This window comes from Copadichromis virginalis, linkage group LG7 (assembly GCF_057382275.1).
Source record: "Copadichromis virginalis isolate Kocher_CV1m ecotype Utaka linkage group LG7, C_Virginalis_male_GT1.1, whole genome shotgun sequence".
Lineage (NCBI taxonomy): Eukaryota > Metazoa > Chordata > Actinopteri > Cichliformes > Cichlidae > Copadichromis > Copadichromis virginalis.
In genome coordinates this window covers 56,172,041-56,244,129 of record NC_140624.1, presented here as the reverse complement: position 1 = coordinate 56,244,129, position 72,089 = coordinate 56,172,041, and the positions used below count along the sequence as shown (strand labels likewise).

General features: G+C 39.2%; 3 protein-coding genes across 7 annotated transcripts; 1 reads left to right on the top strand and 2 right to left on the bottom strand.

Moving 5' to 3' along the window:
- Positions 1-23,654: 23,654 nt before the first annotated feature.
- LOC146706234 (beta-1,3-galactosyl-O-glycosyl-glycoprotein beta-1,6-N-acetylglucosaminyltransferase 4-like) lies at positions 23,655-28,713 on the bottom strand. 3 transcript variants are annotated; one of them, XM_085464323.1, is made up of 3 exons: positions 28,211-28,712; positions 28,016-28,097; positions 23,655-26,288 (listed from the first exon to the last, which is right to left on the bottom strand). In XM_085464323.1, exon 3 carries the CDS (start codon positions 26,285-26,287, stop codon positions 24,995-24,997), a length of 1,293 nt encoding a protein of 430 aa, XP_085320449.1. In that variant the 5' UTR covers position 26,288; positions 28,016-28,097; positions 28,211-28,712; the 3' UTR covers positions 23,655-24,994. The 3 variants fall into 3 exon arrangements, with proteins under 3 accessions (XP_085320449.1, XP_085320448.1, XP_085320447.1); XM_085464322.1 differs by having other exon boundaries at positions 28,041-28,097; XM_085464321.1 differs by lacking the exon at positions 28,016-28,097 and having other exon boundaries at positions 28,211-28,713.
- A 5,043-nt stretch (positions 28,714-33,756) lies between these two features.
- LOC146706233 (3-hydroxy-3-methylglutaryl-coenzyme A reductase-like) lies at positions 33,757-42,840 on the top strand. Its single transcript, XM_085464317.1, has 20 exons — positions 33,757-33,853; positions 34,242-34,448; positions 34,855-34,966; positions 35,306-35,393; positions 36,127-36,211; positions 36,327-36,432; positions 36,559-36,665; positions 36,792-36,911; positions 37,025-37,158; positions 37,234-37,523; positions 37,624-37,757; positions 37,866-38,060; positions 38,252-38,410; positions 39,481-39,638; positions 39,715-39,820; positions 39,901-40,071; positions 40,180-40,320; positions 40,471-40,629; positions 40,721-40,869; positions 41,862-42,840. Exons 2-20 carry the CDS (start codon positions 34,284-34,286, stop codon positions 41,896-41,898), a joined length of 2,616 nt encoding a protein of 871 aa, XP_085320443.1. The 5' UTR covers positions 33,757-33,853; positions 34,242-34,283; the 3' UTR covers positions 41,899-42,840.
- Positions 42,841-43,340: 500 nt separating this feature from the next.
- Positions 43,341-63,624, bottom strand: LOC146706232 (ceramide transfer protein-like). 3 transcript variants are annotated; one of them, XM_085464318.1, is made up of 18 exons: positions 62,929-63,624; positions 61,259-61,393; positions 54,755-54,871; positions 54,545-54,610; positions 51,709-51,816; positions 51,386-51,524; positions 50,553-50,636; positions 49,903-50,060; positions 49,723-49,815; positions 49,551-49,637; positions 49,347-49,439; positions 48,205-48,300; positions 47,888-48,020; positions 47,277-47,347; positions 47,010-47,138; positions 46,772-46,901; positions 45,525-45,661; positions 43,341-45,412 (listed from the first exon to the last, which is right to left on the bottom strand). In XM_085464318.1, exons 1-17 carry the CDS (start codon positions 63,037-63,039, stop codon positions 45,534-45,536), a joined length of 1,878 nt encoding a protein of 625 aa, XP_085320444.1. In that variant the 5' UTR covers positions 63,040-63,624; the 3' UTR covers positions 43,341-45,412; positions 45,525-45,533. The 3 variants fall into 3 exon arrangements, with proteins under 3 accessions (XP_085320444.1, XP_085320445.1, XP_085320446.1); XM_085464319.1 differs by having other exon boundaries at positions 51,386-51,521; XM_085464320.1 differs by lacking the exons at positions 54,545-54,610; positions 54,755-54,871.
- Positions 63,625-72,089: the final 8,465 nt, after the last annotated feature.

Genomic DNA, 72,089 nt, shown 5'->3' with positions numbered 1-72,089 from the left:
CATCTTTTCTTTAATTTGCTGTAAAGCAAAGTAGTACTAGCATGATTTCAAAGCAGCCATAATTTGCTTTAGCTACTCATTAAGTTTGAGAGAACAATATCGCACTCTTAACTCAGCTACACCTGTTTAGCATTTACTGTGCTGATAATGATTACAATAAGAAAAATGATTAGCTTATTAAAATTATGCATTACAGTAAAACTAACAGCCCAATAAAATACAAAGCAGTTCATATTAGCTTGATCCCAATCAGCTATAACACATATATCTTTGTTAGGACATTTTATAAAAAATTAATCAGTTGTAACACTTTTGATGTTACTGATACTGCTGAAGACACTTATGGATAAATTCAATTTTAGGGTGGTTGCCAGCCTCAACACATGCAAGAATTCACTGCAATGCAGTGGCGAGCACTTTGACTACTTGTTTTACCAATTGTGTTTATCGTGTGTGGATTAAATGCACATTTATTTACTTTTTCAACTATGAGGTTAGAAACACAACATTAGCATTTGATTAGCTTACAAAAATTGCCGTGATGAATATCTTACCCATATGGAAACGATATATATAAATCTTATAAAGTTTGTATCTGTCTTGTGTGAAACTTGTATGAAAAGCATACAAGAGTGAAAATAGATATAAGATCCCTTGAAAAGTTATATAAATGAAACTTGTATGTTTTGGATACTTACTAAAACAATATATGAAAGTAATGAGAAAGTGGCCACTTTCATGAGTAAATGAAGTAGGCCACATCTTATGCAAGTCTTTTGTAAGTTTTTACTATTTCTTTTCCATACTGGTAGCTACCAGCGGCAGAGGCAAAGTGACATTATCCTTAATCTGGGGTCATGTTTAATGGTTAATTTTGATTAAGCTGAATATTGTCTGTCCTTCAATACTATTTTTGCTCTTCGCCTCCACTCATGGGTGGAATGTCTGGCTCTCTGTTTGCTAAATGCTCAATAACCAGCTAGTTCGTAACTTGACTCTCTCTGATATCTGCTGTTCCAGTGGGTTTGTGAGGGGTTGTTCACTGCTAGCTAGGGGTGCTACGATACTCGTATCGATATTGAACTGTTCGATACAGTGTTTTCGGTTCGGTATGCATATGCATCGAACAATACAAAATTTTAATTTATTTTATCAACTTTTCTTCTGACGATGCTGTCCGTGTTGAGAGCTCAGTGGATCTGCATTCGACTACTCCGCCTAGGCTGCACTGTCGAGCACAGATCCACTAAGGGCAGCGCAAGCTAGCAAGACAGAAGCTAAGCACGTTGCAACATGGCAAATTGAACCTCCCCCACCCTCATTCAGATCTGGCCTTTGGAACTATTTTGGTCTTCATGTGAAGTATGACCCTGAAGGTAAGCACGTCATGGACTAAAGTAAAACAGTATGTTGGATGTGCCACGCAATGCTCAATTACATGGGTGGAAACTACTGCGTTAGCGTAGTTAGCTCGTTAACGTGTTGACGCCGTCCAGCCCCTCGCACGGGGCGATCCGCGGTAGCTCGTTAACGGAGATTTGCCGTGTTGTGGCGTTAATGTCATTTCAGATTAACGCTGACAGCACTAGTGGGAACACAACGAATATGACTGCACATTTACGCCGACATCATCCTAGTGCAAAGACAAGTGGACGCAGACAAAAACAACAAGCACGCATGCTACAAACTTTACCCGAGTCATTTAGACCGTTAGCACATGATTCTCCTTATGGGGACCTGATATGTTTAATATGCTTGTGTCGCATTGGACAGTTACACCTCCACTGTCTTGGACTACATCTGTTTCTGTGTGGACAATGTAACAACTTGGAAACGATTCCGTGTGTTCCCTAATAATCCACCCTGGATGACACACGGAGTTCAACAACTTATTCGAACAAGGAACAACGCTTTCAAATCCGAGGACCAGGAGGCATACAGTGCTGCCAGGGCCAACCTGAGAAGAGGCATCAAGACTGCCAAGCAGCAGCACAGGAGGCGTATCGAGGCCAGGTTTGAGAACAACACAAACCCAAGGTAGGTCTGGGAGGGCATCAGGGCTATCACGGACTACAAAAGAAGAACACCATCACCCTCAGCCGACAGTTCTACTCTGGCTAAGGATCTAAATCTCTTTTATGCCCGTTTTGATAGGGAGAACACCGACCCTGTCCTGTCCCCTCTCCCCTCAACCGACCCTGCTCCGGTCCTGAGCACTCATGAGCTGAGGCGTGTGTTCCGGAGCATTAACACCAGGAAGGCGGCCGGGCCGGATGGAGTGCTGGGCCGGGTGCTAAAAGACTGTGCTGCGGACCTGGCGGACGTCTTCACCTCTATATATAACACCTCGTTGTCCTGTTCACTGGTACCATCCTGTTTCAAAGCAGCAACCATCGTTCCCATCCCAAAACAGTCAAATGTCACATGTCTGAACGATTTCAGACCTGTGGCACTCACCCCCATTCCCGCCAAATGCCTGGAGAGACTGGTCATTAAACACATCAGAGCTGCTTTTCCACCATCCCTGGACTCGCACCAGTTTGCATACAGGGAGAACCGGTCAACCGAGGATGCGATCGCCACAGTGCTGCACACATTACTGAAGCACTTGGAACACAGGAACACCTATGCACGGCTCCTCTTTGTAGACTACAGCTCGGCTTTTAATACCATCCGGCCATACAAACTCCGTCCCAAACTCCACCAACTGGGACTTAACTCCTCTCTGTGCAACTGGATTGTGGACTTCCTCACTAACCGTAGACAGAGTGTCAGAGTGGGTAAGAACACCTCTTCCACCCTTGTGGTCAACACCGGTGCCCCTCAGGGGTGTGTTCTGAGCCCTCTGCTATACACTCTCTTCACCCATGACTGTATTTCCTCCTGCGCGTCCAATCTCATTGTTAAGTTTGCAGATGACACTACAGTGCTCGGACTTATATCCAACAATGATGAGACAAACTATAGGACAGAGGTGCAACAACTAGAGTCATGGTGCCACGACAATAACTTGGTCTTAAACACCAAAAAGACCAAGGAGATCATTGTAGATTTCCGGAAGAGGGGTCATAACAACCATCTGCCTCTCTTCATTGGCAGTGAGGCGGTGGAGAGGGTGAGCAGTTTTAAATTCTTGGGGGTAACTGTGACCGAGGACCTGTCCTGGGGCAACCATATCACCTCAGTTGTACGGAAGGCCCAACAGCGCCTCTACTACCTGAGGAGATTGCGGAGCGCACACATTCCCAGATCTCTGATGTTGAACTTCTACAACTGTGCCATCAGCAGCGTTCTGACGTATGGATTTCTAGTGTGGTTCCCCAGCTGCACCAAGGCCGATCAGCAAGCACTCCAGCGGGTGGTGAAAGAAGCTGGCAGAATTATTGGAACAAGTCTGCCAGAGATCAGTAATATCTTCCCCACTCGCTGTCTGAGGAGGGGTGCACAGTATCCTGCGGGACCAACATCACCCTGCGCGCCACCTTTTCCATCTGCTGCCCTCAGGGAGAAGGTACAGGTCTATACAGGCCAGAACATCCAGACTGGCCAACAGCCTGTATCCACAGGCTGTGAGGCTCCTGAACTCTCTGCCCCCCTCTCACGGACAATAACCATATCCAACTTCTTAATAGCAATGAACTGGTCTGCATTGGTGCATCATATCTTTATTCTCTTCCCCCTCCTGCCCCCCCCCCCCCCTCTTTCTTAAATAGATAACTATCATATCTGATATCATATCTCACAGTACAATAATATTGAATGGGTTGCATTGTTGTATTTTGTCATGTTTCTCAGGTCTTTGTCTGAATTTCTACGAACATTATTGCTAAGGATTGTCTTATTGCATTGGAGTCACACTGGGTTAAATATGTACACTTGGGTTTTAAAGGGTATTTATTATTTTCTTCTTTTTTTTGGGTTGTATGGAAGCCCCAAACGCAATTTCATTGTTCTTGACAATGACAATAAATAAATAAATACTAAATACTAAAATGCTGCTGAGAATATAGCCCAGAAGAAGCGTATAGTATAGCTTTTATTTTGGAAAGAGCCATTTCTCTGTAATAAACTCTTTTTTCCAAAGATGAGTGATTTCTCGATCAGATAGATTAATTTTTTTATTACTTTGTTGTTTCAGCAACATTAAATTTAAAAACTGTACTTTTGCGTTAAAATATATATTTATAATTTTAATAAATGGCAAATTAAAAAAGCATGAACATTTTTTGTATCGAAAAAATATCGAACCGTGACACCAAAGTATTGAACCGAACCGAACCGTGAATTTTGTGTATCGTTGCACCCCTACTGCTAGCAGCAGGGACTAAACCACATAACGACTTGTAGTATTGAAAAATAGTCAACATGTAAGTGCTAAAATGTATTACTCCTAATGTTTTTTTTTTTGTTTGTTTTTTTTGTTTTTTTTGCCTGTCCCGTTTGGCTCTTTTGCCATCAGAATTGTTGTCTAAAGGCAAAGAAAGATGCCCAATGGATTTACTTTACCAAATTGACCATCCCAGCCTTGCCGTAATGGTCCATTTGATTCACCTTTTATTGTTTATTTTATTTTCACTTACTGAATACGGGACAGACTTGACTGGGGGAAAGAAGGGGAGAAAGAAAGAGGAAAAGAGAAACAGCTGAGAAGAGGGACGGGGGAGAAGGGCAAAAGACAAAAACCAACAGAATGAGCAGTAAAAAAAAAAAATCCCCTCCAGGGCATGAAGCAGGTATGGAGGAGATCAAAACTCCAGACATCCAGAGGCGCCCAGAACACAAGAGACCAAGGAAGACCAACAGAGGGGCAGCCGCGCCACTGTCCCAGAAAGAGCTGAGGAGAGTCTCAGATGAGGGCTCACTCAGCAGCCGCGGAGCAGAAGCCAGGGGGGGTTGCAGTGACACGCCCGTGAGCTCCGCCGGCAGCCAGCCGTGCCTGAGTGACCGAGCCCCAGGCCGAGAGGCCAGGGGCACCCCACCTCCGAAGTGGCCCGAGCGAGCCCCAGGCTCCAGGCCCCGATAAGCGGCCGCCAAGGAGTGAGCCGGTGTGTACCTGGACGCCCATCCCCGGACACAAAGAACCACCAACGCACCGATGTCTGAGGGAGTCCGCCACTGGCAGGGGAAGTGCTAATGATGACTTGCACCCTTACTCCAGCAGTGGAGTAAGGGTGCAAGTACCGATGAGGTCCTGCATTAAAATGATCAGCCTCTCCTTCTCTCTCTTTCGCTATGGTCGGCAGCAGATCACATGACATGGACTAGCAGCCAGTACATGACATGGACTAGCAACCAGCATTGATGGGGGGCAGTCGGCTCGAGTCACTTTGCTGTGCAGAAGTGGATCAGTGAACTCACCACACACTAGGACAGTTTACTGTGTGCGCAACACATTTTTTGTTGCAATTTTCAAGTAGGGTCATGCTTTCAAACTAGCTCCAAGCTAGCAAATGACCTTTTTTTAGTTTCAAAGAGACGTGAGGGTACCTCCCAAAGTTTGACCTGCACAGGCCCATCCACTCACTGTCCTCTTCAGGTCATGCTGTTACCACCTTTGCTGCAGAAGCACTAAAATGTATAATCCAGGAAGGGATGGGTGCTGTTCATTGTTTTTAAATTCCTTAACAAATGATGTGGCTTGTTGTGTGAATAACTGCACTAACAGTTTGTGCTGTGACAGTAACATTTTATTTTATTTTACAGTGGTCCCTCACTATAATGCGGTTCACCTTTCGCGGCCTTGCTGATTCCCAGATATTTTTTTTTGTGCAATTTTACAGGCTTTTTTTTTCTTTTTTTTTTCTTACAGCATTTTGTGTTCTGCGTCCTGATCGGCTGTAGACCATTGTCAATCAATCTCCTCCGTGCCGTGTCTCCTGTACAGTACAGAATGCATTCAGCTTGTCAAATTTACATAAATCTTCGATCGCTAGCAGCGCAACTCTGAAGTGCTGGACCGTATGGTTGTAGGTTTTCTCCCCAACAAACACAACAATGTTGACGAAATGTTTTGCACCGTCAAAGCCGCCTGCGATAGCACCCAAAAGGCGGAGGAAGATGCTAACCATCGCACAAAAAGTTGGACTTCTGGACATGCTAAAGGAAGGTAGAAGTTACCATATTTTTCGGATAATAAGGCTAATTAAGCAAAACAAAACAGTCAGATAAGTCAAACTTTACTCAACTCATTCTTCTTGCTTCCTCTACTTCCATACTATTAATTCATTAATGTTGAATTCTTTCGCAACTTTTCTATTCCCGTGTTTTGGACCTGTAAACAGGGTTTGATCTTGAACTTTGAGAGTGTTTAAACAAGAGAGAAAAATGTGAAAATGTTCATGCCTGTCTGAGAAAAGTGTATAAAGTGTGTAGTGAGGGGCTTTACAGTCTTAAAACATCAATAATAATTGTAAAAAATGAAGTTGGCTACTTCGCAGATTTCACCTATTGCAGGTTATTTTTAGAACGTAACTCCCACGATAAATGAGGGACCGCTGTATAATGTTTGTGTGTTGATGCATCTTGCTAATCAATCTATTGGTCTCATCTAAATATGAACTCTTTTGGCAATAATAAACAAATAAATAAATAAATAACTACACAATGAAAGAAAGGGATGCTGGTAGCTGAAATCTTGAACTTGAGGATCCAAATTAGTAGTCCACAAACCAATGAATGACATCGCGTGTGTCATGTCCATCTTTTATATACAGTCTATAAACTGGAAAAACAAAGCAGTTAAAGACTACGGTGACTGTGGTGACAATACTCTGTGGATTTGCTATTGAGACCCTGCACATTGCAAATAGTGATTTGAGTTCCTGCTATTATAAAACAAATATTGGTTACTGTAGTGCAGTCATTTAACTTGCAATAACACACTTGAGTTAAATTGACTGACAAAAAACTAAAATGCACCATGAACAGCAAGATGAAGAAAGCATAAATCAAATTCTTTTCTCCATCCCCTTAAAACTGGCTCTGGAGTCAAGATTTGTCTAAAGCCCTCAGGCACAAACCCAACACCAGAAATCCCCTTCTTGTATGAAACTGACTTCAGACCAGTGCCCCTTGGCAGCCTTGTCCCTCTCCAGGTCCCTTGAACCCCCCCCCCCCCTCCCCCCACCCCCCAACCTCCTCATCCCCTTATCCCCCTCTTTATCCTCTCCTCTCTCTCTGTGGGGCCAGGTGGACAGACGGTGGCCAGGTCTGCAGTAATTTTCCCCCTGACTGGTTTTAATGTAAAGGGTAATGTGAGAGGAGACAGGCAGACACTGTGTGTGTGTGTGTGTGTGTGTGTGTGTGTGTGTGTGTGTGTGTGTGTGTGATTCTTATATATGTTAACACACTTTCTCACACACTTGCGCACACACAGAGGTGGATGTGGTCCTCAGCATCTACCAGTCCATTACCAAAAAGCTCTACATCCTCTTTATTTATTTCTTCCTTGCCCCCTTTGTTTACTCTCTGGAGTATTTTCCTCAATTCAGGTTTTTATCACTCCAACTTCTCCAGCAGAGCAAGATACACACTCTCTTTTAGACCCTCACACACACACATAGGAGAGAGAGAAAAATTCTGGCAATGTATTGGTAGTTGCCCAAAACAAGTCAGGTCTCTGTGTATATGCATACACCTGCAAACATGTATATGCACAAATAGAATAGCACAAATGGCACACATATGCACAGAAACTTGTACCAAGGCCTAAACACCTCTGGTAACCTTCACCTTCCTTTCACCCAGTAGCATCTGGTTATCATTCTCTCTCTCTCTCTCTCTCTCTCTCTCTCTCTCTCGCTCTCTCTCTCTCTCTCTCTCTCTCTCTCACACACACACACACACACACACACACACACACACACACACACACACACACACACACACTCTCTTTAAGGTGCACATTCACAATTGTGCAGCCTCTGGATCATGCACACACATATATGAGAATGCATACACACACACACACACACACACACACACACACACACACACACACACACACACACACACACACACACACACGCAACAATCCCATTAACATCAGTACGTTTGTAATGGATGTGTTTGCAGTGCTGCTGTGGGAGAGAGGAGAGACCTGAAGTAGCTGTTATAAATCACTCGCTTGTTCCCCCCTCCCCCTATCACACACACACACACACACACACACACACACACACACACACACACACACACACACACAGAGAAGAGTCCTCTATGGCATCACTACATGGGGCTCCCATTCACTAACTCTGCAGCAAACACACTCTCACATACATATGTGCATAGCCGTTCCCCCCTTCTCCTTTCTATCCTTACCGCCCGGGGTGGGGAAATCCTATTACCCTATGAAGAGGAGGAACACATCATTAATTACATTCACATGCTTTTTTACACACACAAACATGTATGTATGCCAGATTTCCTTGCAGCACAGGCTTCGTCACTTAGATCACAGCTACTCGCGCTGCCACCAAACTCAAAAAATAAGCTGTATCATGCAGCTATATTTTGTAAATTTATCTGCCAACTGCTCTTGACAAGTGACATTAAAGCTGAGCCACTTTATCTGATGGTGTGTACGCACGCACGCACGCACACACACACACACACACACACATTCAAACATAGGGCCCCTGCCTTCACAAGAGGAATATGTCATGACGTGGAAAACCAAAGTTACGATAGCTGAGAGAGATTTCAGGGAACATGGACAGGCAGATCAGGGACTGTCAGAGTGTCTTCCCCAGATTTATTCAGAGCCTCAGCAGCCTTTTCAAGGTTTGCAGGATAGATGGGTGCCATAAAGTGATACATGCTCACTATAACATGAGTAGAAGAGGAGGAAGCCATGCACAGCTAGGGTGTCAGGGCTGTACAAGCCAAACTAGAACTAGAACTTGACTTTAATCGGGTTTATCTTGAACAATAACTATTAATATTTGAGTTTTGGTCTCTGCCATAAACCATAGCTACATTTAAAGAACAAATTAGAGCAAAGGATGGAGTCCTGAAAAGAATTTTTAAAAACATAATTACTTAAATTTGGCACAGAAGTTCACAAACACAATTTCACAGCATATATGTCATATGTGAAGATGATAGATGGATAGAGTCACTCACTTCCTGATACATAACGAAATAATACCATGGGATACTTATAACTGAGAAAAATCTCTTTAAAAATATAATACGAATATAAAGGTCTGGCCACCCTGTTAAAAAGGAAGTTAGGAATATGTGTTTGAAACATACTACATTCATAGGTGTAGTAAGATAACTCTATAAGATAAGATAAAATAACTCTTTATTGTCATTGCACAGTCATACATATACAGTACAGTACAATAGTTCAATGAAATTGGAAAACTGTCCCACGTCAGCACTACGTACAACACAACACGACACGGCACATCACAACACAACAAATAAAATTAAGAATAAGTGTATGTGTATTGCACATTGTTATTATTGCACCTTGTTATAAATATAAATATTATTATTGTTATGGTTGTCCCCCCCCATCACCAAAAAAAAAGTCCAGGAGGTAGCCAATCAGGTCAGTCTTTTACTCTTCAGCAATAACATGTCGGTTTTCACTTCTCATCATTGTTATCATTTTGTTCACATTTAACGTTTTGAGATTTTAAACTTGGAAACGGGCCCGTTTTTGTCTGAAATAAGAAAAAACGGAGAGCAAGGCCTACAGTATGTGCAGAGCCTCTTCCTCTATCACACAACCACAGCACCACCAAGTGGATCCAGACTGCCACTGCAAAGACGCAGATCACGGCTGACCTCATAGTTTTTGTGTTAGAGCAGGATAACTGAAGAAGATGCAGATTTGAATAGAAAAACACAGAGAAGCACAGGCACTGCCTGTATAATGACTTTGCAAGTCAAATATAACGGAAGCACTTCTTGTATCCAGCAGAGCCAAATAAAGTGGTAAGAATGCACGTATTTTGTCATCAAGGTCAGGAAATTTTTAGAAAAGAAAAAAAGAGATTAAAAAAAAAGAAGAAGCTTTTTAAAAAAAACAAAACAAACAAACTCTGTGATGAGCAGAGACCTTGGTGTTCTTTCTTTGTAGTTAAATTTTTGTACAAGCAGAACATTGCCTCATTTTTCTTTTCAGTCTTTTCTGCTCTTTGTGCATATCATAAACAGCTAAATTCAGCAGATCTTCTAAATTTAATTTAAAAGATAATTTATTTAGCCTCCAGCTCTATGTCACAAACTCTGCCATATTTTCACATAAATTTAGGCAAGGAGTAAAATACTCAATCAGTTGTAATAATTTCACAAAGAAAATTATTAAGTGACACATTACCATCACTGAATATAAGAGTTCAACATTCAGGGAAAGATACATATTTGCTTCGTAGCAGAACACAGACCCAAATCTCAGGTAAATTTGCAGCTTAGGCCAATAGATGTGAGATCCAACACAATGTGCACTTCATGGGATGTAAGATCTCCAAGCTCTCTAGTCAAAAATAGCACTAACAAACAACTCTGTTTTTTAGTGATAAATGTTATATGTCATGTTACATGTTACATGTTAGTGCTATACAATATTATTTACTATATACCATGATTTATTCTAGGTTTACTGAAAGGAGGTTTCATTGCACAGCCTAATGAAATCACTGCATATACACACTGACTGCCACCACACTGTTACTCTCTGTAAATTTTTCAATTTCTCAAAAGATACAAATCTTTTTTTTTTTTTATAAATGCAATGTTTTAAAAAAGTTGATTATACTTTCTAAACTTTACATTTTTCCAAAATACAGTCAGTTCAGTTTAGTTTTTCATATCTCACCTTAGAGACGGAAAGCAAAGAGAAAACTCTTACATAGGCAAATACACTCACTGGCCACTTCATTAGATACTGCCTTGGTTCAGGCCCTTAGTTAATCATCAAACAAGCTGTTTTACCTCCCTTCATTATGTAGTCATGGTTTATATGAGCAGACATTGCTGTAACAAAATGTAAACACTCTCTGGAAAATTTATTGGGTACAATTGTTCAGCTGGTTGTTAATAATTTAATCAGTTACATGGCCGCACCTCAGTGCATTTATGTTTACAGACGTGGTCAAGGTGACCAGCTGAAGTTTACACCTCCAGCAGAATCAGGCTCAGTGAGGGGTGACCATATGCCATGACCAGTTGGGGTGAAAGGAGGAAGACAGGATAAAAACACATTGTGGAAGAGAACCATAAATTAATAATGACTAATAATCAAATACAAAGAGGTGTATACACACATAGTGAGTGAAAAAAGATGAAAAATTGAACAACAGAAATAAAATAAAAAAATTTAAAAAGTGAAGTGGTCTGATTAGTCTTGATTTGTGTCTGAATTTAAAGTAAACAATATAAAAACATGGATCCATCCCACCTTGTATCAGTAGATGCTGGTTCATGCTGGTGTCGGTGGTGTAATGATGTAGGGGATGTTTTCATGGCACAGTATCAACTCTTTAAAATCAATATGAACAGTAGATAAATGCCACAGCCTACCTGAGTATTGCTGTTGGCCATGTCCATCCCTTTACAACCACCCATCTCCCATCTTTAGTGTATCAATCAGAAGCTAAAATCATCACAAACCCATTTCTTTAACATGACATTGAATTCATTGCACTCAAATGACCTCCACAGTCATCAGATCTCAATGCAAATGAGCATCTCTGGGATGTGGTGGAACAGGATCACAAATATGTGCAGCCAGCAAATCTGCAGCAACTGTGTGACTCTGTCATGTCAACATGGACCCAAATTTCTCAGGAGCATTACCAGTACCTTGTTGAATCTGTGCCATGAAGAAACTAAAAACTGCTCTAAAGTTAAAGTCTTTGACTTGAAAACTTTTACAAGGGTACATTCACATTTGAATTTACATTGTGTGTAAAGGTAATACAAGCACTCTAAGACAAAGAGCACGGCCTCAGGTAAATAGCAATGTCATGTTTTAAGGTAATGCTGGTCATTTAATCAGTATCTTTGCTTAAGAGACTGGAGTGGCTAAACAATGGGGACGATAAACATTAACACACAGTACTTTAGTGTCGAAAGAGTGATTACTGACACGGTTTACTGTGAACATTTATAAGGTTTTCTGTGTTCTGTATGAACATTATGCAACCTGGAACGTGTTCATTCGAAATGTTTCCTTATTATGGTATTTCTGTATTACATAGTTGTAACTGTAATGCTGTATATTATGTGAATAATAAAACATAAAATAAAATATTCCAAAAGATCTTTAATCTTGTTTACCAGAGCAAATTAGGATATACATAACAAGTCTTAACTCCAATGTCTTGAACATATTAGGAAATTTAAGAAGCAATAATTAATCAGGCCTCTACGTGTAAATGAAGTGATATAACACATAAAAGAAAGATCAAAGCATACAGTGGGGCAAAAAAGTATTTAGTCAGCCACCGATTGTGCAAGTTCCCCCACTTAAAATGATGACAGAGGTCAGTAATTTGCACCAGAGGTACACTTCAACTGTGAGAGACAGAATGTGAAAAAAAAAATCCATGAATTCACATGGTAGGATTTGTAAAGAATTTATTCGTAAATTAGGGTGGAAAATAAGTATTTGGTCAATAACAAAAATACAACTCAATACTTTGTAACATAACCTTTGTTGGCAATAACAGAGGTCAAACGTTTACTATAGGTCTTTACCAGGTTTGCACACACAGTAGCTGGTATTTTGGCCCATTCCTCCATGCAGATCTTCTCGAGAGCAGTGATGTTTTGGGGCTGTCGCCGAGCAACACGGACTTTCAACTCCCGCCACAGATTTTCTATGGGGTTGAGGTCTGGAGACTGGCTAGGCCACTCCAGGACTTTCAAATGCTTCTTACGAAGCCACTCCTTTGTTGCCCGGGCGGTGTGTTTTGGATCATTGTCATGTTGGAAGACCCAGCCGCATTTCATCTTCAAAGTTCTCACTGATGGAAGGAGGTTTTGGCTCAAAATCTCACGATACATGGCCCCATTCATTCTGTCCTTAACACAGATCAGTCATCCTGTCCCCTTGGCAGAAAAACAGCCCCATAGCATGATGTTTCCACCCCCATGCTTCACAGTAGGTATGGTGTTCTTGGGATGCAACTCAGTATTCTTCTTCCTCCAAACACGACGAGTTGAGTTTATACCAAAAAGTTCTACTTTGGTTTCATCTGACCACATGACATTCTCCCAATCCTCTGCTGTATCATCCATGTGCTCTCTGGCAAACTTCAGACAGGCCTGGACATGCACTGGCTTCAGCAGCGGAACATGTCTGGCACTGCGGGATTTGATTCCCTGCCGTTGTAGTGTGTTACTGATGGTGACCTTTGTTACTTTGGTCCCAGCTCTCTGCAGGTCATTCACCAGGTCCCCCCGTGTGGTTCTGGGATCTTTGCTCACCGTTCTCATGATCATTTTGACCCCACGGGATGAGATCTTGCGTGGAGCCCCAGATCGAGGGAGATTATCAGTGGTCTTGTATGTCTTCCATTTTCTGATGATTGCTCCCACAGTTGATTTTTTCACACCAAGCTGCTTGCCTGTTGTAGATTCACTCTTCCCAGTCTGGTGCAGGTCTACAATACTTTTCCTGGTGTCCTTCCAAAGCTCTTTGGTCTTGGCCATGGCGGAGTTTGGAGTCTGACTGTTTGAGGCTGTGGACAGGTGTCTTTTATACAGATGATGAGTTCAAACAGGTGCCATTCATACAGGTAACGAGTGGGGGACAGAAAAGCTTCTTACAGAAGACGTTACAGGTCTGTGAGAGCCAGAGATTTTCCTTGTTTGAGGTGACCAAATACTTATTTTCCACCCTGATTTACGAATAAATTCTTTACAAATCCTACCATGTGAATTCATGGATTTTTTTTTCCACATTCTGTCTCTCACAGTTGAAGTGTACCTCTGGTGCAAATTACTGACCTCTGTCATCATTTTAAGTGGGGGAACTTGCACAATCGGTGGCTGACTAAATACTTTTTTGCCCCACTGTACTTGCCCAAAGTGCTGACTTTAAGTAATTGAAGTAGTCAAATGAAATAGTCTTAATTGGTTTCTCTCTATATCAAGCTCATTTTTATTTAAATATTAAGTATTTGAATAAATATAGATTTGATTTTATATATTTTTGTTTCATTTTACTCAAAATTGCTTCATGTTCATGATGGTGAGAACTATTTGTTTAGTGCAAGCACAAGGCGAAATGTGTGAAAAGGGGAAATGGGAGGAGCTGGTGTTTGTTTCCTTTCCTATTTTTGATTCTGGCGAGCTCATAAAGTCTGCTACCTGGTTCTGCTTTCTCTTAGCTCATGCTGTTGGTCCATACAACTGTAGCTACTAATTGTTTCTTCATGGGAACCTGGTACATTAATTTTAAGATACCAGTCATTGTTGCTACACAACAGCTAACAAGTGATGCAAGAATAACCGGTATTTCAGAAATTTCTGAAAATCAGAAACATACAAAAGTATGTCAGGAGTGCTTCCCTGTGGAGGTTTAGTCCCCTTCACCTTAAAGTTGACATGTGATCACTGTGAGACACCATTTATTCAAATGTTGCTTCTGCTCTAACACACTTTCACTTTGCTACATCCTATTCTGACACCAATTGCTACAGCCTTTCAATTTTTGAACATTTTACTGTAAAATCTTTTCTCAAAGCCCAAATGTGACTCAAATATAATAAAATAAAAATACCAGATTCACTGATTCTCTAGAATCTAAAATGCTTTTGGAGTCCAACATTTCTGACCCTGAAAATCTTCAAGGACTCTTCGGAAAAACTTTTTTTCTTTATTTTGTTTTTACATTTTGGAATTTACTTTTTAATGCAGGAATCAAACGTAGAGCATATAAACTAAACTGATGAATTGGAGAAACAGCGCTCATATTCTATTTCATATCATTCACGCGCCACAATCCAAACTTCTAACAGTGAATCCCAAACCTATGAAACACCACTGGATTATTTAATGTCCTTGCAATTACAATAAGAACAAGCATGCATCTCTAGATGTCAGCAACATGACAAAGTAGACAGATGTGATCAGAAAGGAAAAAAGTGAAAAGAAATTATTGGAATATTTAGAACTACGTGACTGTTCGGTTTGTTCTCTACACATGTCTCACAGGAATACCATATCTTTTAATAGTGAGCAGCTAACATTACAAAACCATGTTTCAAAGTTTGTTAAAAGGGAGGAAAAACAAATTCAAAACTCTGTTTTTTTCCTTTCCCTTTAAGCAAGAATTGAAACTCTTGAGCTCTAGAGACTGATGTCTTGAATAACAGAAATAGAAAGCTTAACAGAAAAAGGAATCTCCTGGTGTGAGTAACAAGATCATTGGCATTTTGTTTGACTAAAATAATTAATTAACTACATTCTACGCAATCTACCACATTCTAAAACATAAGACATTATAAATTGCTCTTATAATGTCAATTAGTGCACTGACCACTGTTTAGATAACTGATCCTAGTGGGACTAGTCTGAGCCAGATGTGTTGAAATGAGTTTCCAAATATGCACAGTTTATTCTTTTGCTACTCCTGAACTAGCTTATCAAACATGTGGGTGGTGGGTCTATAAAGACACATTAAAGCCACTCTACACGTTTCTTTTTTAGGAGGTGAGATAACTAAAGCCTATCAACACAAACAGCAAAATCTCACAACTAAAGCCAAGATAAATAGTTTTAAAGTGCTATAATGAATATGTAAGGCACTATTTAAGGCCTCAAAGTTTAATCTAACAAACTACAACTGAAAAAAAGTCTGCTCTTTGCTGGAATAAATGATTCAAATACAAAGGCATGTCACATTAAGGGACCAGTGAAACCAAACTGAAACTCACTGTGAGTGTAATTTTGAGTCAAAACATGATTTAATATGAGCACTGGTCTACTGTAGAATTTGTTTTAAAAGTTAAAATAGATTCAAAGAACTCATGAAATGAAGTCGGTAGTGTGAGACTGGGCTTCAATACGGTAATGTCTCTTGTGCTGTTCTGTCAATACCAAACTTTACCAATAAGTTATCTATGTTAACCAGAAACTTCAGGCTCCTCCCAATGTTCTTTTTTAGACCGTTTTCTTTAGCTCATTACGATGTCAGAAAGAGGAAGTATTCTTAATATAGTAATGCCTGGCACACAGTTATGGCTGTTAGCCCAGAAGCCCCACCTTCCTGCTGCATAAAGCTTCTACTTTGCTCACCAAGGCCCAGTAAGAGACAAAAACTGTTTCACAATCGTTCAAAACTTAAGTTCAAGAATAAATAAGTGGAGCTGGAAATGTGCAGAATAGGTACCCTTTCAACACTGGTGAGCCTTTTTTTTTAAAGTTTATTATCATTTTGTGCTTTTAGACCAGCAACGTCTAAGGCTAAAGTTAATACTTACAGATGTGTATAAGTAAAAACAGTGTGAAAATGATTTCAAATAAATTCATAGGGGGTTCAAAACCATAAAATGAACAACGAGAAATACCTTAAATACTCAGTGGATCAAATCTCCTCTAATCCCCCACCTGTTCCCTGTGTAAGGTGATTCTCATGCTTCCTTTAGGGAAGTGCAGCTCTTAGAGCGATGCCTGTGACCAACCTAGCGTGTAGGCAGATGTCTTCTCTGGCTGTATGCCTGGTCAGGTCCTGTAGGCATTAAAGCAAGAAGCAGATGACAAAGGACACCTCAGTGAAGAGTCAACAACTCTGTCCTTAATGAGGACATAATAATGAAGTAATGCTTATATGTTTAGTCATCCTTGTGATGAAGAGTGGATAATAAATAAATAATAATAGTAATACATTTTCTTGGGCAAGGGAAGGAAACTAAAACAGCTTGTTTCAGACAAAGTATGACATGGCAGGCTGCACCAAAGACCAGTACGTGAAATAAACAAGGATTATTTTAACTGTTAATCGTGTAAAGCTACTCTAGTAAAATCCAGTAATATAAACACTGAGCTGGCGATTACGATGATAAGCTGAGGAATAAGTGATGCCAGTCAATGTTCATTTGCAAAAGCCTCATTGCTGTTTGATACTGGGCAGGTGTTGTACTGGGGGGGTTTACAAAGATTTAGTCAGTGAAAACAGCCTTCTGCATCTCATGTGAGTGAACCAAAAAAGTACATTTGCAGCCGTTATGACAAAAACAATAAGCTTAAATGTTCCGCACTACTGAGAAGTGCAGAGTAGAGATAATTCTCAGTGAGTTTGCCTCTTATTATGATACTTTTCACTTTAATGTGGTATTTTTTGTCCTCGTCCACAATGATATAAAGATTTTTGCTGCAAAACAATCAAACTTTCAAAACAAAAATTAATTTACCTACGTTTTGAAAATAGTACTTTTTTTTCTGTGACAAATAACCTTTTAATTGCAATTAAAGTCAACTTACTGACCTCTTAAATAGCCCCTTAATGAACTCTACTAGAAACCTTCTGTCTAAAATAGGCTTGTAATGTACTCTGACATCTACTTTGCTTCACAAGGCTGCTCTACAAATGCTTTTACACAACCACACCTTGAGTAACTGCTTTTGTAGATCGCATGAGCAAATATTTTCCACTAATAGATTCGAGAGTTTCACTTAACGAAAGAGTTTTGCTCACCTCGTGAACTTTTAATGCAGCCTTGTGTAAACTGGAGTCAAAACCTCAAAGCAGAAACATATTTAACAAAAGGTTCATCAGAATACTTGATTAGGAAATTATGTATGTTATATGTTTACTTGTTTTATTAGTTTTATTATTATTAAGTTGAGAACATTACAACCCTATTTAAATAAGAAAAGAAAACTAAACAAAAAGAAAACCCCAAAAGGAATCCATTCAAGCATCAGTCCATCCATTCATCCATCCATGACCACATTAGGGTCACCAGTTAATGCACAGGGAGAGCATGTGTGCATGTGTCCACAATAAAAAATTGTAGCCTGGATGTGAACCCAGGACTTTCTTGTTTACAGTGATGGTGGGATGCAGCCAATGTCAAATTCAGATTTGATTATCTCCTCAATCCTATAATCACACCTTCTATGATGAGTCTGGTACTGATAGCACTGACTGCACTGACTGGATGTTGTAGGGTTGTCCTGACTGACCTGTCTCTGCAATGTTGCCTGGACATCTGGGCGGTGCCTTGGGTGTGGAGAAGGTGTACTGCAACCATAGGTGTATCACACTTCTCAGCCTGGGACAATCTACACTTCGGTACTAGTGATGTGAGTCCATCTGTTAGTTAAACCTTCACTTTAAGAGGAACAATGCAGTTTTTGACCTGGCCATGGAACAATGGGCCACGGCTTTATCCTCTCAAAGATGTTCAAGGGTGTAGGGGGGTTTGCCCAACCTGTAAAAAAGTCTACATATGTTTTGTGGACTTGGAGAAGTAGTTTTACCGGGTTCATGTGGGTATACTGTGGAGGTTAGACTTGTTTTCCGGTTAATGCTAGACTCCACCAGGGCTGCCCTTGGTCACTGACTCTGTTCATAGGTTTTGTGAACAGAATATCTAGATGTAGCCAGATGTAACCAGGTGGAGGGTCTCCACTTTAGTGGCTACAGGATTTTACCTTTGCTTTTTGCAGATTATGTTGTTCTGTTTGGTTCTTCAAGTGGTGTGTGCGTGTGCAATTAAGGTTCAAATCTAAAGGTTCAAATCTAAGATCTACCCTTCTCCTGGGATCAGACATTCCATAAATCAAGTTCACTTGCTCTCAAACCAACTTTAATGGTTGACCGACTAACTGAACTGACTGGCATGAATAACTTCATTTCCTGGAACACTATACAGCAAAGCCTTGTTCAACTCTTCTGTACTGGTGCTCCAGTCAGTGACCTAGAATGCCTAAAAGGACTGTTGGCCTATCCTAATCCTCAGGGCCCTGTTGTTTAAAAGGTGTAATGCAGATAAAAATCATCTGCTTTCGGTTTTTCCTTGGTTTTCAATGGCTCACATAATCCGGCTTACTTTTGTCCTCATTATTCAAAAAAAAAAAAAAAAAAAAAAAAAAAAAGAAGGAAAAAAGAAAAAAAAGAAGGAAAAAAGAAAAAAAAGAAGTCTAAAATACTGAAACATTTTTTCAAATATTACAGAGAACAGTTAGAACAGTAATCACACAGTACTTTTAAGTGTGTTTATTTCAAGTGTTACAAAGAAGAGCTCTGGTGGTAACTTTCTGTGTAACATTCAGTCCACTGACTAAACAACTAATAAATATAAACAATATGGCATATGAAGGTGTTCTTTAAAAAATAAGTTACACAATTTCAAAGACTATGTTGTCACAGATGTCAGGCAGGACTCTAACACAAATCCAGGGGCAGGTCCAGGACACTCCTCTTCACACAGTCTGTGACTCAGTCACACTCACTCAGTGTCTAAGGGTCAGTACAGAGAATAGAAACGTTCATTAGGAAAACCAGGAAACATAATGAGATATGATATGATTCACAAAGCGAGTTGGCGCTACACTAACCAAGGTGAGTACAACAACCCAGCAAAAACCAGCACTCCAGTGTGGCCTTAAATAATGGCAGGAGCAATCATGAATGATGAGCAGCAGGTGAGTGATGATGAGCAGGTGTGGAGATCGAAGCGGGGACCAGGAACCAGACGCCAGCCTGACACCATGTAACATAATCATCATCATTATCTGTCTTTGACAAAGACTTCTTTAAGCCTTATTTGATACCTTCTGATGCAGTAGATGCTGGTTCTACTAGAGCTGATCCACTGTCCACAACAAGAACAAGTGTGTCCTCTTCATTAGAAAGAACTGGATCAGTTTTCTCTACATTTGTGGGCTCAGCATCCCTTACAGTACTTTGAATCCCATGCAAAGTTTGTCAGTTTGCACCTCCAATAATATTAAGGACCATATCTCTGTAGTCTGTGCTCTGGTAAGATTTGTCACCAGTTTGAGTGTTTTTGGCTTCAGCATGGTCCCTTCTTGACTTGGCCTTCTTCCATCTGAATTTAACTAACTCTGCTGTCCTCCTAACACCCCAGCCCATTGTGACTCAGTCCTACAAATACATCATAATGGTTCCTGACACCCACCAGCAGTGCCAATGCTGAATTTATAGGACCAACTTGATTAGTTGAACAAAACACTTAAGAGTAATTTTGAACAGCTGCATCTCCCTAGTCAGAGGGATTGCAGGAGGATTTTCTGGGTCCTCATAAGGCTCAGGTGCATCATAAACATTATCACAGAGGGGAACATTATGTCTTGTGACAATGCTGTGAAGCACATTACAGGCAAGTATTATTTGGCATTGTAGCCTGTGGCTCCACTAGCAAGTAGCTGAGCAAGCAAAGGGCCTTTTCCAGAGAAATAGGACATGAAAGATTTGCCCTTGTTCCCACATGTCCTAACATAGTGAACGAATCCATCTGTCCATTTATGCTCTTCCAGGGCAGCTTCCACCACAGAAAAACACAGACTTCCCTTTCCCCAATCACCTGCTTTAGTGTATCTGAGGGAACACCAAGGCGTTCTCATTCCAGCCTTAAGAAATATAATCTCTCCAAATTGTCTTGGGTCAGAGCCATTCATAAATGATTGAACTCTTCATCCTATCTCTAAGGGAGAGGCCAGACACTCTTCATAGAAACCTCTTGTTTTCCGAAAATAAATAAATACATTTCTGTTTTAAAACAGAAAGAGTGTTCTGTGTACTATTTTCAAATCATTGGAATCTCTTTTAACGTTTTTAACTTCATTGTTTTTGCATTTTGTAATGCTATTTCATCAAAATACCTCAGCGAATCTGAGAAGTAAAACTTCTTCTTCTTCGAGGCTGAACTGTGAGGCTTGTTAAGAAATGATTCACTGAGGCTTAAAAGTTATTTCCATTAGAAGACTTCACCCCCTTGAACAGGGGCCAAGGGGTTTCTTTGGCTGACTTAACAGTGTACCTAATAAGACCAAGATGCATCACCACTGCACAAACAAAACCTCTTTTATATTTTAGAATCTGAATTAAGCTGACCTCATCTGTCATACCATGTGTGCTCTTCATGATGTGCAAAATAAACATTAGTATAACTTTTATGCTCAAAACAGAGCAACGCAGCCCTGGTAGAAATCAGACACCTCTCAGACATGTGGTAAGTGAGGGGCTACAATTTCATGTGCTATTTGAGGGTTTTACTGTGACCTTTTCCTGAACACTACCACTGCCTCTGTGTGCAAAAGCCTTAGCAGCTTGAATTGAGTTAAGTTCTTCTGGGAATAAGGGATGAGTCAAAGAAACTACACTTTCTAACACATAACTCATGTTTAAAAAGCAAAGAGGGAAAAGAACTAATACTCTAAAGAAAAAAGTATGTGTAGAGAACAATGACTGCTTTGTTTAAAAAGAAATTAAGAAAAACTAAGAAAAAAAGAAAAAGTACTGAAAAGTAATTGTGGGTTAAAAGGAAATGATTTCAAAGGAACTGCAGACCAGAAACATTAACACTTTTCTTACAGGAAACTAAAATTGGCACTTCACTTGTCAGCATTCGGAGTCTGAGCCCATGTAATATAGTTACTGGGAAAGTTAAAATGAGCAGTGTGCAAGTCATACAAACCTTTAACCAGAAATATGGAGAAAATTGTGACATTTCTGGGAAATACTGTTTCTGAGTTTTTATGCACTACTAGGCTATGCACTAGGAATTAGTAGTAGAGGGCTGAAGTAGTTACATGAGATGTGCCAGGTTAAGTACATTATCTCAGCAAAGCACTATGGGGATCAAATCCTCAGATGTCAGTGGGAGTGAAATATTATTACAGCTTATACAAAGGGAAGATTGTGAAAACTGTACATTTTGTCAGAGACATTCTTTCAATAGACACTCTGCATACCTTAAGATGAGTCATATTATGCACGAACTTTCTGTTTGGTAAGTATCGTTTCTGCATAATGCTCAAACAGGTTACAAGTACTGGTTTACTGGTTTACAGCTTACACAGCAGCACTGACAGCCAATCAGCATCTATAAATTGTCATTTGAAATATGTTCATAACACAGTCTGACCACAAAAAAAGAAAAGAGTAAGTGACTGTTAGACCTTTATCTAGAGTGATTAGATTAGCATGTAGGCTAAACACATTAGAACAAACAATAACAAAAAGCTTGTCCATTAGTCTTTTACGGACTCCTTTCATCTGTGTGTTTCTGGTTGGTTTGCATCGTATTAACTGCTGTTGCCAGTCTGCACAATTTTTTTGTAACTGGCATTCCTCAGCAGTATATAAGGATTTTCTCCCAGTTACCTGCTGTCAGAAACCTGTAAGATATCATGGGTTAATGCCGAAACAAGTCAGTTTCCACAGTAACATGAGGGTTGTTTTGGTGTTGTTGCTGATTGTGTCAGTGATAGATTTGCAGAAAAAAAACAAGCTTCTACTTGTCCTTACATGTGTAGTGTTCTCATACGGGTCATTTTATTCATATGCAAAACTGGAACATCCCATAAAGTCTATGATTTACTGTAATTGAATAAGCTTTCATGACTCCATCTGTGACATGCTCAATGTTCTGTAAATAAATGATGTCGTTAAAGATGAGCAAACATAGATTAGATGTCAGATTGTTTCAAAACATCAACACAAATCCAGCACAATTGCTTCAGACTTTCCATTGTTTCAGAAAGCCCTAGTTTGCCCATCTCAATTTGCAGGTAACTCAAGTCCAGCCAAGGCACTGAATCAACTCGGAGCACAAACAGGAGAACAAGGTCAGGTAACGAAGGCACTCATAAGTTGCGAACCTGATTACCACCACAAGGGTGAAGATGAGCTGGCAAGGAGTAAGGTTTCTGCTGACCCTTTTACTCCCATAAGTGATGTGATAATGGTAAGCAGGCTGGCTGAAAGTGGGTCAGCGCAATGCACCAGCGCCTGCCCAACTCCACCTAAGAATCGAAAGAACAAGAAAGAGAGACAGTGGATGCAAAAGAGAGCAGTCCTGCGAGAACCATGACAATCTGCTCTTCTCCTGTTTATGTTCTCAAGGATGAAATCTCGACAATAGGAGCCTCGTAGCTCAGTGCTAATTATAATTGTAAACAACCATGGTTGATTTATGTGAACCACATTTTTTTCAAGTTATTGTTTTGCTCAGAGTTGTGGTAGCTGCAATATGTTCCTATGTTTATCCACTGCTGACATTTGTAAACATGTAAATAGAGCTCAGATAACAATAGAGATCCTCTTGAGATAGCCTCTTTTTTTTTTACTTTCTTGTGTGCATATCGATTCATGTTGCAGTAATGCTTTAAAATGAATAACCATTTAAGGTATTTCAGTACACAATCCCAATTGTAGCAGAACTTTTTTTTGCAGTGTTCATTTCCTGTCTATCGTAAAACTCAAAACATCTGTGTGAAAGCAGTAAAGAAAAAAGAAAAGTATAAACTGTAATTAAAAGAGGCCACCCTTTATTTAGAGTCTTTTGACTATTGTGGTTTTTGTTTTTGCTGTTTTTTGTTTTGTTTTGTTTTTTTTCCCCAACCAGGCATAACTTTTGGGGTGGATCTGAATGAGAAACCAAGCAACGATCCATGCTCAGTAGTACTAGCTATAAATAACAGAGTACGCCCATTCTGAATCATGTTGTCATTTTTCACTTTATTTGAGGACCATAATTTGTAAAATGAACACCTTGTTGTGTTCAACTCAATTCAAGCATCAAAGACTAGAAAATCACAAGGAACTATTTAAGGACATGTTTAAAGCAGGTCACTTGATAATGCCATATCAGATGAACATCGGGCTTATTTCCCCATCAACAGGCACATACTGCATTTGTTTCCTCCATGACCTTTACTTTTATAACCTAACAAGTTCTGTTAATCTTTTATATACAGTCTAACACTGAGAGGCTGTTTATTTTTCCAATTTACGTTATAGTTTGATGCAAACCTGCATTACATATATAGTTGGAATCAACCCTTACTAAAGCAGCTTGTATCCATCAACCAGTTGGATTGTTGCAAACAAATTAGCTCTCGATTAATTTGTGAGGAATAGATGACATAGAATAGATGACCTCTCCTCTGTTTTACACAGTATTCTGTGTAAAAACCAATCCAGTGTGTTCCATTGCATTTCATGGAAAAAGGGGCTGTCCAGATAGCATGCTGTGTGTTGAGGAAATAATATTTTGTTATTATAGTTTGCAAGAGCACCATCAGAATGATCCGAAAACTGAATCTGTAGTAAAACTTTAACACATGTATCAGAGGAAAAGGGAATCCATCAGAAACAGGCAAGAGCATGTTAGCTTTTAAAATGTAACCAGTCATTATTGTATAATTACCTCTCATTACAGTTTCATTCAACCAATTAACAAAAACAAATATTATCCCTGTTTTCCCCATTCACAATGAGAAGCAGACGACTGTTTCTGCTAAGACATGTTCCTCGTGGGTGTGTTTTTTGTAAACTGGACTTTTCTGTGAAGACAGAAATCTAAGAAATAAATCTCTTAAAAACTGAATACATAAAAAAATACATAAAATTTATAGAGCACTTTGAGTACTCCGGGAGAGTAGAAAAGCGCTATATAAGAATCAGTCCATTTACCATTTACCATAAAACCAACATTATCTTTGTAGATAAACAAGTGACTCAAGTGAGACAGAAACACCCTGAGAAAAGAACGGAGCTCGGCAGCTTTCCTTAAACAAACGACGTTGCAACATATTAGAGCTGTAAACACCATTTTCATATCTCAACGCTGCATTTTGTCTTTCCCACTTAAACTTTTGTTTCTAAAAGACCAGAAAACAGTGATTAGTCCCCTTCGCTATTACTTATAGCTCATTATAATTAATCAATTATGTTGATTTGTAACTTCAAAGATAATGATGTATAAGAAATAGCAGTCAAATTTGAAAAATCACTGAAAGAACATAATATTTGTTCCTGATCCATTTTAGCCATCGTTTAACCTTTACGACAAGTCAGTGATACTGATTGAAATAACTTCTGCTTTTCCTTCAGCTTCTCCTCAAGGCACTGAATGAGTACAGGGTCCACTTTGGGGTCAAACTTATTGGCAAACCAGTGGCCATAGTTCAGCAACCAACGCATTTCCGCAGCACCAAATATACAAACGCTGCGAACGTGTGTCCCTGTGCACGGTGGGTACAGCTGCTCCTCCAGGTACTGCCACTTCACCAGCCTGGTTTTGCTCATCAGGTCTGTGATATCAGGCTTGGATCTAGCCACCTCTCCAGGGACACCTGGCAGTCGCACAAGTGTTGCCCAGAAGTGTTCATCTGGGGAGTAGGTGTCCTCTGACCAGGACAAAAAATCTTTCACTACACCTGAGGCATTCATATGCTCAATGAACTTCCGGGAAAGCACAAAGTAGGCATTTCCAGAGAACACCTCAATATTGTGTGGTGGTGGGTTCTTTACATACTCTGTTTTCACTGGCAGTTTTTGATATTCAAAGCTGGCATCTTTCAGCTCATAGTGAAAGGTGAACCGTTGTTTCTTAGCTGGTGTGGGTCGGCTCGTCTCTAGCATGTTTCTGCCATTCAGTTGCTTTAGTTCTGACACTAGCTCCACGTTGGACTTGAGAGGGAAGTCTTGGCCACAGAGGTTGATGACATACTTCCACTTGACTTCTGAACCCAAAAGGTCAGACAGACAGTTGAGATCAGCCTTTAATCGGCTAATGCTTGCATAATATACTGATTCTTTCTTGCTGGTAATGAAGACATTGGGCAGACACTGGGCCAAACCCTCCATAGCTGATATGAACTGAGCAGAGGACTTTTGATCATAGTGGATACAGTAGATATTACTGGGTGAGTACAGTGCATTGATGAGTCTCTCTACCATCCAGGCAGATTTATGCACAACCAAAGAATAAGCAATAGGAAAGTCTTGCTCCTCTTCTGTGGCACACACATTATCATAACCCCTGTACTTTCTGAATAAAGTACAGTTAGAGGTAAGATAAGCTAGACTTTCATCTTTAATCTCCACAACGTCTTTCTTTTTGATCAGCAGAGATTTCCCCACCTCCACTGGGTCCATGTCATAAATAGCAGAGCAATCAATATTGTACTTGGGAATTATCTGCATGTCCGTACCAATATGTGAAGGTTCAGTGATGTAGCTGTGCTTGACACAGACCAATAGCAGGATGGATATAGTCAGCAATGACAGGAGGGAAGGAAGGAACTGCTTTCGTCTTAGTCGCAGCGATAAACATCGCATGGTCATTCTGTAGTGAGAGAAAACACAACATGAAGGAACATAAACCCAACTGATAATGTTATTCTTCAGAAATACCTAACCACCTTAAAAAAATGTTCAGTTTCTTTTAGAATAGGGTTACTCCATATTTGTTTATTTTGCAATAACTTTAGCACATCCAGTGAAGCCTTGCAAAGACAAACAGATTCAATAGAAGCTTCTACCCACAGTCTGTCAAACGTACCCTACCTACACCCTGATTGAAGGTTAACTGTGCTGCTAACACTCAAGGACACTCGCACTATATTTATAAACTGTATTTATTACAGTATAACATACATAAACACACACACGTACGTATGTATGTATGTATGTATGTATGTATGTATGTATGTATGTATGTATGTATGTATGTATGTATGTATGTATGTATGTATGTGTGTGTGTGTGTGTGTATACAACTTGTGCATATCCTTTTTGTGTACATTCTCTGTGCTCTCCATTCTGCCAATGGAGAGATGACAACTGTGTTTCATTGTTCTGGTAACAGTGACAATAAAAATCTTTTCTTATCTTATCTTGTGTTACCTTCATAGAAATGTGACAAGTGTCCAAAAGAAAGAAAGTGTCACTTCGTAACGCCAATTGCACAAGATTTGATACATGAGTTTGTGAGACGTCATCACTTTTTCCCTAACAAAACTGATTTTAATTTATTTTTAAGCAATAAATAGATGTGGCAAAAATTATACAAATGCATACATATATATGTAAATTTACATTCAATTGATTTTTTTTAATGGTGGGAAGGTTCAATAAATTCTCTGGTTTTAAAAAAATAAAATAAATATTCTATCAAGAATTATTTACTTAAGAATTTCTGAGGAAACACAGAATCAGATTTCACCAACTCCTAAGTACGCTTGTAATATAGTGTATTATCTTACTTTTTTTCATTGATTGTACTTATTTGTGTTTTTGTATTTCCTTCATATATCTGTACCTGAGCTGAGGTGATGCAAAAATTTCCCCGTTGTGGGATTAATAAAGTCTTATCTTATCTTATCTTATCTTAATACTTACAGTTTCTACAGTACAAAGGTAACATTTTGCATTTCTTTATTGTATACGCGGACGTTATTATTCACGAAATAAAACAGAAAACAGGGTCTTATTCAGATCTGACATATATGATTTTTTTTCTTTATATAATGAGAAGTATACAACACACAGAGAGACATCTAATTGCTATTAAAAATACCTTTACGTTTGGAAATTTAGTTTTACAGATTTCACATGGATATAGTTGCCTCATTGTCATTTGCTTTAAAAATTCATAGGCCTAGTTTTAAAAAACAAAACAAAAAAAACCCAACATCTCCCGATTCAAAACAGGAGATATTCGTCTGAAATTTATAAGTGTGCCCTTAAAAAGAGTGACCAAAACACAAAGGTGACGTGAATATACACTAGAAAAGAAGTTAAAATGAGTTATCCAATTCAGAGTGGACGATAATAAATAAATAAATAAGATCAAAACAGCTTATTCCAAACTTCTAAACGTGCGATCTGTTTATTGTTGTTTGAAGACTATCATTGCAAATACCTTCAATAAAAACAACGGAACACCACAGAATATATAGCTTATATGATCTCATCTCTTTAAGCAGACAGAAAGAGACAGAAGTGAAATTGGGAGGCAGTTGCCATCTATGATATAGCAAACGGGAGAGCTAATTTAGATGTGATGGATACCTTCCATACTGTGAAAAGCCCTCACCTTGCTCTTCACGCTGGTGCCGGTCTCCCCAAAAGACCTGGCAAGCAGTTTTTAAACCTGAAAGTTGTCAAAACGTGGGTTCAATGCAAATGTTCCGTCTTCGCTGCTTCGACAGTAAAACTTCGACTCACAAAAGTGAAGAATGAAAAAAAGGAAGAATGAAAACTTACCTGTCAGAAAAAAGAGTGGGCATTCGTCTTCCCTGCCCTTCCACTTTTCCCACACTGCTGTCGCGACATCTGTGGACAACGCAAACTTGAATGTCTGATTATACGTTGTTAATCAGCGGAAACCGTGTTCAGAAGAAGCGCGACAAGCTGTCATAACCGCGCTGAGCTGAGGACCACAGGACAGAGAAATAACCCGGAAAAGAGGGAGGGGTTCAGGAAACTAATTACAGCTCAAGTAAAAAAAAAAAAAACCGAAAGAAAGAAACGAACTGAAAAGCAAGAAAAAGCAGAAAGACGTGTTTTGTGTGTAATCATTGGTTTGTCTCTGTAGTAGGTAAAAAAACAAAACTTTTTTTAAGAGGGGGGAAGGAGCAAATAAAAAATGGTTTCCCCTGCAAATGCGCTTTACTGAAACGACTGCTTCCTGAACAAACCTGGTTAAAATAGTTTGAATTAAAACCCCGTGTCTGGAGTCATCTGAACTCACTAAGGGAAGGGTGAGAAGGAAGAGAGCTGTACCAATCGTGGGAGCTCTCAAGACTTAAAACTTGGAGGTGGTGTGTGAGAAAACTCAACAGTGAGGTCATTTCTATGTTTTTGGGGGGTGGAGAAAGAATAAAAAAAAAAAAAATCAATCTACGACGGTCGTTCAGTGACTTGGCTTTGTTCTGAAATAACACAATCCTGATCATCTCTTTATGACAGAAAAGCAAACTAATTCTTCAAAAGAATTCTAAGATACTGGCTTAAACGCATTTAAACTATAATCAACCTATTAAAACACACGTGAAAATTCTATATGCTACCTACACGAGTGACTAATATGAGCCAGGTTGGAATGTAGATTGGTGATTTTGCTGGGTCATAAATGTCAACTCAAAGTCATGCAGATTGGTTATTATTATCAGTAATGCCATGAAAGTCATACTTAAATACACCATGCAAAACAAAAGTCCAGGCATTTGTTGAAGAAAAAAAAAAAGCATAGCGTGCAGGTGTGCAGGCATATTGGTCTGAGGTGTGTCTTTTGTTTCTTCTCTCTTCAAGTTGGTTTTATGAAGCTAACCTAAAAAAACAAAAACACAAAGAAACTGAAAGAGACACCGGAAACCACTTGCGTTTTTTTTTTTTTTTTAGTTTTACATGTGACACAACTAACAGAGAGCCATTAAACCCAGTCACATGCTTTATTATACTTTAGAAACAAATATTGAAAATGAAATGCAATGCAAATGCTGTTTTTAAACCAATGAATCTATTTATAAATGAAAGAAAAATTACTTTCAAAAATTAAAAGAAGAATTAAAACCCCCACCGGGATCTGCTCACGCTCTCACCCACTCTCTGTGTGTCTTCCGAGAATAAGCCTCGCTTCACTGAGCATGTGCGAGAGGAAAACAAATACTGTTTCCATTTATTACAGTCATCACCAAACAGTGGTTGCTTAACACTACCACGATATTTTCATATAAGAAAAGCTCATAAAAGTTCTCATAAGAGTTTGACACTGTTTGTTGGAAATATGAAATTTCCACATCCAACAAGATGAAAGGACAATCATTTTTTAACTATCTTACAGTCTTTTCTGCTCAGAAATGTTCTTTAAATACAATAAAGGTGAAAGGGAATTACGCCTAGCTGGTTTATATGATTATAATGTTGTGGCTGTGAATATGTTGTAAGATTACAGGGAGTGCAGAATTATTAGGTAAATGAGTATTTTGTCCACATCATCCTCTTCATGCATGTTGTCTTACTCCAAGCTGTATAGGCTCGAAAGCCTACTACCAATTAAGCATATTAGGTGATGTGCATCTCTGTAATGAGAAGGGGTGTGGTCTAATGACATCAACACCCTATATCAGGTGTGCATAATTATTAGGCAACGTCCTTTCCTTTGGCAAAATGGGTCAAAAGAAGGACTTGACAGGCTCAGAAAAGTCAAAAATAGTGAGATATCTTGCAGAGGGATGCAGCAGTCTCAAAATTGCAAAGCTTCTGAAGCGTGATCATCGAACAACAAGCGTTTCATTCAAAATAGTCAAAAGGGTCGCAAGAAGTGTGTGGAAAAACCAAGGCGCAAAATAACTGCCCATGAACTGAGAAAAGTCAAGCGTGCAGCCGCCAAGATGCCACTTGCCACCAGTTTGGCCATATTTCAGAGCTGCAACATCACTGGAGTGCCCAAAAGCACAAGGTGTGCAATACTCAGAGACATGGCCAAGGTAAGAAAGGCTGAAAGACGACCACCACTGAACAAGACACACAAGCTGAAACGTCAAGACTGGGCCAAGAAATATCTCAAGACTGGTTTTTCTAAGGTTTTATGGACTGATGAAATGAGAGTGAATCTTGATGGGCCAGATGGATGGGCCCGTGGCTGGATTGGTAAAGGGCAGAGAGCTCCAGTCCGACTCAGACGCCAGCAAGGTGGAGGTGGAGTACTGGTTTGGGCTGGTATCATCAAAGATGAGCTTGTGGGGCCTTTTCGGGTTGAGGATGGAGTCAAGCTCAACTCCCAGTCCTACTGCCAGTTTCTGGAAGACACCTTCTTCAAGCAGTGGTACAGGAAGAAGTCTGCATCCTTCAAGAAAAACATGATTTTCATGCAGGACAATGCTCCATCACACGCGTCCAAGTACTCCACAGCGTGGCTGGCAAGAAAGGGTATAAAAGAAGAAAAACTAATGACATGGCCTCCTGGTTCACCTGATCTGAACCCCATTGAGAACCTGTGGTCCATCATCAAATGTGAGATTTACAAGGAGGGAAAACAGTACACCTCTCTGAACAGTGTCTGGGAGGCTGTGGTTGCTGCTGCACGCAATGTTGATGGTGAACAGATCAAAACACTGACAGAATCCATGGATGGCAGGCTTTTGAGTGTCCTTGCAAAGAAAGGTGGCTATATTGGTCGCTGATTTGTTTTTGTTTTGTTTTTGAATGTCAGAAATGTATATTTGTGAATGTGGAGATGTTATATTGGTGTCACTGGTAAAAATAAATAATTGAAATGGGTATATATTTGTTTTTTGTTAAGTTGCCTAATAATTATGCACAGTAATAGTCACCTGCACACACAGATATCCCCCTAAAATAGCTCAAACTAAAAACAAACTAAAAACTACTTCCAAAAACATTCAGCTTTGATATTAATGAGTTTTTTGGGTTCATTGAGAACATGGTTGTTGTTCAATAATAAAATTATTCCTCAAAAATACAACTTGCCTAATAATTCTGCACTCCCTGTATACTGGATGCAAATTAATAATGAGACCTTTGGATGGAAAATATTCCTGCTAGTGTTGTATATAAGAAGAAAAGTCAGATTAGGAGCCATAACAGGAGCTGGAGGGTTCGGCCAACAAAAAAAAGAAAAAAAGAAAAAGAAAAAAATGCTGTTAGACTGCTGTAAACCTATCCAAGAGCCACCTTCTGCACACTGTGAAAGGACACTCTGTCTCTGCCAAGTTCCCAGCCTGGCTCCAGGTTTTCATACATAAGCACAGCTTTATGTAGGAGTGAGCACAATATAAACACAAATATTTCAGGTCTTGAAGCTTGATTCAAGCAGCTAGATCAAGGGCCTTATTCACAAAATATCCTTGGACTAAAAGTCGATTATGACAGATTCAGTAAGTAGGTAAGTAATTACGTAAGGAGTAATTTGATCAAAAAATGTTGAGGCAGTCTTTGTAGGCAAATGAAGGCAATGAATGAGAAAAAAAACTCGTATTAGACAACTCAGCATCTAGCTACAGCTCTGTGAAAAAGTATTTACCTCCTTCCTGATTCCATAGCTTTGTTTTTTCATAAATGTTCGCACTCAAACCAAATTTAATATTATACAGACATAATCCAAGTAAATACAAAATGCAGTTTTTAAAATTAAATGGAGCAGTGTGGTTATTAGCACTGTTGCCTCACAGCAAGAAGGTTCTGAGTTCAATTCCACCACCTGGTTGGGGCCTTTCTGTGTGGAGTTTGCATGTTCTCTCTGTGTAAGAGTGGGTTCTCTCTGGGCACTCCAGCTCCCACACATGTCCAAAGCCATGCAGTAGTGGGGTTAGGTTAATTGGTAATTCTAATTGGTAACTCATGAATGTGAGTGCGAATGGTTGTCTGTCTCTATGTGTTAGATGTGCAACAGACTGGTGATATGGTGGCTGGGATGGGTGATCCTGACAAAGATAAGTGGAAAAGAATGAATGGATGATATTTTTTTAAATTATGATTTCATTTATTAAGGCAGAAATGCTACCCAAATGTCCTCTCTTTGGATGTTATCAGATGTTATCTGTCCATTCAATGGATGCTTGGAAAGACAGAAGAACCCAGAAAAACATTTAAAGAACTGCAGGCTACTCTCACGTATGGTCAGTGTTCATGATTCAACAATAAGACAGACACTGATCAAAAATGGCATCCATGGGAAAGTTCCAAGGAAAGTACCACTGCTGACTAAAAATAACACAAAGATTAGTCTCGCATTTACAAAAAAATGTCTTGATGATCCCCAAGACTTTTGGGAAAATATTCTGTGGACGGATGAGAAAAAGTGGTTTTTGAAAGGATGAGAAGTTTTTGAAAGGTTTGAGTCCCGTTACATCTGGGGTAAAACTAACACAGCATTTCAGAAAAAGATCATCATATCAACAGTCAAACATGGTGGTGGTAGTGTGATGGTCTGGGCATCATTTGCTGCTTAAGGACCTGGGTGAATTGATGGAACCATGAATTCTGCTCTTTACCAGAAACTGCAAAAGGAGAATGTCCAGCCATCAGTTTCTACCTTAAAGCTGAAGCACACTTGGGTTATGCAGCAGGACAAAGATCCAAAATACCGCAGTAATAAATAAATAAATAAATAAATAAATAAATAAATAGAATGAAGGTTTTAAAGTGACCTAAAGAAAGTCTGGACTCAAAAACGAATGGAAATCTTTGGTGTGACATTAAACAGGTTATTTAAGCTCCAAACCCTTTAATGTAGGTGAATTTAAACAATTATACAGACCAGTGGGCTAAGATTCTTCCACATTGCCATTGTCATTGTTATCACCCAGTTATTGGGTTTAGGAAGCTTTTTTTTTTTTTTTACATGGGGCCAGGTAAGTTTGAATAACCCTTTTCCCATAAATAAATGAAATCATAATTTAAAAACTGCATTTTTGGTTACTTAGATTATCTTTGTCTAATATTTATTTGATTACTAAGAAATCAGGAAGCGGACAAATACTTTTTTAAAAAAAAATCTCGCTGGGCAAAAGTAGGCCACTACCTTCGTCTTTGAATGAAAAAAAGCAGAGACGTGATCCACATGAACAGCGCTGATAAAAGCCACAGATGCAGACAACGACCACTGATTATTCTTGAGGGCTTGTTTGTGTTAAATAAAATAAGATACACTGTACTACTAAACTACTAAACGGTATAACGGCAACAGCCTCTATTAACTCAGCAGGAGCTTGGAGCCGGAAGCAGGGTTCATACGTCAGGACTTCACAAGCGGATTGACGTCAGTATTTCCGGATCGCCATATTAGTTTCATTACATCAGATCAGGCAATGTAGCAGGCTAAGCGATTTGTGGGAAGGGCACTGTCGCTATGGAAAGGACTCTCTGACCACGAAGAAACTCTTTGTATGTTTACAGGTTTCCATATAATGCAGAGTAGTACTTAAAATGTAATGAGCCAGGGGGATTAAGTTATTTTGGTGACAGGCTGTAAAATTAGTCAGCGTAGCTAATGTTGACCGATGTTACGGTAACTAGCATTAGCTAAGCTGCGCTAATATAGCCTCAGTGTGTTAACATCTAGGTAATGCTAACCAGGAGTAATGATACCTTTGTGAATCCTATTGTTTAAATCCTTTTGACAGCACTGCGGCGACCGAGTGTGTATATTAAACTTGACGATCGTCTTTCACTATATTTCGCCATCATCACACAAGCTGCATTTTGATTTTAAAGCCGTACAGAAGTCAGACTTGCTAACTACCAGTGACTGGACAATGTTCTTGTAACGCAGGTGATTCTGGGATCTTGTGTAGTAGGAAGATATCCTGAGACCATGTTGGCACGTCTATTTAGACTTCATGGGTTGCTGGTGGCCTCGCACCCATGGGAGGTAATCGTGGGGACCCTGGCTTTGACAGTATGCTTCGTGTCTATGAACAGCCTGGCAACAAGCAACCAGATGTGCAAGTGGAACCAATGCCCCAAAGTTGAGGAGGAGGTGAGGCTGGTGTGGCACTCTCTAAGAAATGTTGTCGGAGTTTTGTAAAATGGTAAATGGCCTGTATTTGTATAGCGCTTTTACTTACTCCCTATGGACCCCAAAGAACTTTACACTACATTCAGTCATTCACCCATTCACACACATTCACACACATGTGATGGCAAGCTACATTGTAGCCACAGCTGCCTTGGGGCGCACTGACAGAGGCGAGGCTGCTGGACACTGGGGCCACCGGGCCCTCTGACCACCACCAGTAGGCAACGGGTGAAGTGTCTTGCCCAACGACACAACGTCCGAGCTGGGGCTCGAACCAGCAACCTTCCAATTACAAGACCAACTGCCAACTCTTGAGCCACGATCGCCCCTGAGGGTCTACACTAATGTCTGTTTTTTTTTCTTGCAGAAAATCCAGAGCAGTGATGCAGTTATTCTGACAGTCACTCGGTGCATGGCCATTATTTATATTTATTTCCAGTTCAAGAATCTCAGACAGCTTGGATCCAAATATATTCTAGGTCAGTATCATGAGACGTTTGTTGGGTTTTTTTCCCCCAGTTTTGGACAGTAGTAAACACTTCTTCTCACATCATACAGATTTGTTTTGGCTGTATAATCACCACTCATTAGTGGCCACAGTTTTTCTTTTACTACTTTCCAGCTTCAGCTGTTTGAATTGCCATAAAATGTTGTCAGTGGATTTAATATAGAACATGATTTTAATGTATTACATTTTTAACCCCAAACTACTTGGGTTGGTTTGTTTCTTTGCTTTTCATTTAGACTGAAAAACAAATGACTGGCTAGCAAATTTATCATAAAAATACACCAACATTCCATTTCTCCTCCGTCTCCAGGTATTGCTGGATTATTTACAGTATTTTCCAGCTTTGTCTTCAGTACAGTCGTCATCCATTTCTTTGGGAAGGAGCTGACAGGTCTGAAGTAAGTGTTTCCAATGGACTCACATATACGCTAGGAGAGTGGTTCTTAAAGTGGTCTGTGACATATTGAGAGTGTACATAGGCAGTGGATTATTTTAGCAATTAAGTATTCTATTAAATTATTATTCTGTTGATTAACATAGTTAATCCAGTAAGAAACACCTTTGTGTTATTAATGAGCAATAATAAATCTAAGTAAGAAAATAAGTAAGGATAAGGATATACATGTTGTCCCTGTTCGAGGTTATGCAAAGAGTTTCAGTTAGACTGATGTTACATTACACTGTACTTCCTCCTCAGAAGAGGCTGATCTTACAGAGCTTTAACTTGCTGCCAGCTTACTTTGTTGTCAAAAGTTATTACTTTTTCTGTGTTGACTATAGGGGAGGCCTTCTTTCTGCAAATGATTGTTAGTGAGAGGGTTTTTTTAAAATCACTAATCCATGTTAAAACTAGTTGCGTAGCTAACACAGTTGGTAGTAGCAGGATAAGAGGCAGCTAATGTGCTAGTGAGATCAGGTAGACAAAATAGTTAACATTTACCAGCAGGGTGATGTACACATTGTTTCACAATTTTAGGGCAATACATTTGAAGCTCTGCAGCTCCTTTGCATTAGAGACAAGGATTTAATTCAGCTGTAAGATTAAGTTCACTGATCTGTAATTGTAAGATGACACTGAAGGAAAGTATTCCAGGTCACTCCCTGGCTGACACTTGTCTGCTCTCCCTGCAGTGAAGCGCTGCCCTTTTTCCTCCTGCTTATTGACCTGTCTAGAGCCTGTGCGTTGGCTAAATTTGCCCTCAGCTCAAACTCTCAGGTAATTTCGCACATATTTGGTCTTACCATATGTATGAAATGTGGCTTTATTCATATGGGGGACATAAGTGTAAAGCATCCTTAACTAACGAATTGGTCTTGTGTGTTGGGAATAGGAGGAGGTGAGGGAGAACATTTCTCACGGCATGGCCATCCTGGGCCCAACATTCACCCTGGATGCTGTGGTTGAGTGTCTGGTTATAGGAATCGGAACCATGTCTGGTAAGGATTACTGCTGTTTCTCCACCTATAAGCATCATCAGTGATGCTCTGTGTGTTAGAAATATTGTGGTTATGCTTGATCGAGTAGAAAAGCAGAAGTCAGCTGTGTTTCTTCCTTTTTTCTAGGTGTGCCTCAGTTGGAGATCATGTGTTGTTTTGGCTGCATGTCTGTTCTGGCCAATTACTTTGTCTTCATGACGTTCTTCCCTGCCTGTGTCTCTCTGGTGCTGGAGGTGAGATGTGCATGCAACAATTTGGAGAAATAAACACAGATAAGATAAGGAAACAAGTTGCTAGAGTTTAACTGTGATATATATTTTTTATTAATATTTTTTGTGGTCCTGCATATTTGTGTGTAGCTGTCAAGGGAGAGTCGTGAGGGGCGCCCCATCTGGCAGCTGAGCCACTTCTCCCGTGTGCTAGCTGAGGAAGAGGATAACAAGCCCAATCCTGTGACTCAAAGGGTTAAAATCATAATGGTGAGTTCCCATCATCTATGGTGGGGATGTTTATTTAGATTAGTCTTCAACATTGTGTATTATAAAGCATTTTTAGGTCTGAACGATGATGCCTGTGTGATGTTGTCTTTCAGTCTCTGGGATTGGCTTTGGTTCATGCTCACACTCGACTGACAGCTGAACATTCAGGTCAAAACCGCACAGTGGAAGGGCCTGTAGCAAAGAGACTGGACTCTCCTAGCACCATATTGCCTCTTAAGCTCACCAGGTAAACCATGGAATATTGCAATGTTTGTATTATTGATTCCTGCGTCCACTGATATATGACTTTTTCTCTCTCCAGTATCGACCTGGAACAGGTGATAACCCTCGGTCTTGCTCTGATTCTGGCCGTAAAGTATGTATTTTTTGAGCAAGCAGAGACAGAGTCCTCGCTTTCACTCAAGAGTACCATTATAAGCTCCACTCCCAGTCCGAAGCCCTGGGTGACAGAGGACTGCTGCATGAGGTCCCTCCCAGCCCTGAAACCCCAGAAGACATCTAATAGTGTTTTGGCAACCATCCCTACCTCTTTAGCAGCTGCTTCAGACATGAAACTTTCCTCTGAAGCTGACATATCATTTAGAGAAGAGGGTGAGACTCGTAGCGGGTGCTTCTAGCTTTGATAACGCGTGTACCCAGTGATGAAGATGATCTAACTGCTGTGTTTTTTCATGTGATTCCTCTGCTGCAGATGTGATTCAGAATGCATTTTGTGGTACATCTTCTGGGGATTCTCTTGCTCAGACACAATGTGCTCCTCCAAGTGTTTGTACGTCGGAGCCCCGAAGTCTGGAGGAATGTATGGCCATCCTCTCAGATTCTCAGGTAAGTTGTCAGGTTATACTGGAAGCACAATACAAAGCTAGATATATGATGTTCTGTGTTCCTCAGATTCTTCAAAAATATCACTGTTTTGCCCACGATTCTTTCCAGAGAGGTGCCCATTTGCTGAGTGATGCAGAGGTGATGAATCTTGTAACCCTGCGCAAGATTATGAATTATAAACTTGAAGGTGTCCTTGAGACTCCAGAGAGGGGCGTGGCCATCAGGAGAGAACTGTTATCATCCAAACTTCCTGTTCCCACTGCCTTGGCTTCTCTACCTTACAAAGACTACAACTACTCACAGGTACTGACAGTCCTTTTAAAGTGTAGTCCTGTTTATTCTTGGGAAAAATGTTTATCTTCAGTTGTCAGTTTTAAATCATATATATATATATATATATTTTTTTTTTTTTTTTAAATCAAATGTTTTTATGTTCATTTTTTCCTTTACTCTGTTCTTAGTTGTGCTTAGTTTGTGTTGTCTTTGCCTTTTAGGTGATGGGTACTTGCTGTGAGAATGTCATTGGCTACATGCCAGTGCCAGTGGGAGTGGCTGGCCCTCTTCTGTTGGACAAGAAGGAGTTTTATGTTCCTTTGGCCACCACAGAAGGCTGCCTGGTAGCCAGCGCCAACCGAGGATGCAGGGCACTTTTTGTAAGTGTGTCTCGTGTGGAGCCCTGAGGGAAGAGTAACTATCTTTTCAGTAGATGCAAATAAATAAATCTACAGGGTTTGTAGATTCATGGAAAAACTGACAAGTCATAGAATTTGGCAATGGCAGTCAAGAAAGATTAATAATATAGAAGGTTATGTGGTTCAGTTAGCATGGACTTAAAAAACTCTATATGTAGTAAATAATACTTCAGTGTTTGGGCGGAGGAAACATCACTGACCAGAAAGTCATGTGTAAATTTGTGGCGTGACAGGAATATAATGTCTGATGTCTGGCCACTTGTGAATAAGTCACAAGTCTTGATAAGCCAAAGTGCGAGGGCCTTTAATCTGCGTTCTGTCTAATGACCAGCAGGTGGCAGTGAATCTGATTGTCTAGTTGATCTGTGACCTCAGTAAAGACTTTCCTGAGGAGTTATTAGCTTCAGTTGCAGGTTTCCATTGCAGTCAAAAAAAAAAGAGATTAAAGCAGTTTATAGGTTGTGGTGTGGCTCTCTTCTGACTGAGTCATTTCAAAACATCAAGGCAGCAATTGTGAAAGCACTCAGCATAAAACTAGATTTTTGATATCAGTGTGGCTATCGTCCATCCTCTATAAATGGTCTCAGCTGATAAGGTGAGTAATTAATTGCTAGGCTTGGGAGTTCAGTTGATGTTGTTTTTACTTAGCGAATCTGTGCATGTGAGTCATTGTGGCAAAACCCTGGAGAGGTGTTGTGCACTTTGCCCTTAATTATTGGGTCTGTGTGATGTCACTACAATGCTCAAGAAAGATGGTTATTTTAAAAACTAACCTAAATCTAAAAACATAAAGTGTGGTTTGGGTAAAAAACCCCAAACAATTTATGAACCAAAACTAAAATGGTATGGCTCATTGGCAGGTAGTGAAACTGATTTGGACTTTTATCGCCCTCCTATATGCAGCCAGTTTTAGAGGATGTAAGGTCATAAAAAAGGTCATCCTCACTGCAATGGAAAATTATTGTATCTAACTCTGGCTGCTGTTATTTCTGTGTGTGCTCCCTGCTGACAGTGTTTTCTTTCCTGTCCAGCTGAGTGGGGGTTGCATCAGCCGGATTCTAGCTGACAGCATGACCAGGGGTCCTCTGGTCAGGCTGCCCTCAGCGTGCCGGGCTGCAGAGGTCAAAGTCTGGCTTGAGACCTCGGACGGATTTAGCATGATTAAAGAGGCGTTTGATGAGACCAGCAGGTCAGTGGAAGAGCTATGACTGATTGATGACTGTGTTTTTGGTACACAGATGATAACTAGTGAGTACTCTTTGTAGGTTTGCTCGTCTGGAGAAATTGTTGGTGGGCATAGCTGGCAGAAACCTATACATTCGCTTCCAGTCTCAAACAGGCGATGCCATGGGTATGAACATGCTCTCGAAGGTATGAGAAGTCTTCTGTAATTCGGTCTTGTTATTTAAATGTTGACTTCAGTGCTGAGTGCTTTCTGTCTTTTTCTTCAGGGCACTGAGCATGCTCTGCATGTACTCCAGCAGCAGCATCCAGACGTAGAGGTGCTTTCGCTCAGTGGCAACTTTTGCACAGACAAGAAGCCTGCCGCAATCAACTGGATTCTGGGCCGAGGCAAGTCTGCTGTATGCGAGGCCACCATTCCTGCTAAAGTTGTGAGAGAGGTAAAAACAATTCAAAGCTGGATCCTGACAGAAATCTAATGACAGCGGCCACAGTTTCTTCCCCTCCAGTTTTTCTGTTTGTAAAATCACCCTTTAATGTTTCCCCAGGTGCTGAAGAGCAGCACAGCTGCTCTGGTGGACCTGAACATAAACAAGAACTTGGTGGGGTCAGCCATGGCTGGCAGTATAGGTGGCTTCAATGCTCATGCTGCCAACATTGTCGCTGCTATCTACATTGCCTGTGGACAAGTAATAGAACCTTAAATTAACACAAAAAAATAAAATAAATACATTTAAAAAAAGGTTTAAATAGTGAAACATTATGTCTGTGGCATGGTATATGATCCAACAAAAAGACATATTATTAAAGAACAAGTATTTGTTTGTGTTGCGGTTAAGGACCCAGCTCAGACAGTGGGAAGCTCTAACTGCATTACTCAGATGGAGGCTGTCGGTCCAGGTGGGGAGGACCTGTACATCAGTTGCACTATGCCTTCTATAGAGCTCGGCACTGTGGGAGGAGGCACCAACCTGTCGCCACAGCAGGCCTGTCTGCAGGTAGTCTCAACTACATGTAACATAGCTGCCATTTGTTGATGCGTTTTTAGGATATTTTTTCCCCTCTAACACCAAACCTCTGTACCTGCAGATGCTTGGTGTTAGCAATCCCAACCAGCCAGGTGACAATGCCCGTCAGCTGGCCCGTGTAGTCTGTGCCACTGTTCTGGCAGGAGAGCTCTCCCTGATGGCTGCTCTCGCTGCTGGACACCTAGTCAAGAGCCACATGACCCACAACAGGTGAGATGTCTCATTCTTTTGGGTTTTTTACAGCAATGCCTGGTCAGATTTGAGAATTTGTGCCGTTTTATTTTCATGTCGTGTGTTTTTTTAGGAAAATGAGTTGACATGTCTGTTCTAAGAAGCAAGCGTACCATAACCAGCATCTCCTTTCATTATATGGCTTTACTTACCCTGACTGACAGAGAGCAAAGCATTCACACGAAGGTGGTTAACCACAATCCAATTAGTCAAACCAGAGTTTCCCAATACAGCTGTGTGAATGTTATTGTGAAAGGTGTGTTGCTGTCAGCATCTGACCAATCAAAAACGTGGACAGGCTGCCCGTGTAAAGTCAACGGACTCGTCACTGTCAGAGCTTCATAGTGAAGACTGAGTGATCACAATTGTGTATTCGGCTAAATGAATACGTTGTGTAGTTTTTACAATTAGCCCTCCAGGATAAGTTATCAAAGAAATTCAGTTTACTTATTAGAAGGATATATTTTTGCCTCAAAAGGATTACAAAGGCCTCACAAATGTGTGCTCCAATCCACAAAGAAATACGAAGCAATTTGACCACAAGTAAAACTTTTTTTTTTTTAACAAATGCATCCAAACCTGGAAAAAAGGTGATTGTTTACTACACACACTTAAATTTAACATCACAAATCAGGCAATTTTTTTTTTCAAAAACCTTTTTGTGCATTTAAATGTCTAAAACTACATGTAACATCCCTCTCACTTACAAAACCTTACAAAATCACCTGATATACACAGATCACATGACATGCCACATGAGGTTTTGTCATATCTTTAAAGTCTCTTGTTTTCAAATGTAAAATCCAGAGTCTCTACATTTTGTTCCTAAAAAATGTTTTGAAGTCTGGTTTTTCCAAAGTGCATCCAAAATAGCCCATACTTATAATGTATCACCGTTTAAGTTTTCCTTTGTTGATATCTGTTAGTGTTTTATTGTGTCCACTTTGAAATTCTCTTTTTTTGTCTCTTAGATCGAAAACAAACCTGTGTTCAGAGAATACGGCGTGACACTAACATCGATGGGCCGTCGTGATGCGGTTCTAAAAGCGAACCTGTGGACATCCAGATATCAGAGTGTTAATGAACAGAGCCAACATGTGCTTGCTTTGTTTTATTACCTCACTGGTTTGTGAGCTGAGGCCTTAAGTTTTGGTTGTTAATTTGTGCCATTTTTCTGCATCTGAACTTTGTAATATTGTTTGAGAACCTGTTAATTCTGCTACTGATCTTTGAGAGAAGTGCAAGAGACTGATGGTGTTTAGACAAGTAAAATCCATCGTGCTGCACAAGTTACAAGAGTCCTGTGCCTCTGATGGGTCGTAAAGGATGGATGGGATGTCCGAATGGCTTTTACATGAGCTGAATGAAATGAGATCCTCATGCAGTCATCATCATCGTTTTTATTTTTAGGGACAAATGGATCTTTGCATTTATCAAAAGCTTGCTTGAGAGAGTGTAGTGGGCAGCTTGTGCTCAGGTTCTGAAAGTCAACTTTATGTGCAAATGTGTTTTTACCAGTGTTGTAGGCACCACTACGTAGATATGCTCATCCCTCCCTGAGTGAAGGTGCTACTGTATACTGTGTATACTGTAGATTGCCCGTGGGTGTTGGAATTCTCGCTTCAATGAATGAAGCTGTTGCCAGCAGAAGGATGTGTTTGGTTCAGATTCTGATCAACTACTTCTACAAGTTTTTGAGGAAAATTGGAAGCCATAATAATTAAACCTTTACGGTACACTGTCATCTGTGGAACTGAAGGACTGGGTATAAATTATCACTGACTGCAGGTCCTGCTCATTTTCAGAAAGCAGTGACACTCAGAAGTGCCCTTACATACAGTATGTTTTAGAAATTGAGCCTTGCGCTGCACACTTTAGAATAACCAATTATGATAAAAGTAAACTTAACTGTCTTATTTAAAAAAATAAATGACAAGTTTTTGTTGACAATACCGTGTTTGTCTTTCTTTAACATTAACAAGACTGGAATCAACACTTGGGGCCTTTTCCAGTTAGCAGATGAACAAACTGAGTCAAATACAGGCTTAAGAGAGAGACGAGGCACTTAAAGAAGCCTGACATGAAATCTATTCTTACACAGTAAAGAAGACTGCATTAGACTTCCAGGAGGAGAAAAGAAAAAGCTTTTTAAAAACCTAATATGGGGGTAAAGCTAAGTTATTTTAATAACTGGTGATTCTATGCACATAGTTTATTCATTTGAAATGAAAAGTAATTTTATGTTCAAATGGGCAGTTTGTTTTTTAAATGCAGTAGATGCCCTTCATCATACAACCCCGAAGGGATTTAGTGTCTCCTCCAAGAATCAAATCAGGACTCTTTCACTTGTTAGGCAAATGTGTAACCCACTACATTATGGAGCCAACAGAATTATGTTATACACATACAAAATACAAAAAATGGCAACAAATGACCCCAAACAATACAAACTGGAGGATAAACTTATTTATTCCACTTTAAAAACAGGGCAGAGCCATGTTATCACAGTACATTTATAAGTTGATCCCACAGCATAAGTATAAACAGATTTACAAAAAAAAAAAAAAAAAAATCAAATTACATTCGGATTTGACAAACCTGTATTACAAATGCCTGTTTTAGGTGAATGAGCTTCAGCATGGTGTTGTTACTCTTAGCTGCGTGGCTGAGCATCATTTTATATCGCCAACATTTTTCAGCAAAGAGCTTGAAAAAAATTAAATGCTTTTGAGTGAAGCCTGAAACAGCTACAAATCTGCCAATGACACCACCCCAGAAAAACAAAGAAAAAAAAAAAAAAACACTATGCTCTCAACAGGTGAAAATGCAACTTAAAAAAAAAAAAAAAAAAAAAAAAGTACCCTGGCAACAATACTGATATCTTAAATTTGAAGCTTGTAGGGAAAAGAAATCTTTATCCATCCTGTGTGCTTGACAAAAAGAACTTGGCTTTTAACATTTACATTTTTACATTTACTTAAATGTTTAGCAGTGTATTGCATGAAAACTGTTCCTAGAAAAAAACAAAACAAAACAGGGATGCACTTCTTGTGAACCAAAAACAATATGGCCAACAGCAATGGTTGGTGCCAGCAGTTTGTCTTTTTGGTTATTTATTCCCCTTCTGCCCAGGGAAACAAACAATTATAAAAAGAACCGACCCATTTTAAAGTCATGGATCTCTTCATCACACCGCGTTATATAACGGGAAAATATCGGCAAATGACGTCACTATATCAGCCAACAAGGCCAATATCAGGAGGTACCGATATTTTGGTGCGTCACTAATAAGAAAAACTTTACTTAAGCTAAGCAGAGTCTTACTTAACTCTATAGACTTAACAGTCCTGTACATGTACAATCGACATCTTCAGACAGAAAATACATGATACAAAGACATTTTAACCGATTAATTTTGTAACAAATCCCAGAAATACTGACAGAAAAGTTGATGGCTTCTAGTAAAATTAATCCAAATTTGATTCAGAAATCTTCAGAATACTTGTGAAAACATCCTGCCAGCCTTCTGTAACATATCACATGGTTCATTCAAGCTTTAATTAAACATTAACAAGGGGAGCATAGCCATGAGGCACTTCACTAGTGATTTCAAAGGGTGCACTAAGAGCACCCTCTTTATCCAAGTCTGGATCTACAGTTTGCTGGAAAACTAAGGCATTTGGGCTCAAGTTAAAAAAAAAAAAAAAAAAAAAAGCTTTGCAGATCTTCAGCAAAAATGCTAATGTCACTAATTACAATTCATGAAACACTTGAAATATGTTCAAAGACACTCCAACATATTAACAGTGATGTAACTATAAAGCCATACAGGTAACGTACATGATGTCCTGTCCCTCCTTCAGAACCAAAAAGAGGCGTCTTCATCAGAGAGCACAAGTCAGATCAAGTTTTAATGTCATAGGGGTCATGTGTGAATGACAGCCCTCTGGACCTCTGTAACCTTTAGAAAAGATTACAGTTGGCTCAAATCATTCATGTTGTTTTACTAGGAAATGTGAGCAGCTTAAAGGAAAGCTGTAAATGTACGAGTTAGGTATTTGAAAAAATAAACATCAAACCAGAGCTGAATATTTAATTTCAATTATCTAACATTTCTGTTTATTTTTACAACCTTACAGAACATAGATTTATATCATTTGTTCTCTCTAAACAGAGACAACCTGATAGCGTTAAAGATAGCATTAAGTGCTGCTGCAGGGACAAGAACTAACTGCCTCACAGCTGGCCGGGTATCTCTCAAGAAATCCTTTCTGGGTTACAATCGTTTAAGTCTGAATGACTGCAGGCCATCATTTTCTAAATGAAGTCCCATTTCAGAGATTATATTATTTGAGGTCAACATATTTTTATTTGAATTCAGAAATCAGGAAGGGTGGGAGCCCTTTAACCCCTTTTTGAGGGGAACTTTAATAAATTCTGTTGAGGACAACAGAGCAGCTGACAATTTGCTTACAGTGTGTGCTTAAAGCTTCAGGTGAAGTTCTGGCCTTGCGTTTCAACACTGAAAAAAATGGAGATGCTTTGTGTTGATTTGTTGCATTTGTATTCAACAAGTATTCAGTGGTAAAAAACACACACACAAAACATTGGAACACTTGTGTGTGATGTCTTGCCTGTGTGCTTCAGAATAAGATGGGTTTGCCAGCAGTTTTTTCCTGGACGTAAGAGGTGAAGCGTTTGAGGAACTTGGGGTACTCCCTCTTAGCCACGGCCCTGAGCACAGAGGCAGGAGCCCAGCCTCCTGGATTCACTGCACACAGACGACATAAAGATTATTTCCAGCTTCAAGCATACAGTAAAGAAAGAGCACTGAATCATGGTTAACCCCATTTTCATACATTAAACATTGATATAACCTACCATAATTAGTAAACATATGTAGGTAGCTTTCAATTTAAAGTCACTACGTTTGCATGGCTCTTTGTTTGGGCCCGCTGGCAGAAAGTCTACTTAATGCTAAAGAGGGAAAAACCTGAGCCCCAGCAGTAAGATGTTGGCATAAAAATCTGGCACATGAGATGTTAAAAAATGAAAAAGGCAGATTGTTGCTCCTCCCTTAGCCACAACTCTGTTCCTGTTAAAAAAAAGGAGTTCTTCCTTTCTGCTATTGCCAAGTGCTCAGCCATGTCCAGAGGCTGTAAAGTAAATGAACAAACTAACAATTTTAAATAGAGCCCGACCTATATGGGATTTTTAATGCAAATACTATATATTTTTTCTTTCAAACAAACCAAACATAAAGCGATTTCCCTCACTTTTACTATGTGCACTTACTGGACTTATTATTTTACTGTACAAGTCATGGATAACTTGTTTACACCACGCCCTTCTCTACTCAGATCTGATGATTGTTGTGTTTTGTAGCATTCTAAGCATGTATTGCCAAAAAGGGAAGACACTTTGAAGAGTGATTCTTTCATCTCTTTACTTTTTAAATTTCCATTTATTGGCTGTTTTAAATGAAGGTACCAATCACTTATTTTGGTTAAACTCAAATTCTAACTCAAATGGTGATTTTAAATGTTTGGATGAAAATGCAAAATTCATGGACACCAGATTCATAAAAATGAGACTGTTCATGCCTTTATAAGTGAGCAAACTTAAAGATTTAGCAGGGGATCAAATAATTAAACTGTATCTAATGAAGTTAAAGTTTCTGGAGATAACACCACTGAAAAGGACTGAACAATCTCTCGCGGCAGCGATGCGCAACCACAAACCAGTCTCCCCCTAATGATTGAATTGTGTTAAAAAATAATAACCAAAAAGACAGAAAGACAACAACAACAGTAACCCACTAAACAACCTAAACAGCACCCTGACTGCTAACATCAGCTGTGGCTAAAACAGTGACACACACCATTGGCGACATAGGTGATTTTGCAAAGGATGTTGTCCCTGCTGATCTCTTTATCTCCGTCTGGTGGACTGACGAGTGTCTGGCAGATCATGGCAATGTTGATTTTGGCACGCACACACCTGCTGGTTGGCTGTGGAAAGCGATAGGATAGAGAATGAACAAATGTGTCAGCATTACACATTTATTTTTTTAAAAAGAAGAAGCTCTGTGTCAGATTTCAGGAGGCTTGACTGCTCACCAGTGCATTTTCATGATCCACAGAGAAATTACAGACCAGCCAGGTGTCTGGATCATTCTCATTGCTGGCCATAATTTTCCTCATGGCAGAAAGGTATAACACATCCCTCTGAGAGGCAGGCCACACCCGCTGCAACACAAATTCTTTCTTGTTGTTTCAGATGTGATAAGAATGATTCATGCTCTAATCAATGGTGAGGTATTTAAGTAGCTTAAAACAGTGTACTTCACTGCATACAGTGTTTGATACTCAGCTTGTAGCTCTCACCTTGTGTGTTTGATATACAATAACTGCATTTTCCGACAGCGTCTCCACAACATTAAAGTTTTCAATGGTAGCTAAAGGAAGCAAAAAAGAAAATAAAATAAAATAGCAGTATTACATCAAACCCATTAAATATAACATTTATAAGAGGGTTTATTATACTCGTTTCCACCTCCACAGTCTACTGGACTAGTGTTGCACAATTCAGTTTAAAATAAGGATTATTTATCTCATACTGAGCTCTGGCGCAGCCCTCAAGTTCAGCCTCAATCTCAAACAAATCATTTTCTCTCCCCCTTCCCTTTCAACCAGCTTTCTTTTGATTGGCTGCTTCTTGTAAACTGGGATCCTCTTTTCCTTGTAATATGGCGGTGTTTGTCACTGCTGATAGTGTAATGCTTCTGATACACCCACCAAATAAGAAAACACAGACCACTTAAGCACACATATCTCATATCCACTCTCTTTGTAATCACAGATCAAAGAGTATATAAAAAAATAAATAAATATGAAAGTGAACATTTAGAGTTCACTTTCATATTTACAACACACCACTACAACAGCAACAATTGTCTGAAATTAGACTTGAATTGATTTTAAGTTCACAGACTTACTCTCCCAGTCACTGCGGTAAGCAGTGTCCCAAAAGTAGTGGCACACCTCATGACCAGTCACCCCCTTTACTGAATGAGTGGCCTTCAGCGGATCCAGTACAATCCCATTTTCTTCTACCTCTCTCCTGTATACCTGGATACATAAGGCACATTTATGTGTAATCACTTTTTCTTATATAACGAGGCTTAAACACATGTCATCCAATAAACTGGTTTAGATAAATGTTACGTTAAGAACAAATTCAGTTTACAATAACCTTTTCAAAATAAGTTAACGTGCATGCGAGCACCATTTTACATTCAGATCTTCCTCATACCTTCATTTCACCTTCTTCAACGACCAGCTGCCAGTTGGCGTCTCCACCAACATCCTGCAAGGAGTAGGTCATGTGACTCTGCACCATCTCCTCCACCTACAACACAAAGCCAGGAGCGAAAAGAAAAGATGATACTGATCAGTTTGAAAAGATTGAGAGTAAATATATGGCTAATAAAAACCGAATGTGGACAAAAACTTAAAACCATGTCTTAAAAGACAAAATATTAACTTCCTACTTTTAGAACATTTATCAACATTGGAAATAATTCATTATCATTAACATGAATAGAAACTGATTACAGCTGTACAGTGCCTTCCTTCAGTCTGCAAAAACATCGACTGACTTGGGTATTGTTCAGGAAGGAGTAGCTTTTTTTTAACAATATGTGAGGGGCTACCACAACAAGTTCACCAATTATTATTAAAGGTCACTCTCAGATTCTGCCCACCATGATTTTCTTCCAATAGGAAGGGACCCAACCTCTAGAAATGCTATGTAACATTCACTAAATGTGCTCTGGTTCTCAAAAAGGTTCCAGAACAGCACCCTGTTAGTGGAAATGAAGAAAAGTGTCCTGAAACCACAAAACTGCCTTATTGATGATCGATGTTTGTAACAGGAAAACCCACACAGCCCATTTACCAGTTTCCATCCGTTCTTAAGAGGATGATTAGTTGATTTGCCTGCTGCACTAAAGAGCACAGGCTTGTTTTTCCTTTGTGTCATTTCTCTAGTAGTAATGCTGGATTGCCTACATCTACAAATCAGGCACACCTTAGCAAAATGAAGGAAATTAAATTGAAAAGTCAAACGAGAAATGTGAACAAAAATTAATCGAACCTCTAAATGCTAAAGATGATAGAATCTGGAACATTAAAGTTTTTTTTAAATTCACAGAATTTCTTTCACAAAACATTAAGAGCCCATTTGCGCTTTCTCTGCGTACTACCAAGTCTTACATTGGACACAAATAAAAATCAGAGCTAGCATTTCATGCTGCTAGTAAATCCTCAGTAAATGCAAATGCCTGTTCAAGAAGTGGGCATCTATATTTACTGAGGATTCGACAATCTATCATGGCAAACAATGAGTCCACAGATGATGACAAGTAATAACATCTGAGTGAAGGGTTTAACAACCTTGTTGGAGAATCTGTGTGTGCCGGAGCTTGAATAGGCATCTCCAAGAGAAACGGCGTCAGATCTCTGTATTCTTGTCTTCTCAGTTTGAGACTAAACACAAACAGAAACAGGTGTTTTTAATCACAGACCTGACAGTGTTTAAGTGTATAATTAGTGTATCTAAATAGTTGATGGTAAACTGTACTCTGATATTTAGATTACCTGTTCTTCTATTTTGTCCTGTCTGTCAAGAGCAGCTTCCACTGCATCAAAAAATTCATCCTCATTGATGAGGCTGTTTGGACCTTCCTGCCAGTAGAATGAGAACATTAACTGAAAGGCTCTCCTATAAGCCATTATTAATATTGTACTGCGAATGAAATTTACACATTACCTCATAATCTGGACCTCCAAAGTGAGACTTTTTCTTCAACTCATTGAGGGCTGATTTGTAGCTTTCCTCTATTCTTCTTCTCTTTTCCATCTCCTACACACAGAAAATAAGCCTAAATTTGAAGAAGCAAGAATTGTAGATGAAACTCATCTGGACACTGTTGAGCCAGAGATTACAAACCTTATCCAGTCTCTTTTGCCAGCTGTCCTCTCTCTTCACCATCAGGTCGATGCAGTGGGACAGAGTGGCTAAGATTCCAGCTGTTGTAGCCTTGAATGTAATGGCCTCTCCCTTAAAATCTATGCCATTGATTCCTTTGGGATTCAAGGACTGGAGCGCTGCAAATCAGAGGAGCAGAGGAAGTACAGTAAATGCTATGAAAAATAAACATAATTTTTAAGGCTTTATCGCTTTGCCCCTTAAAAAGTTGAGTGTAAATGTAACTATTTTGCAAGCTTTAGACTTCCTAAAGCCTCTTCTTACTAGAGGTTTCACAATACATGGGCTCAATTAAAGCAGAGATGACCATACTAAAGCTTTCCTTTCTCAGTGACATCATACAGATCTGAAAGTAGAAACTTACAACTCACAACCTGCAGCATGCTGGCTATTGGTCTCTGGCTGCTATTACCCTTTCTCAGAGCTTTCTTATATGCAAGTTAACAGCTTTTGGTACAAGTTATTTTTTAATATTTTAACAAATAACTTTGATAACTCTAAATGACATGTGATATCACAACCTGATATTAGGTATTTTTTCAGTGATCTAGACAGAAATACATTTAAAAACAAGTTCACAGGCTCTCTGAAAGAGTGCCCGCAATACTCACATTTTTCTTTGCTGCCATTATTGTTGTGCAGAAACTCTCCATCTGTGCGGGTGTTGGGAAAGTCATCCTCATCATCTTCCACAACTGGGGAAAAAACATAAGAAAGGTTCAGGGAAACACAAGAAAACCAAACAGATTTGTGTTGCTACAGGCAAGTCTTTTCTTTCAGGACCCTGTGAGGGCTACAGAACAGGAAAGCACCTAGTGGCCCATTTGCAACTTAAGCTGCAGCACAGATAAAATCAGACTGACAGATCGCTGCTGTGCTGCACAACATGACAATGGTCCGGTTTCATCTTCAGAATGAAAACAGGGTGAGAGAGGCAAAGAGGCGCAGAGAGGGAGGTGAGGAGAACAAAAGCAGAGCTTTATTCACTGCGGTCAACGACAGTGCCCAGTGCAGGCTGCCGTGAACAAATGTTCAGCCAGCCAAGACAGTATGAGGGGTGGGTGAGTCACACCACATAAACACATTCCTTACCAGACCCAGCCCAAGTTTCTCCTAAGCAAATATTTATCATCAGTTCTAGGTAAAATATGAATGCTAAAGTTTGGGTAAAATGAAGGGAATACATTCAAGGGAAAAAAAAAAAACTGAAATCCTCATTTTTGAGAAGCTGAAAACGAAAATGTTTGTTTTGGGTTTTTTTTGCCTGAAATGATCAACTATTTAAATCCAGCTACATAAAAAGAAAGTTGATTTAAAAAGTTTAAAACGCTCTGACCAAGTGGATTTTTTTTTCTCTTTCAAATGTTAAAAAGACAAAATATATATCCAAACTGGATCACCAAAACAATGGTTTTGTAGGTGTGTGGGTGGCTGTGGTTCTTACTTTTATCCCTCTGCAGTTCATCCTTTGACACAGCATCTGCACAGCTATCAAAGTATTTCTGGAGTGTGTCCACCTGCCTGCACAAGATATCTCTGAACGTCTCCATCTCGGCCAGCTTCTCTCTCAGGCTGTGACCCTTCTGAAGAAACAACAGATTTAGCTATAAACCTTAGTTTACATTATCAACATGCAACCAGACAAAAATGATCAGCCTGTGCATCTACAACTAACCAAACATCACAAATAGAGCCCTCATGTGTACAGATCCAAGACTGTACCCACTGACTTCCTCAGCTCGAGTAAACAGTACCAGGAAAACTCACCTTGAAGGAAGATGTGGAGGTGGCAGAGTAGCCACTGGTGGCTGAGGTGAGAGACAGCATGGAGCCATGTCTCCGCAGACTGGACTCAGAGCCATAACCAGAATCAGCCTGCAAAAATAAATACAGCAAACTGTAAACAATTTAGTTTGTTACAACACCTTTGAAAATGGATTGTAATTATTTAATAGGAGAGCTGTAAAGCAAAGCAACTATATTCCAGGAGGACAAAAAAAAAAAAAGGCCGAAAACAAACAAACAAATACATCAGACACATACAGAAAACAACAGTTAATTATAAAAGACTAAAAAAATCTGTAAAAATAAATAAATAAACTATATTGTACTAATGTGGTGTTTTCAGTGGGAGAAACGTTTCATGACTCATCTGTTTCTGTTTAGTCTCAAGTCATCCAAGTGACTTCTTCAACAACATGTTTCTCCCACTGAAAATACTACGTCCAGATGAACAGAATCAACTTTTTAGGATATGAGCATAAAGCTTGGGAATTATGTGTAAATACACTGATCAGTTTGACACTTAAGCCATGTTTAATATGAGCATATTGCAACACTAATAGGTCCCCTTTAAGCAAAATCAGAGACACTAACCAAGTTCTTTATAAAAACAAATATGTATCTTTTTAGCTTTTTCCTTATAAAGCATTCAGATGTAGTCACCATTAGTCCTACTATTCTATGACAACAATTTTAATAAAAATTAAAATTAAAATTGTTGTCAATTTTTTAATAAAAATTGTTGTCATCCTTTGAAAAACAACATACAGTAAGTAAACACTGAAATTCTTTTCACATTACATTCAAGCAGGTACAATTTTTCAGACACCGTGACAACAGCAGCACGTGACAAGGTTTTAGTGACCATGACAGCACAACTGAAATATCAGCTGGTTTCCTGTAAGCCAGGCTGGTTCAATTTGCCTCTCACATAATAGACTGGCCCTCAAAATAGACAGTAATGACAACACAGAGAAAAGGTTCAGCTGCACTGACGAGAAACAAGAGCTGCAGTACCTGTCCCTTTAAAAGATAGTTTCAAGTTGAGCCAGCAGAGGGCATGAAACGTAAACGCACATGACAGGCACAAGAGCTTGGGGTTACTGTCGGTCAGTGACCAGAAGTAGCTCTGCCTGTGTTCAGATGGATTTCTGTCACTGCTGCTTGCCCTTTAGCCAACATTCTGCTGCCCCACTGACTTAACCAGTACAAATGGCCCTTGCTAAATGTTTATATAAAGACATTTTAACCTGTTTGATGACAAAAAAGTAACTATCCAAGCAAGTAGAGGGTTTCTATCCATGGCAGGATAAAAATCTGAAAATACAAATTAACACAGTATAAAGTATCAGATGTTGGATGCCTTGTCAATAAGACCCACACACATGCACAGGTCATTAGGTTGCATGCTGCAGGGTAAATAATAGGTGTACAAATATTTAGTGTGCCTGGTGATTACAGCCCCACTGAATACATATAAACATGCTCTTTGGAAAAAAGAAGATGCAACATCTGGTCCTCATAGAAAGCCTTCTGCCTGAGCAGAAACAGACTTTATCATTTTCTAATAATGAATAAGTATAATAAAATAATTGTATAAGGCAGACACAATATATTAGATTACAGTACGTTAGGCCATATATCTGAACATACAGAACTTAAAACAAACATAGTTTATCTAAACACTAACAGTATCCTAGGAACAAGAGTTGCTTCATTTTAGGATGTGTCACTTTTTCAAAGTGTAAGATGACTGATCCCTGAGCTTGTAGTGTGTTGTGTCTCCCTGGAGACGCTGGTTGCTAAGTGCTGTGAGTAATGTAGTTTAGACAGGGAAGCGGGGCCTTCTAAGAAGAAGGGTTTTAGGCAATGACTCATTGTGGGTGGGAAGGCTTGTATATGCTGAAGATTCATTCTTTGTTATTCTTTGTCCGAGTCACTGGTGCTTAGATGATCGAAGACGGGGAGGAGGAGGGTAAAGAGCGGGGATTTCCTAAAATCAAGTACCATGTGTGAGCAGCATGTGTGTAAGCAGAGAGGCAGAAGGCGTGGTAAAGGAATATTGCATTTGAAATGAGTGTAGCAGGGCCCCTTTAAATAGTCACACACAAAATCTCTATTTAAAAATTAGTTTGTGTGATTTCTTGCCTTTTTTAAACACAGGCATAAATGCTAAATCACACATGCCACAAAGAATTATCTTTGTGGCAAAAAATGCAAAACATATTCACACATGTGACATACATTGAGTAATATGGATGTACATGCATAAACATAAGAGTGTCCTCAAAGCCACTACTGTCTTTTATCCATGGAATAAATATGCTGGCTACCACTGTTGCTCTCCATGCACTAAAACATGTAAATGACAAACTTCTACTCTAAAAGTGTATAAATTCACTCTGCCACTGATGCCAAAGCAAAAAAAAAAAAAAATACAGATTGCATAGTCATGGGTTATCTGAGATATCTGGGTAATGTCAACAAAAATGATTTAAACAAATCTTAGTTGTGCTCTTCAAACAGCTTCCTCAGCAAGTTACCTATGTGTTCAGTGTCTGTGTTTGAAAAAGGATCATGCTAAGCCTCAGCTAACTCCAGTGTTAGAATAACTGAGCTATGTATACCTACTTTGTTAAAAAGCCCTTACGCACCAGTAGAGAACTGTCTAGGATTAAAGTGCCCACACAGAGTACACAATTATGGATAAAAATAAATAAATATGAATTTGTGCAAACAGAAACACGTGCTGTAACACTACTGTGCTACAGACAAATGCACAAGAGCTCCTACACTCCTTTGGTCTTGCCAACAAACGCACCAGTGGTGGAGGGATGATTATTCTTCCCTGGACTCCTCCCTTCTCTCTCCTCCCTTCTCTGATACTCTAAGAAATACATACAAGCACACACACAAGCAAACAATAAACACACACTTACAAATCTCTGAATGAGATGACATCTCTAAATATGACAAGAATTTGATCTCTTTTGATAACACCAGTTCATGGTCTGCTGTATTAAAGACTTACCCTGTGCAGTTCAATCGATTCAATCCACTGGTGTCTGTGCTCGGGGTCCTGAGCTCTGAGGTACCACACACTGTCGTTTACACTCATATCCAGCCGGCACTCATCAAATTCATGAGGCTGAAAAAAAAAATATACACACAGAAAAAGAATATAGGACAAAAACTAGGTTAATCAGTGTGTGAGATTCTGGTAAATGAGGCCAGTTATGGGAACCAAGCTGACTTGATATCTGTAGTGATATAGCCATAAAATTCAGAATTTGCTTTCATGTTCTTTTCAATCCAACAGGAAAACCAGCTGACTTTCCTGTTTAGGAGAGCACAGCAAGGCATATGTGAGGGGTGGTCACCCATGAAAGTAGCTATTAAAAAGACAGTCCAAAAGCAAACTGCTGTCCCTTGTATGTTACATGGTGGGCAGCAATCTGTTCCTGCTTTTCCTTTAATAATAGCCTGTCTTTAGTTTAGACCAATCTATATATCACAAAGTGATGGAAGACAAAGAAGAGTGCATGACAGGCACAGAAGTCTCAATTTTAAAATGGTGTATTACAGGTGGAGCAGTGGCAGATAACTTGTAAAGCATTTTTGCACAATGGAGCACACTCCTAATAGCTCTCCAGTATACTGTCAGAACTGCAAATCCACTGTGTTGGTGTTGCATGCAACCAGACTTTGTGTGACAGTAATGGAAGAGGTAATGATGGCATTTACGTATGTAGCATCAGACCTTGTGAAAAGACACTTCTGCAGTTAAGTCCCAAAGCTAAACTGCTTTCAACGTCTAATTGCAAAGGGTAGTATGAGTAAAAGCCTGGCTTTTTCCAAGAGTCACAGATAGAGGTTAGAGGGCACAGAGAAATGAAAATTCTTAATGAACAGAAATGCAGTTTAATAGAAGGAAAGAAAAAAAAAATCTCTACTTTCGTATGCTCGCCACAATAAATAAACACATCTGTAACCTGTATTTATTGTGTTTGCAATAAATATAACAAATTTAGTCCTTTATAATGGAGGGCTATAAGGGGATCCAACACTGCAAAGACTTCATTGCCATGATTTTTTTTCCAGGGAGAAAAAGTGACTGAAGTTAACAGTTTTAGTGTTTAATTAATGCAATTATCGATTTCCTGGGTTACTGAATCAATATCAACTTGTGAGGGCAAACATTGTAATTTTACTTAATTGATTATTCCAATCTATGAACCTCCATTTAATCTATAACACATTAACACTACTATAAAGTATTTTTTTTAATTCTGTGAACCAAGCTACATAGAGCTACATACATTTACGAGCAATTATGAGCTCACTGTCTAATACAAGGATGAGCAATTTATTTATTTTTTTGAAATAGTTCATACTAAGGTAAAGTAAGCAAAGGGCAACACACTGGGACATATGAGTTGAAACATGTCGTCACAATGAAGAGATTACTTAAATAAAACGATTACATGGTGCATCAACTTCTAAAGTAGTTTATATCGGACTGATTGTCAAATATGTACCACTGCACACGTCATGAATGAAACTTAGTGTGCATACACTTATGTTATAAATGTGAACTCAAGGCAGACAGTTTCATTTGTTTCCAAAGAGCAGTCAAATATTTTCCAGTGAAAAAAAAAAAAATCAAACTTCTTTTGTCTTGATAGACTCAACCCTAATACAGCTCTGCATCAACACGTTCCTAGAATATTAATGTCCCGGGACAATCTAAGACTGGCAGTCTGGCATGTTGTGCGATACTGAAACATACAGTCCAAGGGACAGATGAACTGGATAGAATTCCTTTATTGTCCCTCTTCACAGTAAAACAAGATTTAATGTGCAACTCTTCCATATAATAACCTCTCCGTTAAAAATAACCAAAGACGGATTGATTTGTTGAAATCACCATTAACATGATTTTTGGTCTGTGGATTTCATTTTTATTTGATTTTATCACATAGCACCCCAGTCTAAGACAGTCTACTGGCCATACTTTGCTCTTGTGTGATCTAATACGCTTCGAGATGGCTTGAGCTTAACTGCAGAATGCTTGAGTCCATTGGCAGAGTAAGAAATGGCCCACTACAGGGAATTTAAGTAGATTACATTGGAAGAGTGTGGTTTGACTATATTGCCTGGCATCTGGGCAGCACTGGGGCCAAGAGCAGATGCTCAATGTCAATACCACAGCATCTGAGTGAATACTGAATGCCCTCCTAATCAAACGCTCATTTAGGAGTTACCAGCAGCACTTACATAAAACCAACAGCTGTCACAGAGACACATGTGAAGAGGAAACAAATGCAAGGAAGGAAGTAAGCATGTGGCATCCTTGACCCTGTATCAGTTAAAAGAAACAAAGGACTGGATTCAAACCTACAGAAATCACAAGTAGCTGTTGTCTTTGCATTTTTCATATATCTAAATGAGGGAGATTAACCTCCATATAAGCAATGACCACTCTTTTTGAGAAAAATCACTTGTTAAAAGCTCCCCCACTACTACAAATATTGCTTATCTACTACAACTATACTATACTAAAACTATGGAAACACACGTGAGAGAGCTGGTTGCAGTCATGCACAAAACTTGGAAGTGTATAAATCTGGATTCTGGTGACATCTGGTTGCTGGATGTTGGCCTACTAACAGATAATCATGGCAAATAGGAACCTGCACCAAGTCTGAGAAGTTACTTGGATCCAAGGGAAACAAAAAAAAAAATCCATTTCTGACATGCTCTTTCACAAGATGACATGGCATGCTGACAACAAACACAGCCACATGAGAAAGGCAAGCAGACGAAAAAAACAATTAAATAAAAGTGCATGGATTGTTTATTCTGTGTCAGTTTATTTGTGCAGTTTGATGAATTAACTATCAAAGTGAATATGAAGGCCTAGTGAATACATGTTGTCCAGAGTCCATTACCTTATTAGTCCCCTGTGACCATGGACAGAACAAACAGGCATTAAACAAAGGGATGGATATTTTAGATGTGACTGCAGTAAAGCTCTGAAGGTCCCCTGACAAATCGATACTTTTTTTTTTTACATCTTCAAAGGCCAATATCTAATAAAGGTTGGATCAAACATGCAGTTCTCTTTGCCTCATAATGTTACTTTCACTATTTAACCTAGATATTTAGAAATCTATCTGGGAAAAATAGCAGATTGTGACCATTAGTGATGCCTTTAAGAGGGAGTGTTAGTGAGTGATTATTTCAGCGATTCTTTTGATTCTTTTTATTCAGGGTATTGTGCCGTTCTCCTTGCCTGTGTTTGCTGCCAAAGGCCTCTGGCAGCATCCCCCACAATCCCTGCCTTTATGTGAATTGCTACTGTACTTTATAATTCACGCACCTATCTCTAGCTATAGATATCCATCCATCCATCCATCTATGTGTGTGTGTGTGTGTGTGTGTGTGTGTGTGTGTGTGTGTGTGTGTGTGTGTGTGTGTGTGTGTGTGTGTGAATTAGTATCAGAGACTATTATACAAGTGGCTGTGTCTATGAATCTTATTTGTTTGGTAGTTTTCCACCCAGCACGGTAGATAAATAACTACATTTTATGAACTTATTTACAGCTAAAATATTTATGGTTTGGTCATGAAAATGATGAGGCAAAACAGCCCCACCCTGTCTCTATTCTCTTATAAATATAAACTTCCTACAAAGCACCAAAAAGCGTCCCCTTCTGTCCTCTCCCATCTAACCTCTTTTTAGCTTGTGTACGTGTCTGCAGTCACAATCTCCCGAACTGCATGAATAGGAGTACAAGAAAAGAAGTCACAACAATTCAGTAGAAGAAAAAAAAAGGAGGAGGGAGTGAAACCACAGTAAACCCTGAAACACCCTACTAAACTTTGAAAGAGCTAAATGTAATCTAAACAATATATTAATTCTCCACCTAAATGAACTTCAGACATATAACAACACAATATAACAATATAATATGTTCTTATTCCTTCAACACTGAACTAAGACCAAGTGCCAGGAACATTTTTCTGCATCTGTCTGGGACCAAAACAGGATTCACTTACAGTCATAGTAGAGGAAGCATTGACTCACCAAGTGGTCAAAGGGAAAAGGAAAGCTAAATCAGCAAGAGTCAATGATGCCATGAACATTTTCTTAGTTACTTACACAATAAGGCACATGTTTCTTCACTGTGAAGGAAGTCACACACTATCAGGAAGAGACACACTTGCTGGCTAAAGGCACCTTGCAAAGCTTCACTGGTATTGGTCTATTTAACTTCTTCTTTTTCTCCAACTCTTTCAAGTGGTTCATTGTGACATAAATACCATTGCAGAAAGACCCAGGATATCACCATCCATTTTTGCATTTACCTCATACAGACGAAAACATCTACTGCTCACCAGTTCCAGTGAGAGAGTCTAAGTAGGCCAGTGTGCTTATTAACTGACCATGGAGCTAAAAATGGCAATGGTCATGTCAGCCTTTGTAGATACACTTATCCTACAATCACATTATAACCACAACTTGGAACAACATGACAAAACAGTTCAGGACCAAGTCAACAAACAGAAAACAGACCGACTCAGAAATAAATCTTGAGCTAATAAAAGTTAGCAGGTGATTAAAGGATAATAGAAGAAGTTCCTTATCAATTCCACATTTTCCACACAATACTTTAATATCAGAGATTTAACTGTAAGCCTTTATCAGTTTCACTGCTTGAGAATTTCTCATAGTCAAAGCATTTATAACAAACTATAATTTATACACCACCAAAGAATCAATGCCAACACTACGAATGAGCTGATGAGTTATTGGAGGAGTCTTGTTTGGTTTACCCAAAACTTAATATTGATACTATGGAAACTGACCCCAAGAGAGAAATAGTCTCAAACACATGCGCACACACACACGCACACACACGAAATGATGCATTAAGCAAAATCTCTTAACTGTCATTACCCTGAATAAAATCTATTAGGAGTGCAACATAGACTTCCGTTACTTCCCTCTGGAATAAAGATATAATATGTATGCAGTTTGCATAACTGATGACACTGAACCATTAAACAGAAGCAGCTACACTGTCTCCTAGTTTTCCCCTCCTTTTTCCCCTTCACAATAATATTAGCATTTATTCTGAATAGTAAATCTCTTCCAGCTAACATTAGGTCGTTAACTTGTGGGTTGGACCATATTTGAACACTACACCATCTGAGAAACTATGATATACAACAAGATTTGTGACTAGTACTGATCTATTCTAATTCTGTTTTACTAGTATTAAGCACAGGTGTATAGATAAGTTTGTCCTGTAAAGAGGCTTATGCACTTCTCAAATGGCTGAAGTCATGACAGAGCATCTTTAGGGTTGTTATCAGCAGCTGGGAACATTATCTCAAAGATAAGAGCAAGCCTCACTCCAGAGCACGTCCACGGCATTCATGAATTCATGAACTGAATCATCTGGAAACTTTGGAAACTTGTTATTTTGGGCTGGAAAATAAAATCTTTTTTATTTGATTTGAAGCTTTATTTAAGCTTATTGACAGAAGCCATTTTTTTACTTTTCTATTTGCACATTATTATTTTTTAAATACTACTAGCACTGTAATTTGTATTACTTAATGTTATTTATTTCATTTTTGTTCTGATGTTCTATTGAGTAATTTTAAAAATACGTTTGATTATTTTCAAATTGGTACATTAGTCAACTACCAAAATAATCTTTAGTTGCAGCCATAGTATGCAGACATGACATTCATGTATGTTTTGTTATGTGGAACATTTTTAACCTTCAGTTTGTTTCTATTCCAATGTAAAATTTTGATTTTGAGCCCATAACAGAAATGACAAAAGGAAGAAGTCAGAAAACTGTAAACATTTGACCGGTGAGTATGGTGTGATTGTAAATATGGCTAACTGATTCAATGCAATGAAGCATGTTACTCAATAGATGACATACACTAAGTAAGTAACACGCCTGTCACTACACTGCAATAACTGTCTGTGAATGGACATCACCTGCTATTTTTCCAAAAATATGGGGTGTTTTCACTGGAGTGAGAAGCTAATTCCCTAGAGAGTGCTGAGCAAAAGTTAATTTTTAGATGTGCTGGGAATGGTTAAAGCTGAACAAACAGATCTAATAGCAAAGCGCTGCCTAGAAACGATAACTTATTCATTTCCCCTGTTACTGTTTGGAAAGAGCCTGTCAGAAAGAGCTGACCTCGAGATCCCAGTGAGAATAGATGAAAGGTGAAAGAGTGGGAACATAAATTTCTCTGACAGGATTATATGAAAGATCTGATGAGCATGGTGATCTCTGCTTCTAACAGCTTGGAGTTGTATTTTTTGGTCTATCCTAATTACAGTTGCACAAGAATGAGAGTCACATGATGTAGTTCTTAGTGAAGTGTTAGAAGAGCAGCCATTCTTGCAAGATGTTTTGTAAGAACCACATTTGCACAAGTTTCACAACTTTAGCTGGTCAGTAATCAGTCGCCTCTGGTAAATTACAAATGCAGTACTCACAGTAATAACAGCTTTGCTAAGACAGAGGGAACCCCGGCAGCCATACTCTGTCTCATCCTGAGACTTGTAGTAGCTCAGTGTGTTGTTTTTCAGCACAACCCAACGGTCCTGCCAGCCGTGGATGTAGTTTGTCCACTGAAAATAAAAATTAGCAGCGTCAATACTTTTCTATACTGGGGGACAAGAAAGTTCAAACACATGTGCAATTTAGTAATAAAATTAAATTTTTAACACCTCGGTTCCCAGTTGCCCAAGGCTCATTATGGCTGATCTATGTGAGGTTGAATTTCAGCCTTACTGAAGAGCTACTGTAGCACAAACTGCTGAAAACTTCATGGCTACTTTTCAGCCAAGTGCCCAAGCTGACCACTTTCAACCACAAAACACCCAGAACTGGACCCTAGAGCAATTGAACAAGGTGACTTGCCCTAATAGATTGTGTTTTCTTTTACTTCATGAGGACAGCCAGGTGAGCTGTTTACCTGGGGAAGAGACTGCTACCTACCGAATGCACTTAGGAAAAAGGCCTGCAGGCTTAAGAAGCATAATGCTCTCCTTGGAGACCTCAGGTCCATTAATAAGGATGTTACTTTTACAGCTACCACGTGCATTAACACTGTTGCGGACTACCTGCACAAACTGTAAAAACTGTTCAAGGATAACATTCAAATACCAAGCATCTAAGTCCAATTGTGCATGTGTGGGATGGACTGATCTGTGGATCATACCCCAAGATGGGACTGAGCTGTTCTGGCTCCATGAGGAGTGATCTAGCCAAAATGCTAGATACTGATGCTGGCAGTTGTACTGCTGTTTGGTACCATCTGAACAAGATAGTGCAGTCTAATACCACAGAAACTAAAACAGCAAGCATTTTCACAGTAGGGGACTGAATAAATCAAAACAAACTTAAATTTTCCATGAAAAACATTCTGACACATAGAATTTAATCTAAGGTTTAGACTCATTAAACCTCAAGACCTATGACGTATGTATAGCTTAGTTCGATTTAACAGGTGAGCTCATCTGGTTACAGATCTGCTTAATCGCACAATATGCTTGGTTAGCAGGTCAGCGTGCGATCTGTTCAGAGACAGCCTGTGTACAGTGAGATTACCACATTAGCTTGTCAGCAGCTTAACATATTAAAACCTTGCTCAATTTGCCCAAAAAAGGGTGACACACATGAGCAAAACCATATGGCAAAATAGGTTACAGAGATTAGACTTTGTCTACCAGAAGACTTAACAGTCCCTTTACTAAAGAAAATCAGGACAGTTGAACAACAATACTAGTCTAGTTATACTAAGCAAACGTTTTGTTGAATTGCTTTACAGTACAGGCTTTAAATAAATGTTACATCTAGTAGCTTGAGGGCTACAAGACCTGTGCATTACACAAGCTGGTCATCTGGTTTCACTGGGGGCTTTCCTTTTACTTCAGAGGGATTACTGGTCTGATATAGCTATAACGTTGATGGAAATGTTGTTGGGCGGATTCACTGGATAACCTTTTCCTAAAGGAGACATACCACGATTTGTCACCACATTACCCAGATTTTTTCCTGATACGTATACGGACACAGCTGTGCCACTTAGACCCACGGGACATGACAGCGAGACTGAGCGAGGAAAATAAATACATAAAAAAGGCTTTCAAACGTGACTTACCTTACTAAGGTATCCGCTGAACTCGGCGATGCCAATGGGATGTCCAGGCTCTTCTCGAGGCTCTATATCTTCCTCAGAACCGGAGGAGTTCCAACTCTGATTATCTGACATTTTCGTAACCTATCTCACTAACACCGGGGACACAAACCTGGCATATGACGTTAGGTTTGGAATGACAATATAGTAGCCCAGTTTCTTGGACCCGAAAAAACAAACAAATAAACAAAACAAAACCAAAAAAGAAAGAAAAAACGAGCAACAGTTTATAGAACCATGTTGCGCTCTTATCGACTGACTAATATCTTAGGACACACAAAATCAACAGCTAGCTCCCAGCTAGTAAACGTTAGTTAGCAAAGGAGGTTTCAACACATTTTCTGACAGAGATCAACGTTAGCTGAGTCCGGTACCTTAGCTGTCAACACCGCTCTACCGCCCTTTTCTTCAGCGTTCATTGAGTCCCAGAAATAAGAGACTCGGATGAAAAGCAGATAAACGTGTTCAAAATAGCTTCAGTATTTACGACTAATCCGCAGTAGAGTTTCAGAAAAACGCCGTGACCCTTACAGCGCTTTTTTTCCTAGGTAGGTTTTTGACAGCTATCCAGCTCAACGCCATGTTCAACTGACGTCTGGGGCTTCCTCTTGGTTCGTGCTAGAGCGCCTGTTCTCAATTGTGTGGTGCGCAGGGGCGCTGGCTGAAGCACGTCATCAAATCCCCTCCTAAATTGGAAACAGGCCCCGCCCACCTTTTATAGTAGCTTACTGTAAATACATTTAGAAGGGCTAAAAAATACACTCCGGAGTTCGAGAAAAGAAAATAGCTTAAGGTGTGCTGAGGAGAAAATAGTTTTTAATAAGTTTAACAAGGTTGAGGCTTTAATCACAGATATTTTTAATATATTGTATAGTTAGCCTTTATTATCTTGTAAATCAGATGCAAATACATTATACTTTTCCTCAATTGATTAGTCTTCCTTAACAAGATAATTAGTTAATACAGCCCAATGAAGAAAATACAATTTAACATACAAAACAAAATAGTCTGGATAAAATATTTAATGTCATAACAGAGAGAATGAGGAGCTTCTTCCCCCAGGCTATTCGGGCCCTGAGCCAGGTGTAGGACTCTCCCACACACATCACATCACTATATAACTGGACTCTCACACACATCACATCACCACACACACCTGGTTTTTCTTCATGCACACTTCCTATAATTTATAATCTCTTTCTGCTATTTTCACATTTTTTTTACTGTAAATTTCTAAGTTAAATCTGTAAATTTTGTATAACCTGTAAATTGTAAATACTGTAAAACCACTGTCATTTAATGGTCGGGCATTGCACTGCACAGCTACAAGCATTTCACCTCATGTCATACTGTGTATGGTTGTGTGTGTGACAAATAAAATTTGAATTTGAATTTGAACACTCTAATTCTAGTTGCTTATTCCACATTGAATAACACATTCATTCATAAGAAATCCCTTCCCCCTGTCTCCTGTTCTTGTTTAATATAAGCCTGTACAGACCTGTACTTATGGCAACCCTGAGTCATATGATAATCCTTAGGCAATATATCTATCTCAGACTATCAGGCCTTGTCATGTGAAATTCAAACAGCAGTTTTGTCAGTTACAGAAAGGAAAGGAAAGGAAAGGAAAGGAAAGGAAGGGGAAGGGAAGGGAAGGAAAGAGGAGAGGAGAGGAGAAAAGAACCATGTCATGGGTGTTTTTTTTGAGTTGGATGCATTTTCATGAAACCATGAGACTTCGAAACCACAAGACTCCTGTTAGGAGCACAATCCAACTATTTTCTTCCATTAGAGGAAAAAATCTGAGTGGCAGGAAGATTAAACTTTTAGACATATTTTCAACAGCTATTTCACTGCTGCAGTCATTACAGTAAAGTGAATTTGCTTATCAGTCTTTACTCAATAGAAATAAATTTCTGATATTGAATTATTTTATCGCAATCTTTTTAACAGAGCCATTTTAAAGCATTTATTTTCATATGTTCTGTTCGCACAATTAAATTTTTATCTGTAGTTTAACCTTGTGAGACAGAAAGAACTGAGTATTTTCATTGGAAAAAAATGTGTAAGAAAAGCAGTATTGGACTTTACAAGTGAAATCAGCTGTGGCTGAGCTTCTACAAGCCAATCCCTTCTTTTCATATTAAGTCTCTGAAAATCCAGGCAGTCGCTGGGCAACTCGGTGGTCTGGTCTGGGAAAGGGTTTGTAACATGTTGTTTTACTAGAGAGGATTTCAGCTGATGATTAAATGGGGCATACTAATTATTTCAGACTTGGAGAATCTGTGAGTCATTAAGAAGTGAGGAGTCAAGAACTAGAACCATGAGTCAGATAGGGCTGATCATGCAGTAATGTGATTAAATCACATCCTCTTTCGAGCTGAATATTCCTCGTGGGTCAGCAGCTCCAAGTGGGTAAAAAGGAAGGAAACAGCTGCTCCATCAGGTGCCACACACTTCTCTGGGGGCAGGAATATTTATTCTCAGCGAGGTGAAAGAAAGTATTAGATTTAAAAAGGCATGAGATTTTTAGCAGTTGGTTGTTTGGTAGCTCTGATTGTAGTTTTCTTCCTGTTACAACCAGTGGTTTAACTGTCACAAAGAAACTTTCTCCATACGGATGTGATTGTTGATCAGTTGCATTTCTTGCACAATAATTCGTTCAGAAGGCCGGACTATAGGCTTGGATCAGACTATGATCTGCCTTGCGTGCCCTCTGCTGGTGGTCTATGGTGTAGATAACAGATAAAATTCCCTCTCTTTATCTCTGTGTATGGGTGAGTGGATTTATCCCATACAGGTCCAACAGCTCGGACTATGTATAGTTGATATCTTGGAAAGGTTCTTCAGAGAAAATAAGAAAAAAGCATTAGTTTTTCACCAGTGAAAGCTTTCTTTTTCACATGACTGTTCATCATTCACTTTTTTCAGTTTTTTTCTGTCTAATATGAAATTACTCTTCTTATACTTGCTCTTCACATAGTTTCTCTTCATTGTTAGTATAATCGCCCAGCTCACTCTCACTGCCTGTGCACTCTGAACCTACACTTTTTTCAGAGTGTTGTTGTTGCTTGTTTAACCACAATAATGGTTAACTGCAACAGGTTTTGACATGTCTGAGTCATTATGTTTAAGGTATGACATTTGTACTGTAGTAAACTGTACTGTAGCTTTGGTGACTGTGACTGTGGCTCAGGAGGTTGAGCAGGCCATGTGCTAGTTGGAAAGTTGGTAGTTCAAACCTTGGCTGCTTCAGTCTGTATACCAATGTTTACTTGGAGAAGATACTGAACCATGAGTTGCTCCAGATTGGTGAGATGAAAAGCAGTTAATTGTTGGGGAAAAAACAAACAAACTGGTGCATGAGATGTTGTATAAAGCATATGAAGGGAAGGTGGGGTAAGTTCAAGTCCATAAAGGGCTTCCATGGTTTTTCAGATTGCTACATGCAGAAAATTAAGTTTGAGCTTTTGCAGTTTTAGGGCTTTGCATACTTTTTTAAATTACATATGTTAGGTTGTTTAAAGCACAAAGATCTTTAAGACCAGAACTTTTCATGTACTTAGAAAATCACTTTTAAATGTCAGGTGACATCAAAGACTTATGTAAAGATACTGAAATTCATTGTTTACTTCCTGGAAGTCAGTGAGAGTTTTACCAGAAGCTGTGTGAAATCTGAATGGTGTTATTTATCAAGTCTGAAGTCTGGAGCAGTTAGTGGCCACCCTCTGCTACAGTCTGTTTCTAGTTTATGTGTCTAGTCAGAGTTCTGCCCTAACATCTGCAAGAATGGCCTCACGGGAGAGCTGAAGATCTATATGAAAACGCTCCACACTAAGTTGGCCTCCTTTGGTCAATTGGTTGTGCTTATAAGTTTAGCTGTTGCTCTACTTTTGCTATTCTCTTATTTATTCCCTCTGGCTCACAGCATTGTGTGTCTGGTCAAAGTTAGTTGGAGGGTGGCTGTTAAATGCTGTCCCATCAAAAATATTTAAATTATGGTGGGTAAAATAATTGAAACACATGCCATTATGTAGTAAAGCAGTAAATATACTGTCACAAGTGAAATAATCATAATTACTATAATTTGATGTTTATATAGCACCATTCAAATCCAGCTGTGCATTGCTTAATAGCAGTAAAACACAACTGTTTATTAGTAATAATGTTGAAGGGGCCTGCAAATGAACTCTTTATGATTTTAACTGTAACTTTAACTGGAGTTGTAAAGGATTTTTAAAAAATACAAAATTAGTATATCAAGGGTTTAAAGCATTAAAATACAACCTCATTGTTGAGCTGTTTATGAGTAAGTGTGTAAATGGACTTTTTGAAGAAGTTTATACTGAACTAAAGAAGCCAATTTCAATTGGAGGAAAGCACCTGTCTTTGCTAGGTGAGACCAGTAGAAGGCAGTGTGGTAGTTTGGTTAAGTAGGGTATATGTTCAACATCTCCTTATCAGCTCTGCCTATTTCCCCTATACTAAGGAAATACAGCACTATTGCACATATTGCACTATAAATAAGCCTTTTTTGTTTAATCTATAAATTAGATATGAAATAAAAAAAGAATACAGCGTGCATTAGAGGAAAGCAATGACGAAAGTGATTTAGTGCAGTAAATTGCTTGATCCAGATGCTGTATTTTCATAATAATTAGTGGTCTGTGCCCTCGGGCTCATTGTTTGATAATCCAACCAAAAGCCCGAGGTGGCATGACACACACATTCAGTCTTTCACACCTGCAGTCACTCATTAACGTACTTTGTCAAACCACAGTTACTAAGCCCTTTCCATAATTGATTTACAGAATCAAGCTTGACTCCTGTGAGAGGATACACTGAGCCACTGAACTGTGTGAAACCTCGCAGTGGAGACACTCTTTCACAGGTGCTGTAATAAGCATGGCAGTATCCCAGCCGTCGCGCTATTTCACGTGAGAAGCATGATTACTCATGTGAGATGGAGATGCCTATTTGCCTCCTGTTATTTACCACTTGCTGCCTACTGTTTTGCTGCTGACTAATTTACTAAGTTTAACTAAGTGTTGTTAAAGCTAAGAGAGTTTAAAGAAATGAATTAGCTACAAAAGAAGGAAAAAAATTCAAGCCAAGAATTTGATTGAATGTTTTTATATTAATGAAAGGAACAAAAGTTTGCAAAAATATTTTGATCAGTTATGACAGATGACATGTTTAAATCAAGGCCATCTTTTACTTGGTTTGTTTTAACCTACATGGGGACAGAGTTGGCATCTCTTCTTTAAATACAGAAAAGAGGCAAAGAAAGAGTGAGTTTGGATTGATTTTTTTGCTTGTGGAAGAAATAAAGCAACAAAAGATCAGAGGTTGTTCCTCAAAATCTTATTTTAGGCCCCACATACCATTTTAGTCCTGAACTGAACAGTTACATAGACCACATAAATGTAATGCTAACATTTATAAATATAAAGCATTTTACTCAAACCAGTAAGAAAAACAGTATCAAGATACAATGAAACATGTGGTTACAGACCATCTATAATGCTGAAAGTGACATAGTTCAGTTTGTTGGGTTTTTCTCTGTATGTATTATTGTAGGGTCTACCTTAAAATATAAAGCGCCTTGAGGTGACTGTTGTGATTTGGTACTGTATAAATAAATAAAATTGAACTGAATTGATGTCAAGGGAGTACTTGCGTCTCCCATAGAAGAATAATACATATATTGATCATTTTCTTGAATAAATGACAAAACATCTATGTACCGGTAACATTCCTTTTGGGGTTGTTAATGTCAATTGTGTGACTTTTATCAAAGATAAATGATAGGTTTGTAGCTTGAACCTATTCGCTGGAACGTTAAGGACAATTTGCTACGCAGCAAAAAGCAAGAGACAAGGCACCAAAGTTCTCTGGTTTACTCATGCATGAGGGAGACCTGCCTGGAGCTAAGTGTCGTCCCACCACTTGACCTCTGTCAGACTCTCAGCCAGGTTCCCCATAGCACTCCTTTTATTGTGGTTACATGAATATGCATAGGGTCATTAACATATAGCATCTTGCATACGTATACATGTGAACAAAGAATACTGTGTGTGTGTGTGTGTGTGTGTGTGTGTGTGGTACTGCTGATCAAAGGGTCATATAACATGAAAGCACAAAAGCAAACATCCTTGGTCAGGAAGAAGGTAGCCTCCCCCTCACCCTAGATGGTTCACCCTAGATAACATGGTGAAGAAGTCCAGCAGTTCATCTAAACAAAAAGCACTTAGACTAGAACAGACGTAGCTACGTTAATCCTACCATAAAACAATAAAACAAGGTACGACCTCTCTCATGCTCCTAGGATGTAGGTGTGCATTCCAGTGTGGAATACACACCAAGCCTTTGTAGCCTGCTAAAGATCACACATCCTATCACTACACAATTGATTATACACCTCTAAGCATATATGGTTAAATGTTTCCTAATATAAATGACAATAATAAAATCTAAACCCATCAATAATCAAATGTTGTCCAAAAGAAAAACATTTTCATTTGATAAACTTGTTTAATCAAATTTCATTGGTTATTTGATTTGATATGACTTAACATAAAGAGAAATATTTTTAGGTATCAATCTGCATGTTGTCTATTAAGGATGCAGCATGTCTGAGTAAAGCACTGAATACCGAGAACGAGGAACATAAACAGAGTACATTTTTTACACTATGCCAGCACATGTGGGTGTGTCCCCTCCTCATGCCATTCCTATTTTAAGGACAACAGAGCAGAACGGTAGCAAGCAGTGGCCTGAAATATAGCTCATTTGTCAGTGACACAGGAATGCTTTGACCTTCCCAAGGCAGGCAGGCTTTGCCAACTCAGCAGTTTCTCTTTCTAGTCGAATTATAATTGTCATCCGCATGAGTGAAAATGGCTCCCCACTTACACGGCAGAGAAATACTGCGCACATCAAACAGACAAGCCCATAAGAGTGCCAAACTGGGGGAGTGCAGGAGGTCTGGAAAAACAGGCCATAGTTTCTGTCGGTGCTGCAGAGAAACAAAAATAACAATCATTGATGAAAACTTCAATATCCAACACATAATAGTAAGTGGACGGGTTCCTATATTGCGCTTTCTTTCAAGTATTCACACTCTGATGGATGCACGGAGAACAACGTTGGGTTAGTGTTTTGCCCACTGACATCTGTCATGCAGCCTGGATCAACCCATCAATCTTCCAATTAGTAGGTGATCTGTTCTACCTCCTGAGCTACAGCCACCCTTAATAAAGACTAGGATCACCATTTATCTTCAAGTCTTAACTGTTCTAAACTGTGGATAGCAAAAGATGCAGATTGATCACTCAAGAAGAGTGATCATATCCTTTGGAGATGATAAGTAAAATTTTATTTATATTAAATGTCTGGCCTTTCAGAACATCCTTCATTTTTTATGACAGTGAGAATGGAGAATTCTCACTGAAAACTTTCTGACCAGGCAGTCTAATCACTAAAATGGTCTGTACTAAATTTGTACAGAAAAAAACGTTATAGCCTAACCATTTGTAAACGATACACTTCATACTTAAGCATAACAGACTTGCAATGGCTTAAAATTGTCAGTTAATATTTATTTCAAAGCCAAGGTATCCTTTCTCAAATTACCAGCAGCACCATTATTATCAGGCAAAACACATGATACTCACAATAAAAGGGATGTAACTTTGACAGCTGTTTGATTTGAACTATTTTAAATATTTTTTTAATTGTACCCAATTAAAAGAATCTTCAGCTCACGGAGAGTTGTATACAGACATATATGCTATACATTTTTCACAATCCATATATGTCAGCTTTATCCAGTGTCAGATGGCATGCTTGAGATGGAGTGCTGCAGAGGTTTAACAGTTATAGCAGTTATAAAAGCAAAGGAATTTTCTGACAACTGGTATGTAGACAATCTTTATAGCTTCAAAAACAAACAAACAAACAAACAAAAAAACCCTGAACAAAACAAAACAAACAAACAAACCCCCCACAGAGACTATGGGGTCTACAGTAGAGCATCATATTCTATAAAATTGTGTGTAGGCTTAATTAAAAAGGGGGATGAAAAAAGGTTTTGTATTAGGAAAACAGCTGGTTAAACTTATATTTCGTCAACCAAATTATTTCTGTAGATCTACTGGTATTACAAAAAGACAGAAAGAAATTATCCAGTGAGCAGTGAGTGAGCTGGGAGACAGTGCCTTGTTGAGGCCAGAGGTCAGAGGAGAATGTACTAATAGGAAAGCAACGGTAACTCAAATAATAATAAATCCGAGCAATAGTAATAAGTGTGCCTTTTGGCATAGGCACACTTAATGACCATTTATTACAACCAAGGTATGCAGAAGAGCATATCTGAAGAAAACACTTTTCACTTTGAAGCAGATGGGCTACAGCAGATGAAGAACACATCAGTGCCACTCCTCGTAACTAACAAAAGGAGCCTGGCTCAAATGGGCTCACCAAAATTGGAGAATTAAAAAAAAAAGTTGCCTGATTTGATGGATCTTGGTTCCTGCTGCGACAGCCCCTTAGTACCAAATGAGCATAAACACCACAGCCAATCTGATCCTTACTTGCTTGCTGGACTTTATTTGCTAATGCTAGCTATGTTTCCATACAGAGTACCGATCATAACAATTTGCATGTCCAAACAACCACAAAAAACTGCTGGCCCCTCAGTTTTACTATCCCCAGCCTTTGTAAATGGGCCTTGTACATGCCTATTGAAATGACAGACAGTACAGATTTCAATGGCTCTGAGTCAAGCAGAGTCAAACCCACTTAGAGACAATAGCCAGCTGTAGCCACAAGATGACTTTAATGCCTATTTATTAAATAGCAAATGTTTCAAAACAAACCACATTTAAATAAAAGAAAGGCATTCATTTCGAATCCAGGATTGACCGTGCCTGTAAATAATTAGTTTATTGGCTTACATGTTAAACAGTAAAAAGCAGATGAATCTTTAAATAATTCAAAAAGGTAAAGCATGAGTGAGCTTGAAATTATTTATGAGTCTGGTTTAATGCACCACAGCAGGAGTACCTCTTACATAAGATGGATTGCTGTTGCAAACATGAGCTAGGTGTCCTTCTCTCATT

Bases quoted from the DNA above. Each gene is read 5' to 3' on its own strand.
- LOC146706234 (XM_085464321.1), bottom strand. From the start codon at position 28,233: ATGCCCACTCTTTTTTCTGACAG. The intron at 26,289-28,210 runs GTAAGTTTTCAT...CTCTCACTACAG, and splicing joins CCCACTCTTTTTTCTGACAG to AATGACCATGCGATGTTTAT.
- LOC146706233 (XM_085464317.1), top strand. From the start codon at position 34,284: ATGTTGGCACGTCTATTTAGACTTCATGGGTTGCTGGTGGCCTCGCAC. The intron at 37,758-37,865 runs GTAAGTTGTCAG...GATTCTTTCCAG, and splicing joins CCATCCTCTCAGATTCTCAG to AGAGGTGCCCATTTGCTGAG. The intron at 39,821-39,900 runs GTATGAGAAGTC...CTTTTTCTTCAG, and splicing joins GTATGAACATGCTCTCGAAG to GGCACTGAGCATGCTCTGCA.
- LOC146706232 (XM_085464318.1), bottom strand. From the start codon at position 63,039: ATGTCAGATAATCAGAGTTGGAACTCCTCCGGTTCTGAGGAAGATATA. The intron at 48,021-48,204 runs GTATGAGGAAGA...TTATGTATCCAG, and splicing joins TTGAAGAAGGTGAAATGAAG to GTATACAGGAGAGAGGTAGA. The intron at 46,902-47,009 runs GTGAGCAGTCAA...CGCTTTCCACAG, and splicing joins TGGATCATGAAAATGCACTG to CCAACCAGCAGGTGTGTGCG.